The sequence below is a fragment of the Phragmites australis genome, chromosome 9, assembly GCF_958298935.1.
Source record: "Phragmites australis chromosome 9, lpPhrAust1.1, whole genome shotgun sequence".
In the NCBI taxonomy this organism is placed as follows: Eukaryota; Viridiplantae; Streptophyta; class Magnoliopsida; order Poales; family Poaceae; genus Phragmites; species Phragmites australis.
The window spans coordinates 3,257,190-3,329,278 of NC_084929.1; the positions used below are offsets into that span (position 1 = coordinate 3,257,190).

General features: G+C 43.7%; 1 long non-coding RNA gene and 1 pseudogene across 1 annotated transcript; one reads left to right on the forward strand and one right to left on the reverse strand.

Annotated features, from left to right (window-relative positions):
- Positions 1-21,283: 21,283 nt before the first annotated feature.
- Positions 21,284-27,402, reverse strand: LOC133928413 (uncharacterized). The gene is made up of 2 exons (XR_009911446.1): positions 27,178-27,402; positions 21,284-21,567 (listed from the first exon to the last, which is right to left on the reverse strand). It is a non-coding gene; the product is annotated as an uncharacterized LOC133928413 (long non-coding RNA).
- Positions 27,403-44,676: 17,274 nt separating this feature from the next.
- On the forward strand, positions 44,677-45,655 carry LOC133929621 (probable arabinosyltransferase ARAD1; annotated as a pseudogene).
- The last annotated feature ends 26,434 nt before the right edge of the window (positions 45,656-72,089 follow it).

The window sequence follows — 72,089 nt, forward strand, 5'->3', positions numbered from 1 at the left end:
ATCCTCTAAGGATGATGAACAGTTAGGAATGTGGAACAAAAAATCAATATTATCTAAACAAGAGTATTAGGAAAAGTTAGATGTTCACCACTCTATCGACAACATGCATTTAAAAAGAATATCCACGAGAATCTGATCGGTATATTGCTCCAAATGAAGGGAAAAGGAAAAGATCATGAGAACACACGAGGTGACCTTAAAGAATTGGTGTCGGAGGGTTAACTCCTGTCACAGGGATCCTGAGGGACCCCTTTTTAGAGATTCGGCCGGGGGGATGATCCTGAATATGTTCGCCGGAGAAATAAATGGGTATGAATGCGATGGCCGGTGGGGTGGAATGATCTAATGCGGAACGGAGTAAATGCGCTGGTGTTTAGACAGGTTCGGGCCGCACGGAGGCGTAACACCCTACTCCTGTATGGATACTATAAATGCCTTGAGAATGTCCCTCAAGGATGTTGCTGGTTACAAGAATGTTTGTCTATCTTAGAGCCTGCGGCTCCTTGTTCTTCGGTCTGCTCTTCTCTTCGCTACCTCGAAAACTTCTCAGGGATCATCTAACTTGTCGAGCTTGCTCAGAGATTTCAAAGCTTCAAAAACATAGCGATTGATTCACCTCTCTCCGCTTGTGTCCGTGCTGTCGGCGACTTTAAATAGCCGCCGACAGTAGCGTGCCCCGAACGGGAGGGGGGCACGAGTTCCGAGACACCATAAATGGAAAGGGCGTCATCATAGCCTCTGTGCAAAGTGACCGGGGATGAAAAATGCGTCCCACGCCCGGTAATCCGTCACCATAAATGCACTAGCAACGGGCGCCGTGGAGAGGGCCCACTGGGCAGCCGCGGAGCGACCCGGCGTGCCCGCCCTGTCTTGTTCTCCTGCCACAGCAGCGCGGCAGACGGAACACCTCGGCCCTTACGACGTTATCCCGAGACGGGCCGGATGGCACGGGATGGGACCCGTGCATTCAATGACCCCACGCCCTTCTGCCACAATGTGGCAGGAACTGACACCGAGCGTGGTGGGAGAAGTTGGAGGTGACAGGCCATGCGCGCTCTTTAAATGCGGCCTTGGGCCTTTGACTGGCTGACACCTCATCAGTGGGCCCCTCGGGGACCACTGTCGGGGGGGTTGTCTGAGTCGTCGGGGAACCGAGTGCTCAGGGGTCACTGCTCACCTCCCCGAGCACTCTCTCCCGAGAATGCCCTTTCTTGATCCTCGGGAAACCGAGTGCTCGGGGGTACTATTCACCTCCCCGAGCACTCTCTCCCAGGCACGCTTGTACGGATCCTCGAGGGACCGAGCGCCCGAGAGCCGCTGCACGCAGCCCTGAGCACTCTCTCCCGGAGCTTCCTTCTGTGGGTCCTCGGGATACTTGGGTGCCCAGGGGGCCACCGCTCGCCGCCTCGGGCATATTTCTCCCGGTACTTAGCTTTCCAAATCGTTGGGGGACTCGGGTGCTCCGGGGCCACCGTGTACCTTCCCGAGCACTTTCTTCCCGGCACTTAGACTTCGTAGATCATCGGGGAACTTGGGTACTCGGGGACCACTAACTGTGGCCCTGAGCACCCTCTGCCGGGACTTAATCTTTTTTATCTCGCGGAGGAGACTCCGCGGGATGGCGCCACGTGGCGGATTGCTGGCCTGGCCTCGGGATTCGGGGACCCCTAGTTCCTGATTCACCGACAATTGGGCTTAAGGCTGGAGCTCCATGCACAAGATATGGACAAAGGAAAACACCTACCCCCAACAGCTATCACTCTCTCCAGCAAGGAGAAAAAAGAATTCTGCGAGTTCTTACATAGTGTGAAAGTTCCCTCTAGTTACTCGTCGAACATCGAAGACTTGTTCAATGAAGGAGCTGAAAATGAATTTTGCCATGATAAAGTCTCATGATTTCCATGTGATGATGACGTCACTGGTTGCGGTAGCTATTAGGAATATTCTCCCGATAAAGGTTCACGAGGCTATCTTGAGCCTGTGCTTTTTCTTCAATGCAATTAAACAAAAGGTGCTCGATCCAGACTCGCTGGAGGAGATAGAAAGAAGACACTTTGAGAATCTATGTATTCTTGAGGTGTATTTCCCACCATCCTTTTTCGATATCATGGTACATCTCACTGCTCACCTTGTGAAGGAGATACACTACCTTGGCCCCATATTCCTGCATCACATGCTTCTATACGAGAGATATATGGGAGTTCTCAAGTCGTACGTAAGGAATCAAGTATTTCTTGAGGGATGCATCGTATAGGGTTACGCGACAGAAGAGGCATTGGAGTGGTATATTAATTACATTGACCCAAATAACCCAATTGGCGTGCCTAAGTCTCACCATGAGGGGAGGCTCGCAGGTGTGAGAGTTCTGGGGAAGATGGCAATAACTCCTTATCTGAAGGCTTATGACCAAGCTCATTTCCTCGTGTTGCAACTATTGAGCGAAGTGTGCCCATATGTTGATGAGCACAAGTTGATGCTACTTAAAGAGAATCTGGGGTAGACCGAAGCATGGGTTACGAGGCAACATATGCGAAGGTTCACGACATCATTTCGAGATCAAATCAAACAATCGAGTACTCTTACAAGTGCTCTGATAAAAAAAAATTGGTATCGGGCCCTATATACACAATTATGACATATCAAGGGTACGATATAAACATATACACATTTTACACAGTTGCCCAAGATGAGAAGAGCATATTCTAGAACAGTGGTGGCCGTATAGATGCTTATGACAATGGCATGCAGAGGGGCGTATTTCGAAGATGTGGTAGTTGAAATACTTGAGATTCAATGTAGCCCTATTTCGGTGCTGTTGGATAAATGGGGCAAAGGGCATCACTAATGACAAGTATGGATTCACTAGCGTTGATCTCAAACATGTTGGATACAAGTCTGAATCCTTCGTACTCGCTAAAGATGTTCTTCAAATCTTTTATGTGACTGACACAATAAAGAAGAAACACCATGTGGTTCGCGCTGGGAAAAGACACATCGTCGGAGTTGCAAACGTCGTTGATGAGGAGGAGTTCAATCAATTTGATGAAATCCCTCCTTTTGCTACTGCAATCTGGGCAGTAGCTGTTTTTGCACTTTGATTCCTATTGGTCGGTTCTTAGATACCAATTTTTGAGGCTTTGTAGTCAATCAGTTTACTGTTTGGCTGGTCTATTGTGTTGCTTGTCTTGTGCTGGTCTGTTGTGCTCCTAGTCTTGTGGTATGTAGGTGCTTGATTCTTTTTCTAGTGCTCATGCACCTGCTCAGTAGCCATGTCTAGGAAGTAGTAGCATTTTTAGAGAATTTGTGCTCAGGATCTTTATCTAGGTGTGATCTCATTTTCTTGTTCAATTTTTGATTTGATTAGAGATCAGCTTGGGAGTAAACTTTTGTAGTTTTGGATCCAGCTGTTAGAATTTTTTGAGAGCAAGCAAATATTAACTTCACATCCTACTATTCAGTTCTACAATTATCTATACATGATTACTGCTCTATCTATTTTTACGAGGACAACTTATGCTTCCATGATCATGTATATGATATGTGTGTGTGTGTGTATGAACTCTGATTTAGCTACCTATGATAGTTAATCTCTGAATTACTATGGCATGGCCCAACCATGATGATTCCTAGGATAGCAAGATTGCAAAGACCACAACTTCTTGATTCGGCTTATCTGTTTGTGTTTTTCCACCACCTCTTTTGAGCGATGACATCTTAAGATGTAAGTTTATAGTAACATGAGCAGTTTGTAGTAACCTTGATTCCTTTTCTTTCCTCTATTGAGAACAGAATATACTATACTTGATTTCCATGGGGAAGAAAAGAACTGTCACCCTTGAGAAACCAAAAGCACAGATGATGCTAGCATTAGAGGCCACGCTAGCACAAGATGGGGCGGATAGGAGCCTAAGTCCGCACCCGCCGTCCTCCTTCGACAGCAGCGAAAGCTAGTATCACAGCCTAAGCCCTGTTCTATGTGAGCGGGAGAGCCACTGTTGGGCAACAGACGAAGAATATAATCCTGTCGAAGAGGTATTTATATGAGTCAATGCAGTTTATACTTGTTGAATGGAGGAATATTTTTTGTTTATATCAACTCCCCTTATTTTCTCTCTAGATGGCGGAAGTGTAGTCTTCAAGATAGATAGCTGGTAGTAGTGCGCAATCCCTAAAGCAAATGACACAAACACAGTGGCCGATGGACAAGGTTACCGTCACGGGAATCGATGCTGACGGGCTGCCTACAGATGAAAAGGCCCTGAATAGATTCTGGAGGGTAACAGGGCTCATTGCTCGGGAGAGGGTGCTGATAACAACTATGTTTGATGACCTCAGTGACGAAGCAAAGAGAGACTTATTCGATAATGTCGTCAAGGAGTATCTAGAGTACCCTGGAAACATGAGCAAGTGTCAAACGATTGCCGCGGCCAACGCAGCAATGAAAGCGACCGCAAAACTTCACCGAAGCTTTAAGAGCAAGCTTGTGAATCAGTACTTGGCTAAAGGGGTGGTGCCCTTCGAGAGCTACAAGCATTTTAAAGAGGAAGATTAGGATGCTTTTGTGCAGATGAAGAACTCTGAGCAATTCAAAATGGAGAATGAGGAGAAGAAGCAGCTTCGGGCTAAGAACAAGCATAACCATAGGACTGGCGCAACCGGGTACACTAGGAAAAGGGCAAAATGGCAAGGAGAGGATGAAAAATTAGTCAAAGAAGGCCACGAGAATCCTTGGTTCCAATTCTCGGGATGATCGCGGTCATATTTGCGTGCAAGGGGTGAGTTATCCAAAAGCGGGGAAATCACATTCAGAAACAACAAAATCCAGACAGTTGCAGAAAAAGTCAAAGAAAAGGTAGCCATAAGCAGCTAAGGTTCTTTCACCTGATTCATGGAACATGATATTCTCACAACGGCGCTGGGAAACCCAGAGCACCCAGGTCGAGTGCGAGGTGTATCAAATTCCTAGGGCTGGAAATACAGCTTTCTCCATGACATCGAGATGTACAAGAAGAGGAAGAGGTCTGCAGTGGACGTGGATGCAATTACACGGAACATCACCTAGAAAGTTTATGCAAGCATCATGGAACAGCTTGCATCACAGGGAATACAAATTTCCATGCCCCAAAAAGCTAGCCCCGGAGCTGCAGGGAAGAGTAGCTGTGCCTAAAAGGAGGTCGAGCAACAAGTAGCTACTGCGGTGACTGAACTAGGTATGATTGACCTGCTAGAAGGGCCCATGCTCTACAGCCTTGTAATCCGGCCTGGCGGATATCACATCGAAGTTACAAGGGATCAGGTGCTTCCAGGTATCCGTATATTACATACAGTCCCGATACGTGCAGGCTATGCCGTGGTTATGGTGGACATAGTACATAGCAATGCCGCCGATCACGTGTTGGAGCTCCCCCCCCCCCCAATGATGAAGTCATAACTTTGGGTGAAGCTCTTTGTCAAAGGATCCAGTGGAAGAGGGGTGACATCGTGGTCTCTAGTGCATCCCAGTCTGAACGAGCTTCACTGCCTTCTCCTCCTTCAGAGAAGCCGGCTTTATTACCTTCTCCTCTGCATCTAGCAGCCTCGCTTCCAGATCCAATTCTGTCTCACCCAGAGAGCCCAAAGAAGAACAACAAGAAGGTCGAGAAGAAAGGCTCTAAGAAGCACATGCCAGATATATCGAAGGCCATTGTACTGGTGAGGAAGGCCACGAACATTGGAGCAGTTTGGACTAGTGCCAGCACAAAACTCAAATATGGTAAGCCCATGATGACGGTAGATGGCCTAGCAAGGGCGGGACAAGCTTGTATCAAACGACGACAGCAATGACACATCCATAGTCATACAATACAAACGATGACACTTCTTAAGTAAAGACAACGGCTACTCCATTGTGAGTTTCAATGACTTATATGACCTCTTCAACCTTGATGGCCTGGATGTATCCTTATTATGGTTCTTCGCATTGTAAGTCCCTTGAAACTGGATATTCATTAATTAATACCACTAAGTCTTGAATCAAACTGTGTTCTTATTTGTAGACACTTGATAAAATAAATAAAGAAGAACAAGGACTCCATCGCATTTCTTGACCCTAAGGCCATTACAATATCGGTCATCCAACTTCACCCCGACTTCGCCGTGGTCCAAATGGCTAGGGCAATGCAACAATATTCCAAAATGCACTACCTGTTGGGTGCCCACAACACCGGTGGCCATTGGATCTTAATGGTTATTTGCCTCAACTGGAACTTAGTGTGGTACCTCGACTTGTCAACACCAGTAGGACGAAAAGGCAAACTTTGAGAGCATGATTACAGTGTTGTAAAAGGACTCCTCGACACATACGTTCTGTCTAGCTTAGTATACATATTTAACTTTTCTAACATTCAAATGCTCCCTAATCAATCCCTATTTATGTAGGGCTTTTAACAAATACCTTCGAGTTCAACCTGACTACAACGAGAAAGACGGCCACGGACTGACACACAAGACCAGGTTCTCTGTTGCTATTTTTTTTCCTTTGATCTAGCACTAAATTTTCTAAAAGTAGTGCCACTAAAAACCACTAGGCAACGCTTGCGGATTCTATATTGCGTGGAACATGCTCCTCACGCTCCGCATGAAGGATCTCAAATCCCCTGATATAAGTTCAATACGAGATGATTCGTAACTAATTTCCGTAATTAGTGTAATTCTATGGTAACATGATATTTGTTACGTGTCAAATTATGCTAGGTATTTGACGCTCTTTTTTTCGACAACGATGCAATCCCGAAGATTCAACGACAGATCACTGAGTTCATGGTGTCTCAAGTCATCAGCCCACACGGTGAGTTCCATTATAGAATCCCTTTTTTATGATGTCTTGTGTAATATAAGTTGATCGGAACTTTCTAACATTTGTGATTCTGTAATGAATAGATTATAACTTTGTAACCTTTGTGATTATGTGATGAAGTGAGTTCTTATATAAGTGTGTTTGTCTCTATGAATTTGGATGCGTTGCTGTTGTTTGTAGGAAGAAAATGACTGCCAAATCCTGGCTACGCTCTAGGATGCAGCCAGGAAGCAGGCCAATCTAGCAGGACACCATAAACATAAAAGATGGGTAACATATGTACTTGTTAATTATGTTAATATATAAGTTACGGGTAACCATCACTTATATATTCCCGTCACTTATATATTCCCTCTAGCACATGTGTGACAGACAAAAGTGACAGGTAACCTAGTTACCTATCACTTATATTGGGACATAAGTGATGGATGAAGAGTTTACCTGTCACTTATGTCTGCGATCAAAGCACATGGGAGACGCTCAAAGGTGACAGGTCGAGGTTATGACCTATCACCGATGACCTCATTAGTGCCGGGTCCTTACCCGTCACCAATGACTAGTCATTAGTGACGCGTTCAGAGCGACAGGGATGGGACTCGTCACCTATGACGGGTATGACTCGTCACCCATATCTATTTTTCACGTAGTGCTTGCTGCTAGGCCAAGCGCACTGCCACCAAGGCCTAGCTGGCGATGCTGTAGGAGCCAGCACTTGAGATCAAGTTGCATGTGCTCGCCAGCCTCAACTCCCTCTTCCACACTTTCTGGATGGAGATCTCCACCAGCATCCATGCCTTATGCTGCTTATCCATGATAGGGTCGCGATTCGCTTAGATTTGGTAAGGGATTTGGGTTCTTGGAGGGTCAAAGATGGGTTCTTTGGGTGAGATTTGTTGTTCTTAGGATGGAAAGGTGGGATCTTAGTGCTGATTCAGGCGTTTCTTGGCACATGATTTAGGGTTTTGGAGGTGGTCGTGGTGGTGGTTTGTGCTGCCGAGAGGTTGACGGTTATGGCATGCACAGAGAGGGCGACGAACGACATGCTGGTAGGCCCGGATTGGGCTGTGAACATCGAACTATGCGATATGATCAACATGGATCCTGGGTGTGACCAAACTCTCTCTAACTTGTCTCTGATGTGTTTGTTCTTTAATATGTATGGATCAGTGGTGATGTTGCATCGATTCAAAATTATTGTTGATTTGCTACTATATTCATCATGGGAGATTAAGCAGGGTTCTGATGGCACTTTTAGCACATTGCCTTTGTTCCAGTGATTTAGTTGTGATTTCATTCATTATCCATGGTGATGGAGGGGGAGCTCTGGGAGACGGTGGTGGAGATGGCGAGCGATAAGATTGTATCGCCGTCGGCCTACACGACAAGAGCTTCCTCTACAGGTGAGCGATAAGATTGGATCGAAGAAACCATTCGTTCTGTGAATTCAATTTAGAGTTTAGACTTGTGTTCTGAGCTCTGAACATGCAAAGTGGTTAATTTCCTTCTGAATCATCGACTTCGACAACGTTAGGAAAGTGCAGTGCATCAGCTTCATGACCTACAAGCCACCGGGCTACGAGGAGCTTGTATCACTATCGGTTATTGTTATGAACCAGCACTGATAATCACTATTGTCGATGATTGGTGAACAACTAATCTTACTAATTTGTTGAAGAAGTGGGGGATGCTTTAATTAGACGAATCAAAGAGCACATAGATGGGTTTTTCACTAGCGGTTCCATATATCAACCGCATGTGGAAATGAACCGATTAACACAGTCGGTTTACATAAGGACCAGCTGTGAAAATGACTATTACCACAGACGGTTCCTTATGTGAACCACCTATAAAAATAGAGGGTTATTTTTAGAGACGATTCATATAAGGAACCTCCTATGAAAATAGATGATAGTTTTTCTTAAAAAATTCATAACTTTTTCATACGAACTCGGATTGAGACAAATTTTATATGACAATTGTAGCCCTGGACGACATATACAACTTTGTAGTTCAATTTTTTTTATTTAAGATAATTTATGTATCCAAATAAACAGTTAAAATTTTACACATAAGTTTCGATCACACATATGCTATTGTTACCGTAAGTCCTATTAAAGCAAGTAAATCCAGAGAAGAAAAAGAATACTACCAACTTCAACATCTCTAACAAGATCAACTAGAAGAAGATCAAAGACCCCCACTATCAATAACAAAACTCTACTTACAGAAGTACTAGTGATAACAATAGCATCAAGTGTCATCAAGCATAGATATGTTCGCCAAGCATGGGTGGCGGCTTAATTATAGATTATGCGGATAATTCTTATAATGAGACTATGTAATAATGAACAAGAGTCTATTTGCTTTGTAGGATACAAATATTTTCCTTTTGGTCCTTTAATCGTTCAGGTCGAGACTTTGTAATAAACATTATGGGGCTGTATGCATCGGAGGATGCAAAAGGCCGGAAATATTTCCTTTATCTAAAAAGTGTCATCAAGCATTAGCATGGCCATAAATTTTTTTATTTTATTTTATTTTATTTTTTCTTATTTTTTTCTCACCTCAACATCACTAGAATAGGAACCATAGTATATTTTTGCTCAAGTTTGATGTAAGAGGTGACGGCTATGTACACAGAAGTTTATTCTGAAAATAGTGCAGAAATTTTTAGGGGCGAGAACTCAATCTTTCAAGTCATTTTTTGCCTCAAAAAATTGCTGAACTTGACAAAGTTAGGGAGAAACAGATGTTACTTTTTCTACAGATGTCTGTATAGTCAAAAAAAAAAGTCCAAATTAGAGTCCGTCTGAAAAAGTTATGCCGTTAACTGAAGGCGGTTCACATTCACAGCAATTATTACAGGCGGTTCACTTAAGGAACCGCCTGTGAAAATCGGTTTCCACAGGCGGTTCCTAAAGAGAACCGCTTGTAAAAACCTTCAGCGTAAAAGGTTAAAAGGATGAAATATCCCGTTTCAATCACAGTTGCCTGATAGGTGAGGTGGTAAGGCGGTTCAGGCATGAGGGTAGAGGGGAGGGAGGTTCCCATGAAACGCAAAAACTGAAAACAGTGCGAAAATATAGCGTGGCCGTTGACTTGCAACGGCATGACCGTGGGGCTTCCTTGGGTTAAAAAAATTGTTTTTTTGGGAAAAAAAGGTCAATTCGGAGATCGATTATCACAAGCAGTTCAATTAAGTAACCGCCTGTGAAAATCCATTTCCACAGGCACTTCCTTAAGAGAACCACTTGTGAAAACCATTTTTACAAACGATTTACTTAAGGAACAGCCTGTGAAAACCGATTTCCACAGGTGGTTCCTTATGTGAACCACCTATGAAAATAGATTTTCACAGCCAGTCTATTTTACACCTGTAAAAATCATCAATTTTCACAGGTCTTCGATCACAGACGGGTGCACTAAATGCCTGTGAAAATGGATTATGAACCGCCTCTGAAAATAGTTTCTGTAGTAGTGAAACATTTGAATGGGTCAACCCTGCAATTTTTTAAAAAAATTGGGTGATTTATGGAATTTTCAGAAAATTTGGTCAGTTTTCTATTTCAATTTTGTTAGAAGATCTCGTTTCAAAAAACTGCAAAAATCCAAACCTTGGAATTTGGTTTTTCTATGGTTCCCTAGTAAATTTATAACTGAGAATGTGAACCTTGCATAGGTGCATGGTTTCATAGAGACTGTCAAGTTTATTCATATGGTTTAACATCTAGTCAATCTTCACCATCTTTCATATCTATTTCACCAACAAAAAGTTCAGAACAAAATCAAATTTAATGCAAAAGGGCCCTTCCTTTACCTGAACTTTTGTCAGGCAATCAGCGAAAGCAAACGCATTATCACCAACGTACAGAATATCTACAGTCAAACCCTTGGTGCCAATTGGAGAAAGAAAGGAATCCAATTAAGTGAAAAGACAGGAGCTTAGGGGAGATCTAACTTTAAGACTTGGTAGATTAATCAATCACAAAATCATGTTGTTTTCATCTCGAACACGACTAACTAACTAACTAATTGCATGACTCTAATCCCAAATTCTTGTTAGTGGACTTCTATGTCAGAATCAAACCAGGATGCACGCAAACACACTTAAGCACAGGAGGTTTTTTTGCTGCGACACAAAATTTGCAGCATTTTTTGATTTTTATATTGCTAAGTAAAATGCAATTACATGGGCTCTTAGAAGCTAATTACAAAATGTAATAGCTATAAAGAAATTAAGTACCTACTTAACTCAGCCTAATGCAAAAAATAACCGATTTTCTTTTGTCTGTTTTTTCTTTGTCCATCGGAGTGTTATGTATGTGCTACATATGTGATCTCCCTTTGGCAGACATTGAGCTAAGACTACTACAACTTCAATTGTTGGGTGAGGAACATGCCAGTGCAAGCGCAGGCTATACCTAGAAATATTGTATCATGTAATGTAAATGCTACGAGAAAGCTGCATATGTGCTGAAATCATTTTTATTTCTAAAATGCGAGATTTGTTTGACCCTATGATATGTATTAGTGTTGGTTGGTACCGGCACTGATACATATCACAGACCATTGAGACTAATTATCAGTGTCGGTTATACAACTAGCACTAATGATCCATAATTATCAGTACCGAGTAATTAGTATTATCTAAAAAATCATCACTGATGATGTTTTTAGGCAGGTATTGATGACCATTTCTGTACTAGTGCTGGTAAAATTTTGGGCTAGCTCCGTGATTGGATAAGAGCAGATTATCCGACGAGGCCGATGGGGTATTTGATATGAGAAACATGGTGATGATAGACGACAAACTAACTGCAGTCATTCACAACTCCACAACCAACTCATGCAGTCATTGGCAACCTCTGATCTGATGAGAAAATGAGGCAGAAGAAGAATAGCCCAATTTTTGCCATAGCTGTGCATCCTATTAACCCATTGCCGTAGCTGTGCATCCTATTAACCCATTTCTGGGGACACTCGGAAAGAAGAAAACTAAAAGGTAAAATCTAAAAATACACGTGTATACTTTAGTCTTATGGTGTGTACACATCTTAAAGACCTAATGGTTACCAACAGAAAATTCATGGAAGTCGATCTCGTTCCCTGAAAGTCCAAAAGAGTTCGGCGTGGAATCTGTGCTGCCTGTTGTCGATCTGTTCCCCACATAAATTGTTCAAAATGTCGGGCTCCTAATTTCAACTAGGGGTGTTAATTGTGCATGGAAGCATTTTGGAGACGAATTAAGTTCTTATTCGGTGCAGATCATGCATAAAAATGATCGGGTACTTGATCAGGAAAACTTGCTTCAGCAAAGCTAAATATCAGAGAGTCAAATCACCGGCAAAATGGAGCTAAATATCGTAGTCGTAACCGCAGCCGGAATCACACACGTACTTGACCGATCGAGCAGTCTGCCGTTGCTCAGACTGCTCCACCTACATTTGCAAATATCGATCAAGGCATCTTACTAGCTGCCTAGCTGGATTGATAAATCGATGCAAAGGTAAGCTTGCGGTTACACGTTTGCCGAAAGCGCATTCATCTGGTACCTTCCACACCGGCTGGGAGCCTGGGAGACTTGACTCGATGTCTCGATCCTTCGATTGGGGTGGGTACGTCCTCCAATCCTGAAGTAGCGCATGCGTGAACCCTAAAAGCAGCTATATTCTCTGACGGTAACTTCTTCGGTTCTTCCCATGTGTGAACTGCTTTTTTTCTTTCTTTCTCCCTCTTTCAGAAGACTATCTGAGATAGTCGTGATGACCTTGTACCGGTTAGGTACAAACTGGCACTGATAAAGTATCAGTATTAATTCGTAATATTTTGAGCTCAATCATTAATCGTAATATTCTGAAATCAATCAACAGTCGAGCCTGATTAGACCGGCACTGATATAGGGTCCGAATCCGAAATTTCACTTCAATGAACTTTTAGCTCGTAAGCCCACATGTCCGCTTTCTCCTATCTCCTCTGCACCGTGCTCTCCTCTCTCCTCATCCTCTCTCTCACTCTGGTCCCTTTTTCCTCCCACTCTCGAACTCTCCTCCTCTCTCGCTGTGCGCCCCTCTCTCGTCCCTCTCTCCACTACATGAAAAACGGACAAATAAGACATACCATAAGTGACAGGTTATTACACGACCCGTCAGTTATGTCTCCTCAGGTCGGGACCAGGTATTTACATGCCATAAATAACGGCTAATAGGTGATAGGTCATAATATTACCCGTCACCTATAACAAAAGTGACAAGTTACCCGTCACTTATGGCTTGGTCATAAGTGGCGGGTCTCCTTGCACCAATCATAAGTGACGGGTCATATTACAACCTATCACTTATGACTTGGCAAAGGTGATGGGTCTCCCTAGGCCAGTCATAAGTGACGGTTCGTAATATAACCCGTCACTTCTAACAAATACTAAGTGAGGAGTATTATTTTCATCCATCACTTATTACTTAGATCTGTTTTAAAACCTGGTCAGCTACTGTGCAGGTAAAAAGTTACTTAACAGTTCCGCACGCACAGTGCTGACGATTTTCACCGGATCCTCTAGAGATTTTCTAATATCTTGTTGATTTGAAGTTTGAATTGGTGCTAGGTTTTTCAAGGTTTGCATCTCCCCCTTCCTCCTCCTCTAATCCCTATCTGGTAAATTTGTTGTGCTTTGAGTTGTAATCGGCCATTTTGCATCTTTATCCAAAATCTTAGTACAAGTGAGTTGTATTTATATGAGATCTGATATTAGGTTGTCCAATGTACCGTGAGATGCCACAGATCTACTGTATTTGTAGGGAATTTTTAATCGCATGCTTAACCACGAAGATAAGGCAATTTTTAATGAAGAATAAATATTTTTACATTAATTGTAGATGACAGACAAAAGTTGGATGTACCCTGAGACCCGAACTTGTCCAGTGTATCTGAGTGGGGTGAAGTATTTCATAAGTGCTGCCTTGACGGATATGAAAGATCATAGTAAAATAGCAATGTATTGTCTATGTTGCGATTGTAAGAATGACAAAAATTTCCCGAAACCAGACAATATCCATGCACACTTGGTCATGCATGAATTTAAAGAGAATTATACATGTTGAAACAAACATAGTGAGAAGGGCCTTAACGAGGGAGAGATGGATTGGGCCCTCCATGCCGACAATGTGGATCAAGAACTTACACCCGATGAAATGGATCATGATCTTAGGAATGAGAACATATTAGGTTTGAATGATAATGATCTCGAGGATTTTGTGGAGAATGTGGATCCGATAGTGTGGGATGTCAAGCGGCACGACGAGTATAACAATGGTGAGTTTGTTAAATTCTAGTAATTGGTGCGGGATTCCAAGACGTCCCTTTATCTCAACTGTAAGGAGAAATACACGTGGATATTTGAGAACCTAAAGCTTCTACAGCTGAAGGCAACCCATGGATGGACTGACAAGAGTTTCAAATCATTGTTGAATCTACTAAGGGGCATGCTACCAAAGGGAAACTTGGTGCCCGAGGGTGTCTATGACGCGAAGAAGATAATTTGTCCTTTAAGACTGTAAATAGAAAAAATACATTCATGTAAGCACTATTGTATCTTGTTTCATGGAGAGTATACAGAGCTGGATCAATTCCCGTGTGTGGAACGTATCGATATAAGCATAGAAATGATGGTGGTGACGAGGACAGAGGGAAGAAAAGTAAAGGTGGTCCTAGGAAGGTGGTGTGGTATTTTCCTATAATTCTCCATCTGAAGCGTCTGTTTGCCAACAGAAAGGAGGTCCAATTGGTGCGTTAGCATAAGAAAGGTTGTAAGAACGATGCAATGATATGGCACCTAGCGGATTCTGCTCAGTGGCAAATTATTGATTCCACATATGGTTGGTTCGTCGAAGAATTGGGAAATATTAGGTTTGCTACGAGCACAGATGGCATGAATCCATTCGGTAATATGAGTACCTCATATAGCACCTGGACGGTTGTATTGTCGATCTACAACCTTCCACCCTGTCTTTGTAACAGGCGGAAATACATTATGTTGTTGATCTTGATATCAGAACTGAAACAACTTGGCAACGATATCAATGTGTACCTCAGGCCTTTAGTCGATGATCTTAAGAAACTCTGGTCGAAAGGCGTCAAGGTTTGGGATCAGTACAAGCAAGAGTATTTTACCTTGCATACCATGTTGTTCATTACCATCAATGATCTGTTAGCACATCGTAACTTCTCAGGTCAGAGCAAAAGAAAAGGTGAAGCTTACCTCCATTGCTTAGATGACACATGTTGTTTGAGGTTGAACAACTCAAAGAAAATAGTGTACATGCGGCATCGACGTTTCCTTCCCAAGAAGTACCCGTACCGAAACATGGACAGGCAGTTTGATGGCACAAGGGAGAAAGCAATACCTCCGAGGCATTTCAGCGGGGAAGATGTCTACAATCAGGTTAAGAATATCAATGTTGTCCATGGCAAGCGAAAACAATCCTCTAAGGATGATGAACAGTTAGGAATGTGAAACAAAAAATCAATATTATCTAAACTAGAGTATTAGGAAAAGTTAGATGTTCGCCACTCTATCGACAACATGCATTTAAAAAGAATATCCACGAGAGTCTGATCGGTATATTGCTCCAAATGAAGGGAAAAGGAAAAGATCATGAGAACACACGAGGTGACCTTGAAGAATTGGGCTTAAGGCTGGAGCTCCATGCACAAGATATGGACAAAGGAAAACACCTACCCCCAATAACTATCACTCTCTCCAGCAAGGAGAAAAAAAAATTCTGCGAGTTCTTACATAGTGTGAAAGTTCCCTCTGGTTACTCGTCGAATATCGAAGACTTGTTTCAATGAAGGAGCTGAAAATGAATTTTGCCATGATGAAGTCTCATGATTTCCATGTGATGATGACGTCACTGGTTGCGGTAGCTATTAGGAATATTCTCGCAATAAAGGTTCACGAGGCTATCTTGAGCCTGTGCTTTTTCTTCAATGCAATTAAACAAAAGGTGCTCGATCCAGACTCGCTGGAGGAGTTAGAAAGAAGACACTTTGAGAATCTATGTATTCTTGATGTATATTTCCCACCATCCTTTTTCGATATCATGGTACATCTCACTACTCACCTTGTGAAGGAGAAGAAGTAGCTTCGGGCTAAGAACAAGCATAACCATAGGACTGGTGCAATCAGGTACGCTAGGAAAAGGGCAAAATGGCAAGCAGAAGATGAAAAATTAGTCAGAGAAGGCCACAAGAATTCTTGGTTCCCATTCACAGGGAATACAAATTTCCATGCCACAAAAAGCTAGCCTCGGAGCTGCAGGCAAGAGTAGCTGTGCCTACAAGGAGGTCGAGCAATAAGTAGCTTCTGCGGTGACTAAACTAGATACGATTGACCTGCTAGAAGGGCCCATGCTCTACAGCCTTGTAATTCGGCCTGGCGGATATCACATCGAGGTTACAAGGGATCAGGTGCTTCCAAGTGTCCGTATCTTACATACAGTCCCGATACGTGCAAGCTATGCTATGGTTATGGTGGACATAGTACATAGCAATGCCGCCAACCACGTGTTGGAGCTCCCTCCCCCCCCCCCCCCCAATGATGAAGTCATAACTTTGGGTGAAGCTCTTTGTCAAAGGATCCAGTGGAAGAAGGGTGACATCGTGGTCTCTAGTGCATCCCAGTCTGGATGAGCTTCAAGTGCACGCCGCCACGCCTCTCACTTCCAGAGAAGGCAGCTTCACTGCCTTCTCCTCCTCCAGAGAAGCCGGCTTTACTACCTTCTCCTCTGCATCTGGCAACCTCGCTTCCAGATCCAATTCTGTCTCACCGAGAGAGCCCAAAGAAGAACAACAAGAAGGTCAAGAAGAAAGGCTCTAAGAAGCACATGCCAGATATATCGAAGGCCATTGTACTGGCAAGGAAGGCCACGAACATTGGAGCAGTTTGGACTAGTGCCAGCACAAAACTCAAATATGGTAAGCCCATGATGACGGTAGATGGCCTAGCAAGGGCGGGACAAGCTTGTATCAAACGACGACAGCAATGACACATCCATAGTCATAAAATACAAACGATGACACTTCTTAAGTAAAGACGACGGCTACTCCATTGTGGGTTTCAATGATTTATATGACCTCTTCAACCTTGATAGCCTGGATGTATCCTTATTATGGTTCTTCACATTGTAAGTCCATTGAAACTGGATATTCATTAATTAATACCACTAAGTCTTGAATCAAACTGTGTTCTTATTTGTAGACACTTGATGAAAGAAATAAAGAAGAACAAGGACTCCATCGCATTTCTTGACCCTAAGGCCATTACAATATCGGTCATCCAACTTCACCCCGACTTCGCTGTGGTCCAAGTGGCTAGGGCAATGCAACAATACTGCAAAATGCACTACCTGTTGGGTGCCCACAACACCGGTGGCCATTGGATCTTACTGGTTATTTGCCTCAACTGGAACTTAGTGTGGTACCTCGACTTGTCAACACCAGTAGGACGAAAAGGCAAAATTGGAGAGCATGATTACAGTGTTGTAAAAGGACTCCTCGACACATACGTTCTGTCTAGCTTAGTATACATATTTAACTTTTCTAACATTCAAATGCTCCCTAATCGATCCCTCTTTATATAGGACTTTTAACAAATACCTTCGAGTTCAACCTGACTACAACGAGAAAGACGACCACAGACTGACACACAAGACCAGGTTCTCTGTTGCTATTTTTTTCCTTTGATCTAGCACTAAATTTTCTAAAAGCAGTGCCACTAAAAACCACTAGGCAACGCTTGCGGATTCTATATTGCATGGAACATGCTCCTCACGCTCCGCATGAAGGATCTCAAATCCCCTGATATAAGTTCAATACGAGATGATTCGTAACTAATTTCCGTAATTAGTGTAATTCTATGGTAATATGATATTTGTTACGTGTCAAATTATGCTAGGTATTTGACACTCTTTTTTTCGACAACGATGCAATCCCGAAGATTCAATGACGGATCACCGAGTTCATGGTGTCTCAAGTCATCAGCCTACACGGCGAGTTCCATTATAGAATCCCTTTTTTATGATGTCTTGTGTAATATAAGTTGATCGAAACTTTGTAACATTTGTGATTCTGTAATGAATAGATTAGAACTTTGTAACCTTTGTGATTATGTGATGAAGTGAGTTCTTATATAAGTGTGTTTGTCTCTATAAATTTGGATGCGTTGCTGTTGTTTGTAGGAAGAAAATGGCTTCCAAATCCTGGCTACGCTCTAGGATGCAGCCAGGAAGCAGGCCAATCTAGCAGGACGCCATAAACATAAGAGATGGGTAACATATGTACTTGTTAATTATGTTAATATATAAGTTATGGGTAACCATCACTTATATATTCCCGTCACTTATATATTCCCTCTAGCACATATGTGACAGACAAAAGTGACGGGTAACCTAGTTACCTATCACTTATATTGGGACATAAGTGATGGATGAAGAGTTTACCTGTCACTTATGTCTACGATCAAAGCACATGGGAGACGCTCAAAGGTGACAGGTCGAGGTTATGACCCATCACCGATGACCTCATTGGTGCCGGGTCCTTACCCGTCACCAATGACTAGTCATTAGTGACGCGTTCAGAGCGACAGGGATGGGACTCGTCACCTATGACGGGTATGACTCGTCACCCATATCTATTTTTCACGTAGTGCTTGCTGCTAGGCCAAGCGCACTACCACCAAGGCCTAGCTGGCGATGCTGTAGGAGCCAGCACTTGAGATCAAGTTGCATGTGCTCGCCAGCCTCAACTCCCTCTTCCACACTTTCTGGATGGAGATCTCCACCAGCATCCATGCCTTATGCTGCTTATCCATGATAGGGTCGCGATTCGCTTAGATTTGGTAAGGGATTTGGGTTCTTGGAGGGTCAAAGATGGGTTCTTTGGGTGAGATTTGTTGTTCTTAGGATGGAAAGGTGGGATCTTAGTGCTGATTCAGGCGTTTCTTGGCACATGATTTAGGGTTTTGGAGGTGGTCGTGGTGGTGGTTTGTGCTGCCGAGAGGTTGACGGTTATGGCATGCACAGAGAGGGCGACGAACGACATGCTGGTAGGCCCGGATTGGGCTGTGAACATCGAACTATGCGATATGATCAACATGGATCCTGGGTGTGACCAAACTCTCTCTAACTTGTCTCTGATGTGTTTGTTCTTTAATATGTATGGATCAGTGGTGATGTTGCATCGATTCAAAATTATTGTTGATTTGCTACTATATTCATCATGGGAGATTAAGCAGGGTTCCGATGGCACTTTTAGCACATTGCCTTTGTTCCAGTGATTTAGTTGTGATTTCATTCATTATCCATGGTGACGAAGGGGGAGCTCTGGGAGACGGTGGTGGAGATGGTGAACCAACTCGGCACCACCATGCTCGCCGTCGGCCTACACGACAAGAGCTTCCTCTACAAGTGAGCGATAAGATTGGATCGAAGAAACCATTCGTTCTGTGAATTCAATTTAGAGTTTAGACTTGTGTTCTGAGCTCTGAACATGCAAAGTGGTTAATTTCCTTCTGAATCATCGACTTCGACAACGTTAGGAAAGTGCAGTGCATCAGCTTCATGACCTACAAGCCACCGGGCTACGAGGAGCTTGTATCACTATCGGTTATTGTTATGAACCAGCACTGATAATCACTATTGTCGATGATTGGTGAACAACTGATCTTACTAATTTGTTGAAGAAGTGGGGGATGCTTTAATTAGATGAATCAAAGAGCACATAGATGGGTTTTTATATTAGTTCAGACCTCTCTTCGGACAATAGTCCTACATCCTATTTATCTTGTATTGATCTCTGGTACTGTTACAAGAGGGTGTGTGGCTAGCATAGATAGATCTAATCTAGTTGGATAACTTTCTTGCGTGTAATCGAATAAGATCTAGCTGCAAAAGGCTTGGTTGATATAGAGCTTTTGCAGGCTTGTGATGGCTTAGCTTTTGGCTTCTAATGACTTGTTCTTCGTAGGGTCCGCAGGCTCCGTATATATAGGTGCAACAACGTACATCCTCTGAAGTCTTCTTTCCCGTTCTTAGAGATAAACTTCCCTGTTTATAAGATATCTTTGGTAACTATATGCAGTTTCTATTCATCTAGGGATTCCCTTCCCGGAGATTAAAATATGCCCCGAGAATCATGAAAAACCCTGGAGTATTATGACATGGTAGTTCTATACTACTCATCGTTAACTATCACTGCCTGTTCTTGCTAGCTCGGCTTTTCATGTGCTCCATGAGCTTATGAACCAGTAGTGATAAATTATTATTACCGGTTATAATAGTACCTGCAGTAATAATAGGGCATGGATGACACTTGTCATAACAAGACTAGGAAGGGTCAGATTCTTTGGGTAATGAAACTCGCCTTCTTTATTGACGACCTCAGTTGCAATAGGTGCCCCGGTTGTTGAGACCTTGGAGATGATAAATCGAACCTTAGGCTTCTTGCTAGGTCCTCAGCCACTACATCTCTTTGGTTTATTGGTCGTCAAAGCAACCGAAGTGTTGGATCAACCATCTTCACATAAGGAAAAAAACTATTAAAAAGAGACAAAGCACCTATCGCTTAGCACAAAAGCACAAAAGAGACATGGCAAACATGGCTGGAGCTTAACTTAAATTTCACAATGGATTGGTATCTGAATTTGTATAGCAACACATTATAAGTGAAAGAAGTTCGCGCTCCATATATGCATGCAGAAGTATCAACCGAATAAAAGTGTGCTCAGTAGCTACATGCAATATCTTGAAGAGGGAACTACATCTAGAAATACAACATCATCATTTGCCAATGTGTGACCTCATATCATCAGCCAATGTCAAATCTAATTTCCATTGTAAAAAGAGACAAGTATCTATCGCTTAGCACAAAAGCACCAGAGAAACATGCATAGTAAACATGGTCTAGTGAAGTGTTGTAGGTGCGTTGAATGAGTGCGACAAAATTTGAACTGTCCTATATACACTCATAAAAGTCTTAGGACATCGTAAGATTAGCAAGTGCCCGGTTCATATATTTTAGATTGTCCAGATCACCTGCTTGTGAGATGAGGGCCTACATCATTTTCAATCAGCGAAGGACAACAAGAAGCGCAGAAGTGTAGAAAACGTGCAGAATTTTTTCCAAGTGTCTTACTCCTGCATTGGGAAACAGTTGAACACCACTCACAGAAAAAAAGAAATCAAAAGTCTTTGCGCGAATTGAAACTGATGCGATTTAAGTGTGAATAAAGTTTCTGCCTGCCGAATTGAAGCATGCTGAACTTCTGTTTCCACAGCTAATTTCAGGTCATTCAGAGTTTCAGAATTCAGATCAAATAGAAGACTTCAAGAAATAAGTGGTTGAAGTTCAACTAATACCAGCTGGACCTTGATAAATGATAGATAAAGATATTTAGGATTAATAATGTCATGTTATATATCAGTCTTCATAGTGCTAACAGCTCACATGGTACATATGCTTGTCCATAACTAAAGCAGTCTTATAGATATACTAATTCCATAACATAATGCTGTATTCCGAGTATTAGATAGAACATTAGATCATGAGCACCGGTGTTGAGCTTTTAGACTTTCCATCTCTTCTCAAACTAACTTAAACTAAGCTCATGGCTGATCAAACTGCTGCTTCTTCCTCGCGATGTAGTCGTCGATGTATTTCGCTGACAACACGATCGGCACCTTCTTCATGTTCACCACCATCGTTATCTGCTCTGGCGGTGGTCTGGTGACCACCTCGCCGACAGGTTTAATCTTCTCCACCTTTTCTATCGTCACCTCACCCTCGGTCGCTACAGGGTTCTTGGCCCGAAGCATGGTGTGCTCACTTGTTTGTCTCAAGAGAGGAGGATAGCTAGCTGCTGAGCTGGTTGTTGAGCTTGCTTGCCTTCCATCGTGCTGGTGATGGTCTCCATTTATAGGCCCCAGGGGGTGCTGTTCTATTCGCTATTTATCACAGTGAGAATTAGATACAGCAGCAGTGTTATTTCACATTTGTTGTCTCGGCTGTTCAGTAGATGCCATAGGTGTAAAGCTATTAGTGTGAACATATCAACATCCTTAACTTGTTCGGGAGCCTCCAATTAGTGTGAACATATCAACATCCTTAACTTGAACCACATACTCGATGCAGGGAGGGTGCTTCTTGGAAGGGAAGAGTTTCAACAGTGAATAACCTTAGGCAGCAGGTAAGGAACCATACATGCCAAAAGAAAAACTGTAAGCACTACTACAGAAACTATTTTTCGAGACACCAGAATGTCTTTCTACAGGCGAGTCATATGGCAAACCATCTGACCGATTTCTAAAGACGGGCGACAGAAGAAACTGCTTGTGTAAAGGTTATTTTCACAAACGGTTCCTTACGTGAACCGCCTGTAAAAATCGTATTATTTTCACAAGCAGTTCACATAAGGAACCGTCTGTAGAAATAATTATTTTCGCATGCAGTTACTTATATAAACCGTCTGTGAAAATACTACAATTTCCACAGGCAGTTCATATAAGGAACCGCCTGTGGAAATGGATCATTTTCACAGGCGGTTCCATACATCAACCGCATGTGGAAATGAACTGATTAACACAGGCGATTCACATAAGGAACCAGCTGTGAAAATAACCATTACTACAGACAGTTCCTTGTGTGAACCACCTATGAAAATGGATGGCTATTTTCAGAGACGATTCACATAAGGAACCTCCTATGAAAATAGATGGCTGCTTCTCTTAAAAAATTCATAACTTTTTCATACGAACTCGGATTGAGACAAATTTTATATGAAAATTGTAACCCTCGACGAGATCTACAACTTTGTAGTTCAATTTTTTTTTATTTAAGATAATTTATATATCCAAATAATCAGTTAAAGTTTTACACATAAGTTTCGATCACACATATGCTATTGTTACCATAAGTCCTATTAATGCAAGTAAATCCAGAGAAGAAAAAGAATACTACCAACTTCAACATCTCCAACAAGATCAACTAGAAGAAGATCAAAGACCCCCACTATCAATAACAAAACTCTACTTACAGAAGTACTAGTGATAACAATAGCATCAAGTGTCATCAAGCATGGATATGTTCGCCAAGCATGGGTGACGGCTTAATTATAGATTATGCGGATAATTCTTATAATGAGACTATGCAATAATGAACAAGAGTCTATTTGCTTTGTAGGATGCAAATATTTTCCCTTTGATCCTTTAATCGTTCAGGTCGAGACTTTGTAATAAACATTATGGGGTTGTATGCATCGGAGGATGCAAAAGGCCGGACATATTTCCTTTATCTAAAAAGTGTCATCAAGCATTAGCATGGCCATAAATATTTTTTATTTTTTTTTCTCTTATTTTTTCTCACCTCAGCAGCACTAGAATAGGAACCATAGTACATTTTTGCTCAAGTTTGATGTAAGAGGTGACGGCTATGTACACAAAAGCGCATTCTGAAAATAGTGCAGAAACTTTTAGGGGCGAGAACTCAATCTTCCAAGTCATTTTTTGCCTCGAAAAAATTGCCGAACTTGACAAAGTTGGGGAGAAACGGATGTTACTTTTTCTAAGGATGTCTGTATAGTCAAAAAAATGTCCAAATTGGAGTCCGTCTGAAAAAGTTATTCCGTTTTACTGAAGGCGGTTCACATTCAGCAATTATCACAGGAGGTTCACTTAAGGAACCGCCTGTGAAAATCGGTTTTCACAGGCGGTTCCTAAAGAGAACCGCCTGTAAAAACCTTCAGTGTAAAAGGTTAAAAGGATGAAATATCCCGTTTCAATCACAACTGCTTGATAGGTGAGGTGGTAAGGCGGTTCGGGCACGAGGGTAGAGGGGAGGGAGGTTCCCATGAAACGCTAATACTGAAAACAGTGCAAAAATATAGCGTGGCCGTTGACTTGCAACGGCATGACCGCGGGGGTTCCTTGGGTAAAAAAAATTACCTTTTTCGGAAAAAAAAGGTCAATTCGGAGATCGATTATCACAAGCAGTTCAATTAATTAACCGCCTGTGAAAATCCATTTCCACAGGCACTTCCTTAAGAGAACCACTTGTGAAAACCATTTCTACAGGCGGTTCACTTAAGGAACCGCCTGTGGAAACCGATTTCCACAGGTGATTCCTTATGTGAACCACGTATGAAAATAGATTTCTACAGACGGTCTATTTTACACCTGTGAAAATTATCAATTTTCACAGGTCTTTGATCACAGACGGGTGCACTAAATGCCTGTGAAAACGGGTTATGAACCGCCTTTGAAAATAGTTTCTGTAGTAGTGAAACATTTGAATGGGTCAACCCTGCAATTTTTTAAAAAAATTGGTTGATTTATGGAATTTTCAGAAAATTTGGTCAGTTTTCTATTTCAATTTTGTTAGAAGATCTCGTTTCAAAAAACTGCAAAAATCCAAACCTTGGAATTTGGTTTTTCTATGGTTCCCTAGTAAATTTATAACTGAGAATGTGAACCTTGCATAGGTGCATGGTTTCATAGAGACTGTCAAGTTTATTCATATGGTTTAACATCTAGTTAATCTTCACCATCTTTCATATCTATTTCACCAACAAAAAGTTCAGAATAAAATCAAATTTAATGCAAAAGGGCCCTTCCTTTACCTGAACATTTGTCAGGCAATCAGCGAAAGCAAACGCATTATCACCAACGTACAGAATATCTACAGTCAAACCCTTGGTGCCAATTGGAGAAAGAAAGGAATCCAATTAAGTGAAAAGACAGGAGCTTAGGGGAGATCTAACTTTAAGACTTGGTAGATTAATCAATCACAAAATCATTTTGTTTTCATCTCGAACACGACTAACTAACTAACTAATTGCATGACTCTAATCCCAAATTCTTGTTAGTGGACTTCTATGTCAGAATCAAACCAGGATGCACGCAAACACACTTAAGCACAGGAGGTTTTTTTTGCTGCGACACAAAATTTGCAGCATTTTTTTTATTTTTATATTGCTAAGTAAAATGCAATTACATGGGCTCTTAGAAGCTAATTACAAAATGTAATAGCCATAAAGAAATTAAGCACCTACTTAACTCAGCCTAATGCAAAAAATAACCAATTTTCTTTTATCTGTTTGTTTCTTTGTCCATCGGAGTGTTATGTATGTGCTACATATGTGATCTCCCTTTGGCAGACATTGCGCTAAGACTACTACAACTACAATTGTTGGGTGAGGAACATGCCAGTGCAAGCGCAGGCTATACCTAGAAATATTGTATCATGTAATGTAAATGCTATGAGCAAGCTGCATATGTGCTGAAATCATTTTTATTTCTAAAATGCGAGATTTGTTTGACCCTATGATATGTATTAGTGTCGGTTGGTACCGGCACTGATACATATCACAGATCATTGAGACTAATTATCAGTGTCGGTTATACAACTAGCACTAATGATTCATAATTATCAGTACCGAGTAATTAGTATTGTCTAAAAAACCGTCACTGATGACGTTTTTAAGCAGGCACTGATAACCATTTATGTACTAGTGCAGGTAAAACTTTAGGCTAGCTCCGTGATTGGATAAGAGCGGATTATCCGACGAGGCCGATGGGGTATTTGATATGAGAAACAGGGTGATGATAGACGACAAACTAACTGCAGTCATTCACAACTCCACAACCAACTCATGCAGTCATTGGCAACCTCTGATCTGATGAGAAAATGAGGAAGAAGAAGAATAGCCCAACTTTTGCCATAGCTGTGCATCCTATTAACCCATTTCTGGGGACACTCGGAAAGAAGAAAACTAAAAGGTAAAATCTAAAAATACACGTGTATACTTTAGTCTTATGGTGTGTACACATCTTAAAGACCTAATGGTTACCAACAGAAAATTCATGGAAGTCGATCTCGTTCCCTGAAAGTCCAAAAGAGTTCGGCGTGGAATCTGTGCTGCCTGTTGTCGATCTGTTCCCCACATAAATTGTTCAAAATGTCGGGCTCCTAATTTCAACTAGGGGTGTTAATTGTGCATGGAAGCATTTTGAAGACGAATTAAGTTCTTATTCGGTGCAGATCATGCATAAAAATGATCGGGTACTTAGATCAGGAAAACTTGCTTCAGCAAAGCTAAACATCAGAGAGTCAAATCACCGGCAAAATGGAGCTAAATATCGTAGTCGTAACCGCAGCAGGAATCACACACGTACTTGACCGATCGAGAAAGCTGCCGATGCAAAACTATTGTGTTGCTCAGACTGCTCCACCTACATTTGCAAATATCGATCAAGGCATCTTACTAGCTGCCTAGCTGGATTGATAAATCGATGCAAAGGTAAGCTTGCGGTTACACGTTTGCCGAAAGCGCATTCATCTGGTGCCTTCCACACCGGCTGGGAGCCTGGGAGACTTGACTCCATGTCTCGATCCTTCGATTTCGGTTCTTTCCATGTGTGAACTGCATTTTTCTTTCTTTTTTCCTTTTTCAGAAGACTGTCTGAGATAGTCGTGATGCCCTTGTACCGGTTAGGTACAAACTGGCACTGATAAAGTATCGGTGTTAGTTCGTAATATTTTGAGCTCAATCGTTAATCGTAACATTCTGAAATCGATCAACAATCAAGTCTGGTTAGACCGGCACTGATATAGGGTCCGAACCCGAAATTTTACTTCAATAAACTTTTAGCTCGTAAGCCCTCATGTCCGCTTTCTCCTATCTCCTCTGCACCGCGCTCTCCTCTCTCCTCATCCTCTCTCTCTCTCACTCTGGTCCCCTTTTTTCCTCCCTCTCTCGAACTCTCCTCTCTCGCCGTGCGCCCCTCTCTCCTCCCTCTCTCCACTACGTGAAAAACGAACAAAGAAGACATACCATAAGTGATGGGTCATTACATGACCCGTCAGTTATATCGCCTCAGGTCGGGACCAGGTATTTACATGTCACAGATAACGGCTAATAGATGATAGGTCATAATATTACCTGTCACCTATAACATTAGTGATAAGTTACCCGTCACTTATAACTTGATCATAAATGATAGATAAAGATATTTAGGATTAATAATGTATTGTTATATATCAGTCTTCATAGTGCTAACAGCTCACATGGTACATATGCTTGTCCATAACTAAAGCAGTCTTATAGATATACTAATTCCATAACATAATGCTGTATTCTGAGTATTAGATAGAACATTAGATCATGAGCACCGGTGCTGAGCTTTTAGACTTTCCATCTCTTCTCAAACTAGCTTAAACTAAGCTCATGGCTGATCAAACTGCTCCTTCTTCCTCGCGATGTACTCGTCGATGTATTTCGCTGACAACACGATCGGCACCTTCATGTCAGAGACGGCAACACCAGAATCCATCTGCCCCACCATCGTTATCTGCTCTGGCGGTGGTCTGGTGACCACCTCGCCGACAGGTTTAATCTTCTCCACCTTTTCTATCGTCACCTCACCCTCGGTCGCTACAGGGTTCTTGGCCCGAAGCATGGTGTGCTCACTTGTTTGTCTCAAGAGAGGAGGATAGCTAGCTGCTGAGCTGGTTGTTGAGCTTGCTTGCCTTCCATCGTGCTGGTGATGGTCTCCATTTATAGGCCCCAGGGGGTGCTGTTCTATTCGCTATTTATCACAGTGAGAATTAGATACAGCAGCAGTGTTATTTCACATTTGTTGTCTCGGCTGTTCAGTAGATGCCATAGGTGTAAAGCTATTAGTGTGAACATATCAACATCCTTAACTTGTTCGGGAGCCTCCAATTAGTGTGAACATATCAACATCATTAACTTGAACCACATACTCGATGCAGGGAGGGCGCTTCTTGGAAGGGAAGAGTTTCAACAGTGAATAACCCTAGGCAGCAGGTAAGGAACCATACATGCCAAAAGAAAAACTGCAAACACTACTACAGAAACTAATTTTCGAGACACCTAGAATGTCTTTTTACAGGTGGATCATATGGCAAACCGTCTGACCAATTTCTAAAGACCGGCGACGGAAGAAACTGCCTGTATAAAGGTTATTTCTACAAGCGGTCCTTATGTGAACCACCTGTAGAAATCGTACTATTTTCACAAGCAGTTCACATAAGGAACCGTCTATAGAAATGGTTATTTTCGCATGCAATTACTTATATAAACCGTCTATGAAAATACTACGATTTTCATAGGCAGTTCATATAAGGAACCGCTGTGGAAATAGATCATTTTCACAAACGGTTCCATATATCAACCGCATGTGAAAATGAACCGATTAACACAGGCGGTTCACATAAGGAACCAGCTGTGAAAATGATCATTACCACAGGTGATTCCTTATGTGAACCACCTATGAAAATGAAGGGCTATTTTTAGAGGCGATTCACATAAAAAACCTTCTATGAAAATAGATAACTGCTTCTCTTAAAAAATTCATAATTTTTTCATACGAACTCGGAGTGAGACAAATTTTATATGAAAATTGTAGCCCTCGACGACATATACAACTTTGTAATTGAATTTTTTTGTTTTAAGATAATTTATGTATCCAAATAATCAGTTAAAGTTTTACACATAAGTTTCGATCACACATATGCTGTTGTTACCATAAGTCCTATTAATGCAAGTAAATCCAGAGAAGAAAAAGAATACTATCAACTTCAACATCTCCAACAAGATCAACTAAAAGAAGATCAAAGACCCCCACTATCAATAACAAGACTCTACTTACAGAAGTACTAGTGATAACAATAGCATCAAGTATCATCAAGCATTAGCATGGCCATAAATATTTTTTATTTTATTTTTCTCTTATTTTTTTCTCACCTCAGCAGCACTAGAATAGGAACCATAGTATATTTTTGCTCAAGTTTGATGTAAGAGGTGACGGCTATGTACACAGACGTGCGTTCTGAAAATAGTGCAGAAACTTTTAGAGGCGAGAATTCAATCTTTCAAGCTATTTTTACCTCGAAAAAATTGCCAAACTTGACAAAGTTGGGGACAAACGGATGTTACTTTTTCTATAGATGTCCGTATAGTTAAAAAAACGTTCAAATTGGAGTCCGTATGAAAAAGTTATGATCATTTTACTGAAGGCGGTTCACATTCACAGCAATTATCACAGGAGGTACACTTAAGGAACCGCCTATGAAAACCTTTGGCGTAAAAGGTTAAAAGGATGAAATATCCCGTTTCAATCATTGCTGCTTGATAGGTGAGGTGGTAAGGCGGTTCGGGCACGAGGGTAGAGGGGAGGGAGGTTGCGGGTTCGATTCTCATGAAACGCAAAAACTGAAAACAGTGCAAAAAATATAGCGTGGCCATTGACTTGCAACGGCATGACGACGGGGGTTCCTTGGGTAAAAAAATTCGCTTTTTCGGGAAAAAAAAAAGGTCAATTCGGAGATCGATTATCACAGGCGATTCACTTAAGGAACCGCCTGTGAAAATCCATTTCCACAAGCACTTCCTTAAGAGAACTGCTTGTGAAAACCATTTCTACAGTCGATTCACTTAAGGAACCGCCTGTGAAAACCGATTTCCACAGGTGGTTCCTTATGTGAACCGCCTATGAAAATAGATTTTCACAGGCGATCTATTTTACACGTGAAAATTATCAATTTTCACAGATCTTCGATCACAGGTGGGTGTACTAAACGCTTATGAAAACGTGTTATGAACCGCCTCTAAAAATAGTTTATGTAGTAGTGAAATATTTGAATGAGTCAACCCTACAATTTTTTAAAAAATTGGGTGATTTATGGAATTTTCAGAAAAATTGGTCAGTTTTCTATTTCAATTTTGTTAGAAGATCTCGTTTCAAAAAACTGCAAAAATCCAAACCTTGGGATTTGGTTTTTCTATGGTTCCCTAGTAAATTTATAACTGAGAATGTGAACCTTGCATAGGTGCATGGTTTCATAGATACTGTCAAGTTTATTCGTATGGTTTAACATCTAGTTAATCTTCACCATCTTTCATATCTATTTCACCAACAAAAAGTTCAGAACAAAATCAAATTTAATGCAAAAGGGCCCTTCCTTTACCTGAACATTTGTCAGGCAATCAACGAAAGCAAACGCATTATCACCAACGTACATAATATCTACAGTCAAACCCTTGGCGCCAATTGGAGAAAGAAAGGAATCCAATTAAGTGAAAAGACGGGAGCTTAGGGGAGATCTAACTTTAAGACTTGGTAGATTAATTAATCACAAAATCATTTTGTTTTCGTCTCAAACACGACTAACTAACTAATTGCATGACTCTAATCCCAAATTCTTGTTAGTGGACTTCTATGTCAGAATCAAACTAGAAATTTGCAGCATTTTCTGATTTTTATATTGCTATGTAAAATGCAATTACATGGGCTCTTAGAAGCTAATTAGAAATTGTAACAGCCATAAAGAAATTAAGCACCTACTTAACTCAGCCTAATGCAAAAAATAACCGATATGCAGATGCAAATGAAACGGCCATGTAGTACTAAAATCTATGCACATGCAGAAAAGAAACAGAAATGACACTAACTCTGCTGCAGGATTATTCGTGCAACAAACTCCCTCTAATCCTGATGCAGTTCTTCGATGTTGATGATGTCAATCTATGCGCGGAGTTCCTGAAGCTCGATGCGACCAAGAGACTTGGTGAGAATATCGCCAAGCTGCTCAGCTATTCCGATAAACTCAATGTCAATCTGGCCTTTTTTTGCACACTCCTAAATGAAATGAAACTTTGTGTATATGTGCTTGCTCCGGTCATGATGCATTGGGTTCTTGATCAACGAGATTGTGGACTTGTTGTCAATCTTCACAACTGGTGCGCTAGGCTCTGAGATGAGCATGTCACTCAGAATATGCACCAACCACATGCCCTTGCAAGCTGCTGTGGGAGAACCGTCCAGATAATATTCTAATTAATCACCAGAAGGATCATTATTTATAATCACCATCTTGATGATTAACCATAATATCATCCAGTAGTTCCGAGACTTGTTTTGTACCTAAAATCGGAACACATGCCTTTACAACATCTAACATCACAACATAACTTAAGAAAGAGCAAGTAATTAACATTATATTACAAGTTCTTAAACACTACCAAGTTATTACAATTTACAACAAAAGAGAGATAGAAGGAGACTAAAATCTGCTCAACTTCTAACCAATAAAAAAAACTACATAGCGGAAGCTAAAGCTACAAACAACAAAAGGAGGATAGAGTCGTATGCCCTTAGGCTCTATCACAAAAGCACGCCAACTGAGTAGGATGCACTAGTCATGCCTGCCACCACACTCGGCAGGCGCAAAGTAGCCAAATACCGCTTCCTCTTCACCTACAAAACCTATAGAGCAGCTGAGTACGAAGGTACTCGCAAGACTTAATTCATATAGATCACATATACATAGACCGACTCCAAGAATCATGCATTGGGCCATTAGCAAGGAAAAATATTACAAGGTTAAGTACATTAATATGCTTAAGCAACCTAGACATATGTGTGAGCACCTAAACTTAACTAACAACAATACCATTATACACTGCAATGACCCTCTACATAAATGTAACTAGAACCATCATGAACATGTATGTAACACTAACCATCTTCCCCATGACCAACATATCCAACCACAAACCACAACTCATGACTCTATGATGGTGCGCATGGACAAAAGACATGCTTATGATCGAGAGCGCGGCAGTTCTAACTATTTTTACTCTTGCAGAGGGATACTCCTTTACCCACACAACACGAGGACCATTAGGCTTGCATGACCACACAAGTCCATACAAGGGGTACTTGTGATAACCTTTCCCAATAAACCCTAACCATTTGATACATGCATCGCTCTGCGCAGAGGTATCCAGAATTACTCCCGGAGAAAACTAGACATCTCTATAAGCCCACCTGCTCACATCATCGATGTTCAGGCCCAAATGATCACATCTACAGAGATATTCGGCTTACCTTACAATTAGATCAGCATGTGGTGAGTACGGTAAGTGCTAAAGCCAAGGACGACCAACGGTCAGTGCTTAACCGATGCAAGGCGGTCTGCAGTATCCAGGCCCCTCCCCGAACTACCCCGGGAACCTCCTCCAGGGTAGATGATACCCCTAACACCACCCACATCTCGTCTCATTCTCACATCTCAACCATCTCAACAACATAGTCAATAGTGTGAAACATTAAGTAAGCTCTAAGCTCACGAAGAACGGCATCACCATCGCTCGACTTCTACTAAGGACCTATGCATTGCTAAGAATGTCGAACAAATCTTAGGCTAGACATCAACAATATTATTGAGGTGACAAGGATGAGGATAATCAACAATTCAAAATAGAGGATATGCAATACAACATAGGTGCTACCCATTTTGCCCGACATCAACTCGCTACTCATGCAAACATACATAAGCAAAATTTATCAAATTTTGACTTCATTCAATTCAACACAAGGGTTCAGTAGCCTTGCTGCTCTACCAGCTGCCTGATGCTACCCGCACAAAATTCACAAAAGTGGGATGCCTCGGTGTTGCCCTCGCTTTTCTAAACTGTGCATGGGTGCAATGCATAAATAAATGAACAATGCAAAAAGGATGAATAAAAATGCATGATCAAGTAATAGTGGAGCGTCAAGACTCGAAAACCTTTGCAAAAAACTGTTAAGGGACTAGGGCTTCAAAGCATGAAACCCCGGATAAGCCAACTTTTAGTGCACCAAGCCTTCAGTGGCTGGCAGTCAGACTGGCTCTGGGGTGGCGCTCAGACTAGTGGCCAGCAAAGAGTTTTGGAGACTGGCGGTCGAACCAACATTGATCCGACGGTTAGACCGCCCACCAACGATCAGACCGACCCTAGCGGTGGTCTGACCCCTGTATAGAGCCCTCACTTCGGACCTTCGAGTTCCAACTGCCGGTCAGACCAGCCCTAGCTGCAGTCAAACCACCAGGCCTTGCTGGCAACACCCTTGTGGGGTTGCTGATAAGAGCTTCGGTGAGACTCTCGGTCATGGAGGGTACCTAAATGCTCTATGAGACTAGTAGAGTGTTTCTAAAGTGACTTGGACTACCATCACTGAGCTAAACTCAAAATGTCCCATGGATTGGACCTAGGCTAGGTTGAGTTTTGGGCCTAAACGACACGGGGGATCGAATCAAGCTCGGAAACAACGGAAAACGGTAGGGGAAGCCTCACCTTAGTGCATTGAAGCTTTCTAGCAGATGAGTTTGCTTCGAGAAGACTTCGATTTGCGGATCGGCTCCCGGGGTGGTGGTGGAGCTTGAGGTGAATGGCGGGTCTTCAGCAAGGGAGAAGAGGGGGAGACGCTTGGGGAAGTCCTTCGAGAGCTCGTGAGAGTCCCCTACTCCGATCTCCGGCCCTCGAACGCGATCACAACAGAACCCCTCTCCTTCTAGTGTTGGGTGGAGAGAGTGAGAGAGAGAGAGCAAATGAGAGAGTGAGAGAGTCAATCGACCACCTTAAGTCGAGCCTCTGTGTGCTGGCGATCGGACCGCGTAGGGCGTTAGTCAGACCGCAGCAAGCACATGCGACAAGCCCACGTGGCTACCACCTGGCGGTCAAACCGTGGGTGATCCCAGTCAGACCGCGAGAGGGGTTTTGTGTTGAATCTTTCTAAGTATTCCTGCTTTCCCTTGCCTTTCTTCTCCAAAGGATCTAGGGCTTTTCTAATGAGCTCTAAACCATCTCTAGGGTGTTTGAAGCACCTTCAAACTAACTTGTCGGACCATTACGTAACAACATAGGTGATAACACATGCGATAATGGTTAAGCGATGCTTAATTATGGCTTATCATTTTTGGGATGTGATAGCTGTGAAGGCCACGGCAATATATTCAGCCTTGCAGGATGACAGGGCCACCACCTTCTGCTTGGATGACTGCAATGTGATGGGGTTGCTGTAGAGAAAGAAGATCATCCCGGAGGTGCTCTTCCTACCATCGATGTCTCCAGTCATATCACTATTGTCGTAACAACAGATGCGGCCACATGCTCTTCTTCTTCTCGACCATGTAGAGAATACCCCATGTTCTTATCCCTGCAACATAGTGTAATATGTGCTTGACGGCGACGAGGTGCTCTTTACTTGTCAGTAGGCTAGGTCTGGCCGGGTGTGGACGAGATACCGGAGGCTCCCGACTAAACTCTGGTAGAGAGTAGCATCGACCGGCGTGATGAGCTTGATTTGCTGAGATTGAGGCATACCTCCAATGGATTTTGATAGGGGTTGCAGTCCACCAGCCCAGGCTTCTCCAGAATCTTCAATGTGTAGGCGGATTACCCGAGCTTGATGTCATCCGAGCTGTGCTACATCTCGATGCTAAGGTAGTACTTGAGCGCTCCCAAATTGCTCATCCAGAATAAGTTCTTCATCTCCCCCTTGAACTTGTGGATGCTGCTGGTGTTGTCATCAGCATCAATTAAGTCATCGATGTAGACACCCATAATTAGCTGACTCCCACTTTCACCTCACCTGTACACTCCTTGTTAAGAGCTTCTACGATGAAAGCCGAGTGTGAGTAGAGTGGTGTCCAACTTCTCGTTCTAGGTGTGTGGTGCGTAGCGGAGATTGTAGAGCGCCTTATGGAGACGTAGCACCTTGTTCTTGTGCTTGTTGTTGATGAACCTTGCTCTTCTTTAATAAAGCTGCTTGGTTCATCGGCGCTCGCCATGTGAAGCTCTTTGAGGTCGAGTTGGTGCGGTGCGTACCCTCAAGGCATTGTCTAACCGAGGACGTTGTTGATAGTGTGGTAGCGTTGAGGAGCATCATCATTACCATCCACATCAAGCATGGAGATGTGTATGGGTGGCATGGCATGGCGTGCTCGAATATCACCGTAGTTTGATCCTCTACAATAGCAGGTGTCACTGGAGAAGGTGTTTGGCCATGGTCCAGGGAGCTCATACGCATGTTGCGCACTGGCTCCCTAGTGACCATGTACTCCACAGTGAAGGGGTCATCATCATTCACCTCATGTTCGTCCTTTGAGCTCCATTTCCACTGCGTCAATTCATCGAACACAACATCACACATCATGTGCATGCTCTTGCTAATGGGGTCGTACACCCAGTATTCCTTGGACCCACTTTCATAGCAGACAAAGATCATCTAAGTGTTGCGGTCATCGAGCTTCTTCTGGCGAGGCTTCACATTCTTGACATGTGCGATGCAACCAAAGGTGCGGAGGAAGTGTACCACCGGCCGCATGCCATTCCAAGACTCGTACAAAGTCTTGCCATCAATGCTCTGAGTCGATGCACGGTTGAGGATGAAGATGACGGTGGAGGCGGCCTCATCCCAGAATGTTCCGAGAAGGCCCTTTGTCTTCAGCATGCTTTGGGCCATGGCGATAACTGTCTGATTTCGGCACTCAATGACCCCACTATGTTGTGGAGAATAGGAGGTTGTGAGCTGCCGCTGAACACCGCACTCAGCACAATAGTCCCTAAACTCCATCAATGTGAACTCACCGCCACAATCGATGTGGAGTACCTTGAGCTTCCTTGCTGACTTCGCCTCAGCCATGGCTTGGAAATGTCTGATTGCCATTGGAGCTTGGTCCTTGCTCGCAAGGAGACTGAGCCACATGTAGCAGCTCAAGTCAGCCACCAATAGTAGGAAGTGGTGACTACCGCTTGGTGTCATTGGTGTGATCAGCTCACAGAGGTTTTCACGCACAAGGTCAATGACGTGCTCCGAGTGATACTTCCCCAACTCGGGGAACAATACTCACCTTTGCTTTCTAGAGAGGCAACTGTCACAGACTTGACCAATATTATCAATTTGTGACAGCCCTCACACCACAGCCTGCTTGCAGAGCTTGCACAGGGATTGGAAGCTGAGGTGCCCATACCTCACGTGCCAAAGCCATGTCTCCTCTGAGCCTCTTGCTGACAGGCACACTAGTTGCGATGTCAAGGCTGAGCATGTACAGCCAGCTAGGGGAGCACCTCACCCTCACCAGCAACCATCGATCCGAGTCCCAAATTTACGAACACCACCATCAACCAGCACCTGGTAGCCATTCTCGTCAAGCTGGCTGATACTGATGGTGTTGGTGGTTAGCAGGGGAATGAAGTACACCATCGTGAGTGCATAGTGCTCACCGGTCTTGTAGGTGAACAAGATCGTTCCATGCCCCTCGATGTCGATGATGGATGTGTCATCAAACTTGACGATGCCTTAGATTCTAGAGTCAATTTAAGAGAAGGTAGCGCGCGACCCAATCATGTGGTTCACTATACTGGTGTTGAGGTACCACATCTGATCGTTGTGGTCCTTCTCTTGATCCAGATGTGCAAATACCTTCACCTTGACTAGCTGCGACACAACCCTTGGCATCAAAAGCGTGGGCTCATCGTTGTCACCATGCGTCAAGTGGGCCTCTGCCTGCTTCGGCTTGCTGTGCCAATCCTTGGCCCAATGGCCAAATTTGCCACAATTCTGACATTAGTCTCAACCACCTCTTGGGCCGGATGTGTTGTTGTTGCCATCATGCAACCTGTTGTCGCGTCCGCACCCACGGTTCTTACCATGACGATGATGGGAGCCGCCATTGCCACCGCTACTGGATCCTCCCTCATCATCATGCTTCTTCATGCGAGCTGGCCATTCCTCCTTAGTGAGGAGTAGTTTTTGCCTGCCATTGCCATCAAAAGAGCCGAGCTTATACCTCTACTCCACAACATGCAAGTGACTAGTCACCTCCTCGATTGAGAGCGTTCTTAGACCAAGGAGGGTCTCAAAGCAAATGGCGACCTACTGTAAACATTATGGGATGATGACCTATAGAAACTTTCGCACAACCTCTACATCAATGACTTGATCCCCCAGGACTCAGAGATTGTTGGTAAGACTTGTAATCCTCATGGTGAAGTCGTCAATAGACTCACCATCATTGAACTAGATCTCGCCGAGCTCGCATCGCAACTTCTATGTGTTTGCTTCTCTAACACGCTCGATGCCGACATGCATCATATTGATCACGTCCCAGGAGTCCTTGGTGGTGTCCTTGATGGAGATAGTGGATAGCATCTTTGACGGCACAGCGCGGAAAATGGCAAATAACACTAGCCTATTATCATGGTAGTCATTGCTGCTAGGTTCGATTGCCTCGCAAAGTCCTTGTGCCTACAGGTTCACATGCATCACGAGTGCCCACTCGGTGTAGTTCACTTGTGTGAGCATGGGGTAGACCACCGAGCCTGAAGCCTCCTTGATGACGCGATGCACGACCATCTCGTGGTCACTGTCATCGTGGTGCCGTGGCCGGCACGGAGGAGGTTTCGATGAGCTACGGTGGCCTCGGCGTGGAGGAGTCCTTGACTGCACACCTGCAGGAGCCAACGATGACATAGCACTTGCCTAAATTGACAACAATGTCTCTAATACCAAATGTCATAATCAAACAAGGACGCACACAAAACACACTCGAACACAGGAGGATTTTTTGTGCTGCAACACAAAACTTATGGCGTTTTTTATTTTTATATTGCTAGAAGTAAATTGCAATTACATGGGATCTTAGGAGCTAATTACAAATGGTAACAACTATGTAGAAATTAAGCACCTGCTTAACTCAACCTAACGCACAGAATAACTGACATGAACATGCAAATAAAACGGCTATGCAATACTAAACTCTATGCACATGCAAAAAAAAAAAAGAAATGGAAATGACACTAACTCTGCTCAGGATTGATCGTTCAACATTCTAGCCCCTCAAATAATATTTGCCGATTACTACTTTGAGAGATTTTGGGTTAGATTTAAGAGTGTGCCACTTTTTTGTGACAATAGTAGTGTCATAAGCTTAGTTAATAACCTAGTCCATCACTCCAAAACTAAACACATAGATGTGAGATTCCACTTCTTGCAAGATCACAACAAGAAGTGAGACATTAACTTGCGATACATAGATACCCAACACCAGCTTGTCGACATCTTTACCAAACCTCTAGATGCAACCAGATTTGATTTCTGAGGGAAGAGCTTAGAGTGTGTCATCCTTATGTCATTATGTGAGGGAAGTTGCCTTTGTATATACTCTATCTTATTTTTGTTGCATTTATATCGTATAGCATTATGTAAGATAATCATCGTAGAAAAGTTTTAACTTATATGTCTTTAGCATTTTCAGCTGCTAGTCTTAAATTTGGACTGAGTTGAGTAGTTGTGCAAAGTAATGTTTTAAACTTAGGCTCCTCTTGATGCTTTGAAATGAAACATTTCAAGCAAGCTTGCTTTTCTAAAGATGATATTTGGCAATTTTATAAATCATGTAGACTATGAAATGTTACATTTTTTATCACCATATTTTTAATTGCTTTGGCTTAGTCAATACTTGTGTTAAGACTAGTTTGATGAATATCTTACTCTACGTTTCTTGGTTCAATATAGTGGATTGGAAAATATTGCACTATATTTTTTATCTTTACCAAATGTTTAGCTTGTGATAGAACATTAGGGGAACTTGTGTTCCTTATGTTGCAAAGACATTACTTGACTTGATCTTATGAGAACTTGGTAATTTATGAAATTTTAATAATCTTGAGCAATCAAGTTTCTTGTGCTAAGATGTGATCCAATACAGTTGTTTTGATGCCTCGAGGTATTTACCATACCCAGTCATTCGACATTTCGCTTTGATAAGAGGCAATTTAAGGATAAAATGAATTACAAAGAACTATGCCTAAATATTCAATTTCTAATCACTTGATCTAACTAAGTCTTGGTTTTCTATGTGAGCATTTGTAAAACCTACTATCATGAATGTTTGTTTGCCTAATTCAAGATCAAAGTTTGCTAGTTCTTAATACTTGTATTGCCTCAGCATGAGTGGATGCCTATGTGGTGGTCGCTTTTACATGGTTCAGCTATGTGAAATTTAATATGCTAATAATTCTTCAGTTTTAAATTGTGCAGCTTCATGCTCTTGTGTCAATATCTCTTTTTGAGCATTTGTGCGATTATGAGCTCCACCTTCTACTTTTTATAGCCCTTTGACGTTTCTAATGGTTACAAATGCTTTATGGTATATTTGTGGAAGCTCATTAGAATTGCATGTTTATGCATTGCATGATATTTTGTTCTTGATATTTGCATTGCTAAAGGGGAAAAATATGCACTAATCTACCAAGAACAATCCAGCATAATGAAAAGAGGAGGAAACAACTTATGTCGGTGCATTCATCAAGGGGGAGTTTTTGAGCTTTTATTGTTGTTTTTAGGCTTTTGGCTTATCTTTGCCTTTCTTTGGTTTTCTACAACCTTTCTTATGCCAAATGACATCTTTTTGTTCTTTACTTAGCTTTTTGTCACTTGAATGAGCTTCTCTTTTTGCAATCTTTTCAAAACCAAATTTTTTATTTTTTGAGAATTGTCAATGCACTCATCAAGGGAAAAATTGAGAAACCAAGTTAAAATGATACTTGATTTATATGTGATGAGTGATTGATAATATTGTTGATTTGGTTTGATGATTTTTTAATATTACATAAGCTTGGTTGTGCTTGTCTATGTTTAAGACTAACCAAAGCTCGAGAGAGAAATAGAATTGGAGTTTTCTGTAAACTATGTCTTTCTGGCTCAAGTTTAAATTTTGAATTTGCAATCTTAACAATAAAAGAAAGAATTCTTTTTTGACTTTTTTCTAATAAAAAACGTGAAAACCATTTATCAGTTGTGATCCGTCAATTATTACTGATAATAAGTGATGAGTCATAGTTATGATCCGTCATTTATGAAATGTTATAAATGATGGGTCATGGTTATGATCTTATTGGTTACTGGATTTTACCCGTGACACGTTTGAGGTGACTGATACGAAACCTGTCACCTATAGCAATTACGATCTGTCACTTCTGAGGTTTTTTTAACGTAGTGGAAGCACTTCACATAACTGAATTATCAAATCCATCATTGAAAACATGCCCGTCACTGAAGCCGAAACATCAGGAGTCACAACCTCATGCGAGTATTTCCAGCCCTGATCTCAGTAAAAATGGCGTGCAAAAGCAGCTCGTTATCTTATCAACGATTTCAATAATTCTATCAAATGCAAGACTCATAGAATGATCGTGCGATGGGTATATCAACCAATCAAGACGATCGCCAATTTGCTATTGTGGATGATTTTTTTAATCTGGTTTTCACTTTCAGAAAAAAGTAGGAATAATAAGACCTCGTTTGGTAGAGCTCTGGGAGCTGATTCCGCTCCGAAATCACTCCTAGCGCTGCCAAACGGGTTGGTCGGGGAGTGATTCCGCTCGAGAATCACTTCCCGTTTTGTATAACGAGGTAGGAGCTGAAAAAACTAGCTTCCACCTGATTCCTGACTAATTCTCCTCGATTTTAACACAGTATCCTCTCAGGAATCACTTCCACCACTAACATATCAAACGATTTTACAAACAGAATCACTTTCACTACAGAATCACTCTCACCCTACTTTTTCTACAGAATTACTCTCACCACAGAATCGGAACTCTACCAAACGACCCCTAAATATATATGACGGCCCCATGCCGATCCAATGCCGAATGGGCGAGGTATCATCATTAATTTGTTGCGAAGCATCAGATGCGTTCCAGACTCCAGAGTGCAAGACTTGGACTCGCATCAGGTCTAGCTCTAGCCTGCCTCTCCCGAACCTAGGAGAACACTAGGCAACACATATATACATAGTGATAGCCTGGGCAGTAGGCGTTTCGTAGCAAGATATGTTTTTTTATAGGAATATATGTTAGTGTCACTTTACAGAAAGCTCTGATCTTCGACAGATTGGCTTTAGGAAATATACTAGGTGTCCATGGGAGCAGAATATTACTAGCTGTCCATGGATGATGCTTCCTAGGAAATTACTTGCAATTGTTGGATTCCTAACTGACTCGATTAACATTCTACCGGACTATGACAGATGTACATACTGTCCATGATTCTTTGGAGAAAAATAAAAAAACTGTACTTGCATATTTTAGTCTTACGACGTACACACATATTTTATTTCTAAAAGTATACAAAATTGTTTACGAATTTGAATCAATTTGCTTTTCTAAATTTGCTCGGAGCAAAATTGTTCACTAGTTGTTTTCATTATTTTATTGAAAATATGTAGCAAACCTATCACCTCAATTCAGAATCCAGCAAAAGAGGAAGATCGAGATGAATTCATGGATCGCAGTGATGAACACTAGTAGAAAAATTTGGGTAAAGTGTTGAAACCCTAACAAACCTAAAGAATGAGCTAAGATACTATTATCAGGGAAATCTTATCTTCATTTCCCCTCCACAGGCTTATATACTTGCCCGAGTTCAGTTACAAGACAGATTAACCCAAAGCGGCATTAAGCGCGCCAAATCACAGTATTAAATAAGCATTAATACTTAAACACATGTTTTAACGTGGTAAATAGAGTAATTTTGATGACGGCCGTCCGATGCTCGATCTGCGCCTCATAAAGAGAGTTGGCGAAACGGCACAAGTAACGACGACTTTGCCTGTGGCCGTACAGAAGAGCTTCAGCGCGCCTTCTCTGAACTTTCTGAAACTCCGAAGATTCGTGATCTGACACGCTGCCAGCACGGTCCCCACTTGATCCTTGCAGTGGAGTTACCACTAGTAGAAACTACAGTGATCTACATTAGATCACTTTTTAACCGAAAAGCGAACAATTCAAATCAGATAGTGTAAAAATGATGATACAGTGAAACGGAACACTGTTGCTGCAGTATCGTACTGCAGTACATGAAGAACACTGTTTACCGCTAAAACACTATAGTACCGCTACAGTGATTAACATTGTCTCCTTCGACACAGTGCCACTCTCCGTGTCCCGTCCCCGTCGGCTCGGCCCCGGCGGCGGGCACCACGGCGGTTCCGACAGCTCCGCCCCCGCAGCGGGCAGATAAAACCTTTCACCTTGCTAAAACCCTCGCACTACTATTACTTGACCTCGCCTGCGCCGCCCTTCCCTTCGCGGGTACAGGATACCTCACCGGCTCGCCGTGCCACTGCACAGCCAGCTTCCTAGCTCGCGCGGCCGCATCGCGAAGTCGCAGCTGGCCCGCCGAAACGAGAAGAGTCCTCGGCCGCCGTCCTATCCTGCGGCCGAGCTGCACGCGCCCACTTGGCCCCTCGGATCCTCGCCGGCGGCTGGAGACCACTCCTCGGCCCTGGACGTACCCAATTTCTGATTTCGCGGCTGCCTCATGTCTCTGACCACCTTCGCCGCCACTGCCGCCTTCTACTCCTCCGCGCAGCTGGCACCGAAATGGCCGTGTAGGCTACCTAAACCGGCCAGGGTCCACCGCCGTCTGGTGGTGCGGGCAGACGACAAGGTCATATCTACTGGTGAGGCCTGCCGCCGGCATCGACAAGCTTGCCGACGCCGTTGCGGTCACTCTCGGTCCCAAAGGTAAGAGCTTTGCTTGCTTCTTCTCTGTGTCTGATATGCTTGCTGCGCCTTCTCTTCTGCTGTACCATCTCAATTATGTTCCAGTTAGTGTGCATCTTGCTGGGGAAATGGCGAATGGAGTTCCAATTTGCCTTTACGTTGTTTTAAATTGTTTAGCTGGGTACTTCGGTGCAATTTGGACCTAGAATGTTGGGTTAACTGCACACGATGCTGTTTATCTTAAGAACATTTGGTGCCACCAATCCGACAAAGGCATGGTATTTGGGTGTTTTTTTTTGGCAATTGGTTTTAGGACATTTCGTTATAGAGTAACTACTTCAAAATTCAGATCACTTACCTTCTTTTGCTATGTTCCTCCTCAAGAATCTCCTTTTTTTAAAAGAAAAAGAGAGACAGTAGGGGAGGCCCCTACTGCAAAATAAATTAGAGAAAATCTACAATTTACTATCGAATAACTACTGATTCTACAATCCGCCATCGAATAAATTCTGTTTACTTCTATACCATCGAATAAATGTTTCAGTTCCTTATATGCCATCGGCTTCCGATACCACCCTCCGCTGCACTGTTTATGAACAGTATGAACAGTACCCGTGAATAAAAAAAGTCACAAAAAAATATGTCGATTGTTGTGCACGCTCTATAATTCATAATCAACCCGTTTTAACTGTATTCACTAAAAATATTGTATAGAATTCAAACTAAAATTCTTCAAAATGTACTACTTTTGTAACTTCTTGCAATTTTTAAGCCTCATAAAAATTTACAAAAAATCTGAGAAAATTTACTAATATTCCTCTAATGTGATGTAATAATTTCTAAAATTATCTCCCGCGGTGAAAAAATTAGTTCTTTGTAATGCACAGTATTACAAAAGTAGCTCATTTTGAGAAATTTTAGTTTGAATTTTACACAGTATTTTTAAGTGAATACAGTTAAAATGGGTTGATTATGAATTATAGAGCATGCACAAAAATCGACATATTTTTTTGACTTTTTTTATTCTCGGATACTGTTCATGAACAGTATAGCGGAGGGCAGTATCGGAATCCGATGGCATATAAGGAACTGAAACATTTATTCGATGGTATAGAAGTAAACAGAATTTATTCGATGACGGATTGTAGAATCAGTAGTTATTCAATAGCGAATCGTAGATTTTCCCAATAAATTATAAGAAGCCCAGAAAGCTGTACAGGAAACAAACACACAACAAAGCAAAAACAAGAAACTGTACAAGGGCCACAAGCCCAAAAGGTCAGACAAACAGAGACTGAGAGAGAAGCCTAGCTAAGGGAAGAAACCCAATTGATGATTTCAGCTCTCTTTTCTTCTTTGATCCTGTGAGCTTGAAGCAGTGTCTCAACCACAAAGCTTTTCTGCCAAAGCTTAAAGCTTAGCACTCTATGTTCAAAAATGTAACCATTTCTCTGCTTCCATATCTGCCAGGCTCCGATAGTGAAAACTTCCATAAAAAAAGACCGAGCAAAATCATTCCTGGCAGAGATCATAAGATTGAAGAAGGGTATGTTGTAGTCCCAGTTAATTTCGAGTTCCAGCATGTCTTGCTGAAAGGGCAACTAAAGAAGAGATGACAAGCGGTTTCTTCACATATTTGTCAAGTTACTCCAAACTCAGATTTTTTTTAAGTAAATTCACAGTGGCTTAATGTACTTTTTCCTTGGTCATATGAAGGCCAAAGCATGCCCTTCTCATCGCTCTTAATTGTCAAAGGTGTAACCTTTGGAGCATCTGAGCAGTGCAGGTGCTGTTCATGCTGTTGGGTTCATGCCCAAAGTATGATTTGTGGGAATTTTATGCCGTCATTAAAATCAGAAGCCTTTCTTTTCTCCCATTCACTAATTATCGCCTCTCCTTTTTTTTCAGAAAAGGTGTCAAATTTGACGAAGACAAATGTTGTATTGGGATATGAACCAGTTTGGACTTTGGGCTATCACATGGTAGCAACCCCTGCAAGACTCTGGAGGTATACCATTTGAAATAAGAACAATAACTGAGTGGTCAATATATTTTTCAGATGTTGCTTTATTTTGTTAGACAACATTGTCTTCCCTATATTATCTGAGTGTTCATCTTCCTTGATAAAAAGATATCAATGACAACCAATGACAATTCTTGCTTGACAAATATATAACAATGATAATTGATTCTGCTATTTTCTAAAGTTGCGTGCTATTTTAGGTACATGATGGTATGAGAAAGTGGCTACTACACACTAAAATAATGCAGTTGTTGAATCTACTAGGGGAATATATGCAGATACGACCATGTTAATTGTCTTCAATCCCTATATTCTGAAAGTGCTCTTCAGGCTTAGTTGTGGAACTTCGAAAAGAGAGAGAACCTAAATCTTTGTCATTAGAGTAACAACGCAAAATATTGAGTAGCAGTCTGGATGTATGGTATATTAGCTGGTCTAAGACATGAGGTTGTGAGGATAGATGAACTATGGAAAATGGTGATGATTCACAGAAATATTTGATAGTCTATTGACATATTCACTGCACAATGTTGTAGGGTGACAGTCTGTTGACATATTCGCTGCAAAATGTTGTAGGGTTGTTTCATCCGGCAGGAACTGTATTACCTTCTGAAAGACAAGAAAGATGTGCATTTGTCATTTGGAAGTGTGGCTGGTAATTGGATTGAGCAAGCAACACAGGGGATGCGGGCTTCCAAGTTCTACCTCAACATTCGGGCGACGCGCCATCCTCCAACCGCCTCTTCTATTCCATAGTCAGCCACTGTGTTCCCGTCATCATCAGCGATGAGATTGAGCTCCCGTTTGAGGATGTCCTCGATTACTCTTACGTTCTGCATCATAGTGTGTGGTGAAGATGCAGTCAAGAAGGGTTTTCTGATCAATCAGATCAAAGGGATAAGCCGAGAAGAGTGGACACGCATGTGGAACAGGCTTAAGGAAGTAGAAAGACACTTTGAATACCAGCACCCATCTCAGACTGGTGATGCTGTCCAGATGATCTGGAAGGCCATAGCTCGAAGGGTACCCTCAATCCGGTTGAAGATCAACAGATTACGAAGATTTTCTTGGCTTGAAACTAACAAAACAAAATGAGGCTATGTGCACCTGATGTGTAACAAGTTGTATTTGCTTTACTGTAACAATCCGGCTTTGTTGTGTAACATGTTGTACTGTGCATGTTATTTGTGTGTATTGATAGTCATTACTCATTACCAAGCAAGAGTTTGTCTTAACAAAACTTGTTTTTGAGGTGGACCACGCTGGAACTCTGTTAGGAAAGAAATGCGTTGTCGATCCATGTGGTGTGATTGGTGTGAAACAAATTTGGGATCTGTTACTTTGAGTGCCATCTTTAGCTTCGTCATATCATCTGATGCTTTGTTTTTGCAGTATGTTCTTCAAGATGTTGGGCAGTCATGAAGGCCCATACAAAACTGAAATTTTAGTGCTTCTGGAGACCTGGACCTCATCCAAGCTCAACGAATGGCTCGATTAAACAAGGAGTCAAGGAGAGGTGCACCTGATATTTCTCCCAAAAACTTTGTAATCAAAAGCACAAAATCTAATATCTTGCTCTATATTGTGTCGTGATGAAATTATTGTAGGCATTGCATATCATTTTAGTTTACGAGCTGAATTTGATACCTGCAACATTTTGTAGACATTTTGATTTGTCAACTTTAATTGCATACTACCTTGTTTGATCTTTTGATAACGAAGTGTATACTACTATTTCCACGTCTCGATCTGGGTGGATGCACAAATAATAATGCATATTAATCTATGTTAGCTTAGGGATACATTCATTGTCATATTTTGATTAATTGGTTTTGATTATGTAAGAAATGAAATAGTTAGGCTAAGATTTGGAAACCGTTGCAACGTCCGGGCACTTTGCTAGTCCAATATTTATTCTGTACGTTTATGAGACAGCAATTGACTCAGCCAGTACCCAGAAACTGACAGCGACTAACTGGAAGGAGCAGAAGAGCTGCTCAATTTATAACACAATACACTTCTTATAGAAACTTCACACTCACACCACCATACACACGCGCTCGCACGTACAGATACATATATGTAGCGGTAGATATCCGGGCTTTGCCTGACAGAACTGATGTTACTTGACGGGGCTCGGTGATGCTTAGCTGTGCGCTATAGGTACCGAGACGAAGGCGTCGGCTTTTTCATCCATGTCCCCCACCCGGACAACGTTCACGGTCACGCTCCTGGTCATCTTGGGCGTCGCTGTTGCCAGTGGCGGTGGCTTGGTGGCAACGTTGTAGGCCTCGATCCTCTCCACTTTCCTCACCCTCACCGCGCCCTCTACCGGGAGCTCGCTGCTCGTGTTCGTGTTCGTGCTCGCCCTGGCTCCGCCGCTGAACATTGCGAATCTGTTCCTTTTCCTCTGTGGGTGGTGGTGGTCGTTGAGCCTGTCTAGCCAATCGCTACCGATTTCTAGCTAGATTGGTATGTTTCCTCTGAGCTCGGTGTGGTCTCCATTTATAGGCTGCTAGCTAGGAGGAGTGTTCTTGAGGGACTCTGCAGATGCTAATGTACAGTGATCGAGTGCAATCAGCCACAGGGCTGCAGACTGCGGCGCTTGCAGCTCTCCTTGCTTTTTGGATGCACAAGCTTTGCATGGATCATAACGCTGTCCAAAACATGTTAGGTCGTTGCTGTGCAGAGTGATCTTTCTCAGCATCTTGCTAGAACATCACATGTGGAAATATCATTACCCGAATTTGCATCGGGTACTCAAAGGTGAAAAAGGCTTTTTGATATTCAAGCGTCCTAAAAGCGCAGGTAGCTTTGGAATAGAATCTAAGATATTATTGAGGCCTGATTGTAGCAAGGGATAAACTTCGCATTTATATATCGACCATCAGATTAAACAATATTGGCAGTCCGAATCTCGGGTTCGACAAAATAGAACAAAAAATCTCCCCCATATTTTTCCACCATGATCGATAGGACTGTAAATTCTTAACCAAATGGCCTGACGAGCGAACCAGGTACTACAGAACTCTAGTAGATCTGAATCCATGAGGTTGTGTCAAGATGATTATATGCTCGACAGGAACCTTCGAGATGTAGCAAGATATTTTGGTGACGGAGATGTTTATCCTGAACGAATCCGTTAGGCCAGTCAGCCAAAGCAGCACAGCACCAACCGTTCTGTGGTGAAACAAAAGTGAGGAATAAAAAATTTCATATTTCCACGATTAGTGAAACGTTGATCTTACGAACGTGTAGAAAGAAAAAAAATGTTTTCAGTAGACGAATCAAAGAAATATATAGAAACATTTTTATATAGATTTGGACCATCCTTAGGATAATAATCATACATCATATTTATTTTGTATTGATCTCTGAAACTGTTATAAGGGGTGCGTAGCTAGCCTAGATAGATCTAACCTAGTCGGCTGTTTTCATGCGAGTAGTCGAATAAGACCTAGCTTCGAAAGGCACAATGGAGGCAGAGCTTCTGAAGGCATGTAATGGCTTGATGAGCTTGTGTCTTTCTGATGGCTTATCGCTTTCTCTATCCGTAAGGACTCCAGGCTTTGTATATATACGGGGCATCGTATGTCCTCTAAAGTCTTTTTTTGTCATTTTTAAGATAAACTTTACTATTTACGAGATATCCTAAGGTATCAATGGCCGGTTTCCACATATCTAGGGATTCCCTTCCTGAATATAGAGATATGCTCTGAGAATAGCGAGAAACTCTAGGGTATCTGGATATGGTAATTATGTACTAGTAATCGTCAAGTCCCCCACTAGTATGTGAAATGAGGCTTCGACATATCAAGTACTTGGTCAACAAAAATAAGCATTTTGTCCGACCACGTCATCAAGTAAGACTCGGTTTTCTGATTAGGAAGATCCACCCAATCAGGTTCTTGGAGTTCTCAGACCGTCTATTCGGGATTTCGAATGCCTCCGAATTCTCAAGCGAGTCCTCGAGAAGGTATTCCATTCGAGCATCATTCCTGAGTCGCCTGAAAAAATATCATCCCATCCTTGCGAAAGGATATAGAGGAGAAGACTTGCCACTGGCCGGGTTTCAAAGTTGGACCATCGCAACGGAAACTTTTATGTAGTAGTGAGAATCTTTTACCTGACAGGAGATCATGGTTACGCCGGGATAACGCATGCGCATGATGGCGTGGTGCGCTGGGTTCCCTGAGTTACTGCTCCAACTGCTCTCACATGCATTGGGCATTAAATGCAACATGATGGTATCAGTGGAAGAGCCATTTTCGAGATCCACCACCATGTATAAAAGCAGAGGGGGAGCCCACTCAATGTTCACCCTTCCGTCATCGTCTACCTCTCGTCATCTCTTCGCACCTCTCATGCCTTCGTTTACCTCCAAACACTACCAAAATAAAACCCTCCTCCTGCAACTCCTCTGGTGTCATGGGCTGAAGGAAGATCAAGAAGGTGGAGAGCTCCCTACCAGTGAGATGGCGAGCGCGATCTCGGAATAGCAGGAGTCCGACATTACAGAGGAGGCGTTGCTCAAGGTAAAGCATGACAAGGTGATTCCTTCTCGGACCCAAGAAGACGTTCAAGAGGACAACATCCATTCTATTCCCACTGAAGCCCTTCGTGGCTAGAAAATGGCCCAGGTACACATTATTGCTATAAACATCTTTCCTATGTTGGTAGGAGCACAAGTTTTAGATCCTTTTTCTCTCCGGTTGCTCAGAGTGCTTCCTCTAGCCCCTAAGCCCCGACCTCCCTAGGTTCCAGTCGTCACCTTTTCGAGGGAGATGGGAGCAGGACCGGCAAGCCCTCGGCATCCGTCGCCGACAGCCATGAAGAGGAGCTTCTATACTCCCCTAAGCCCTTCCTTCGAACTTGGTGCACGGGCTGCCTAGAGATTTGACCTGGAGTTAGATCATTAAAGGTCCCTGCAACCGAGACCTAGACCACGTCTTCACCTCCTTCTTCATGGTAAGTGCTTTCCTAAAAAAAAACCGCTTAGTCGATGAAATGACAGGTACTAACCTGAGATCCTGTAGATGTACGTGGTACGGCTACAAAGACTTCACAAGGAAGCTCAGTAGGTAACCGTCCAAGTAGCCGAACTTGAGAGGGAGGCCACCGAGGTGCACCACTAACTCTCTTGGGTGATTGCCAAGAAGGAAAAGGCGCGCGCTGAGCTGGAGGGCTGGACAAAGGTTAAGCTTCCGATAACACCGATACACCATCTTTTCACCTTGTCGCTCTAAACATGATGTTTTGCAGAACTTTCTGAGACCCATGATGCCATGCCACAAGGGGAGGCCCGAATGTCCACCATTCGTCAACAGCTCACCGCAGCCCTCGACATCTTCCAGGAGGTGCTCACCAAAGTAGGGATCTAGGTGGAGCCCACAGGAGACATTGACGCAATTGGACTGGTCACCCAAGTGACCAAGCTCGCCAAGGCTTATGAGGGACTCCGAGGGAAAGTTGTCGAGCACCTCCCGAGCCAAGCCAAGTGGGGCGCAAAGGAGGTTGTCGCTTTTGTGTTGGCCATATTGAAGGCCCACTACTTCAAAATTGGCACCGATGTTCTCTAGGAGGGCTTTGGGGAGGAATCGGTGCAAAAGGTGGAGGAGGTGATGGGGTCAGTAAAGGTTTTTGTGGACGCGATGGACTTCGGAGTTAGATCCACGCCATAGTAATTTTATCATGCAGTCTGTAATCAAGAACTTGGTAGCTTTCTATACTTGTAAGAATTTTTTATCTTAAACGCTTTTGCATTTGTTGGCAGAACTCGATATTGGACACATTCGACATCACATCATTACTTCCCTACTTACTTATTCCTTTGATTAGTTCAGGACACATTAGTCACTAGTCGGTGCACTTATTATGGCCGGCCTTAGGTCCGCTTGAGTGGGATGCGCCGTAGCCCCCAGTCACTCATGGAATGCGATAAGGAGCTTTTTGAAACCCCGAGTTCGCAATGTGAGGATCCTTTCCTTCCCGTTGGAATTAGTTTTCGGAGTGTACACAATATGTTGTTCTCGGTTTCCAGTACTAAGTACTTGTTAAGCCCTCGAGTGTCCACCTGAAAAGATTTTTTGGGTAGGTAGTCTAACTAGAAAGCATAATAAAGCAAAGAGAACTCATATTGACTTTGGGTCAAGAAAAACCTTTTGCTGCCCTAGGTGAGTGTATGGGATGAAGAACCCAAGAAGCAGCTTATCCTGTTGTCGAGCATGAGGATGCACAGGAAGACAAGTTAGGTAGAAAAAGAATTCAAGCGACTTCTTAGGAAATATTATCTTTATTATCATGGATGTACTCTTAGTAATTACACTTGGGATTTACAGAGCTAATTGACAACCCACGAGCTATTTTAGACCTAACATCTTAAACCTAAACGACACAGACTAGATTAATCTTATAAGTAGGGATCCTATTACTCTAGGGCTACTGTAGTCACTGTTACATGGGTTTTAGACTAACCATGAAACCAAGCCCCAGGTTTCTGGGTTTGCATCTCGAGGCGCTATGGTCATGGTCATGACTTTACGGTATGTTTGATTGGGCTAAGGTTTTTGGCTTTTCTGGCTTCTGGCTGATGGCCTTTCACTCTTGGCTTTTGCAATAAATTTTTAGCTTCTCAACACAACAAAAGCCAGAAAATCTCATCTCAACCAGCTTCTCAGCATTTAGTCCATTTCCTTAGAAGCCAGCTTTTCAGCTTTTCAAAAGCCTGCTCATTGTTGGTCTGTTTGGTTAGGCTTCTGGCTTCTGAGAAGTAGAAGCCCAGAAAAACCGAATCAAACAGGGCCTAAGGCTTCTCGTTCACCTTGATCATTGAGCTCTTGGGTTCCTTGCATGGTCGATGTTGAGAGGCCATATCGAGACTCCACTTGTCACAGCAGAGACCGGCTTTTGTGCAACCCTGGATGGTGATAACCCCTTTGGGTTTAGGGACCTTCACACACTGGTAAGCGTAGTGTGTGGAGGCCATGAACTTAGTCAAAGTTGGTCATCCTAAGATGGCATTGTATGTCATATCAAAGTTCACCACATCGAACAGAATATTCTCTGTCCTGAAGTTGTCATGCTTTCTGAAGGTAATGAGGAGCGATATCTAACCAATGGGAGTGGCCGAGAATCCAAGCACTATGTCATGGAAGACTTGCGTAACCAGCTTGATGGTAGATCTAGAGATTTGCATCACTTCGAGTGCGCTTTAGAAGAGGATGTTCAAGGAACTCCCACCGTCAATGAGCACTCGGGAGACTCTACAGCTGTTAATCGTAGGTTCGACCACTATTGGGAAGCGGCTTGGTCATATGAAGTTCTCTTGGTAGTTGTCCTAGCCGAAGGAGATCTTGACTTTTGACCACTTAATGGCTTGGCAACCCTTAGTGATGCTAGCTAAAACTTCTTGGACCACCATCTTGTATTACCACTTGGACTCATAGAATGCAGGACTACCAAACATGTGGTCCATAGTCCTCTCATTAGGCTGGAAAGACATCGGGTCCATGTTGCTCTCGCTGCTACTAGAGCTTTAGTCCTTGCTCTAGAACGTGACCTGAGTCTTCTTTCTTTTGGCAGCTTTTCTCAATCTTCACTTTGACTATCTTCTTCAATAGGCGGCACTCATGGAGGCTATGGTTGTCAGTCTGGTGGAGGTCACACCAAGGTTTACCATCATGTTCGTCGAAGCCTAGTGTAAAGCTCTTGTCCCAGGATAAACTGGAGCGCTTGACAGGATGGGTGCCACGTAGATTCGCAAAAACTTAATCAGATTCAGCTTTTTTGCCCTTACCTCCATTGGTGTTCTTCTTGCACTTGCTCTTAGTCATGTCACCGTTGAGCCTGGGTTGAGGGCACTTGATGCCCTGGGCCTTTTCATTGATGAAGAGGAGCCCATCATTGGCCTTAGTGGACATATCAATGTTCTTCATGAATTCTTTGATCGTCTCATGCTCCTTTCGGGTGACTTCTTCAACCCCCTAAGTGAACGCTTGGATGAAAACATAGTCGCTGATCTTAGTGATGGTATTTCGAATTGTTGAGGGATGATCTCCCGTACCCCTTCGGATGGCAAGTCGAAGATCGTCGGTGGTTGAGCACTGATAAATATTGCAGTTGTGTTTCAGGAAGTGCAAGCGAAAGCTCTGGCGGGCCTTCGGTCAGAGGCCGAAGGTCGATCCACGACGCCATCTACCAGCATAGGCGAAGGCTCTGGCGTGCCTTCAGTCGGAGGCCGAAGGTCGACCCGTGGCGCCGGGGGTCAGGATAGGCAAAGATCCTGGCGAACCTTCGAGTGGAGACCGAAGGGTGACCTGCGGTGCAGCGCCAGGACTGGCCGAAGGTGCTTAGTGGGCGTCAAAGCCCGCGTAGTCCCTCAGGGTATAGTTTTAATTATGCAGATGTACTTGATGGTACCATAATACCCCCGAATATACCGGGAATGTGGCAGTTGGGGGGTGAAACTATAAATCCTAGCGTGAAGTGGTTGAGTACGGGCTATAAATAGGATAGTACTGTAACTGAGGTGACAGAGGAATTAAGGTTACTTCACCCTCTAAGCATGTGTCACACTGTGAAGCCTTCGGCTTCTCCTCTAGGTGAAGGCCTTCCTTGTCTGGGGACTTAGGTTTCAACAGTTGGCACCGTCCGTGGGAATCGAACAAACCGAAGCAAGCCATGCCACCTAAAAAGAAGATGAAGCCACTTGGTACATCGGAGACATTGCCGGAGCGCCTGGCTGCAGCCAGGGCTTCGGCCAAAATGCTCCTTTCGGCAGTGCCGGGTCCGAGCAACGCTTTGACCGGTGGAGCCTTCGGCGACCACCAAGAACACGATGGTGTCGATGTGGTACCCCTGGGCGATAACGGAGACAGCCATGAAGCGGCCATCCAAGAAGACACGGTAGGAGCAGTGCGAGGCATAGAAGCTAATGTTCGTGCCTGCTTCGAGGCTTCGGCAGAAGAACGAAGAAAGGCGCATGTTGAAGAAGAGTGGGATGACCTGGGTAACTTCTAAGAATATGAAAATGAAGATGAGACAGAAGAGGAAAGAACAGCCAGGTTAGAAGCCGAAGAATTGGAGAGGCAGATTGCGCAGAAAAAGCGCATGCTGGATAGCTTGGCGGCAAGTCGGAAGGCCGCGGAATATCGCCGGTGAGCAGAAGAAGCCAGAAGAATGCTGGAGAAAATGCAAGAAGAGATTGACATGCTGCATCGCGCAGATGAAACGGGTTGCCACATGACTCTGTCAGAAGTCATAACACGACCGGTGCAAGACCTTCGGCGATGGTCGTGCGTGGGTGATCCAGAGTCACTGCTCTCTGTTGGCTTGCAGAACCAGCCGTGGCCTTTGGGCTTCAAGATGCATAGAGTGGTAATGTTTGACGGAGAGTCAGATCTAAGAGAGTTTGTAATGAGTTTTGAGGCGGCAGTCGAATCCGCTGGAGGAGACAACGCGACACTGGCGAAGGCCTTTGTATTGGCCATTAAAGGGATAGCAAGGTTGTGGTACTCCGCGTTGCCTCCAAGATCCATTTATTCATGGGAGCAACTCTGCAATGCCCTATAGAGCAATTTCCAAGGAAATCGAGCGGACAAGGTTACCGCCAGCGACCTCTTCACACTGAAGCAACAGCCCACGGAGACACTGCAAAGTTATATGCGTCGCTTCGTACACATTCGCTGCCAAGCGAAAGGCTTGAGCGAAGACACCATCATTGATGTCGCTATACAGGGCATCAGAGGAGAGCTTCTGCCAGGAAAGCTTACACAAAAGAGGCCAAAGAGTGTACAAGAGCTCTTCAACAAAATGGAAGAGTATGCAAGGTCCGAGTTTGATCACCTTCGGAGGAAGAATGAGATGGCAGCATCAAAAACACTAAAGACAAATGCATCAGCCAGAGAAGCAAGCACTGGACACTCCAAAGATAGATCGAAGCATGTCAGAAAAGCTGAAGCATTTGAGTACACATAGAAGCAAAAAGAAGTCAACCAGATAGACTCCGGACCGGTCGAAGTTGCCCAGGCGATAAGAGAAGTGCAAGGTGGGGCTACTCGAGGAGGCCAGAGTGTCAGAGGCCGAGGCCGAGGAGGCTGAGGTGGACAGGCTCCGCAGGACCCAGCCACATTCTACTGTGAGTTACAGGGCGAAGGTGCTGGTCATAGGACTAAACAGTGCTCACAGGTCGTGGCCATGAAAGAAAGCTTAGCAAAGCAATCCTTCGATCATGCAAGAATCGTGCATCATGCCACAAATTTCAGGCATGGCGAAGCGTGGGAAAACAATCAGACCCGCAACCCAAGCACAATGTTCGCTAACCAATGGCGACCAATGGTTGCACCGACACACCAATATATTCCTGTAACTTCAGCCCAGCCAGACCAAACGGCTGGCCAGTTGGCTTTCCAAGGAGAGCTACCTCCGCCTCCACCAAGACCAGTGATCGAGGTCCCCCCCCCCCCCGGAGACCAGCAGATCAGTGAGCACAGTAAACCGTGGATACAACATTGTGTTGGCAATCTCTGGAGGATCCAATAAGGAAACAAGCACACGCCTGGGGGGCAGGTTGGCAGCGCTAAACTAGTTCATCGCAAAATCAGCTGAGCGAAGCCTACTTTTCTTCAAAACGCTAAAAGGCTCTAACCCCTTCAAATGGGGTGCGGAGTAGCAGGAAGCCTTCGACGAGTTGAAGAAATATCTAACGAAGCTCACACCTCTATCCAGCCCCGATCCTGAGGCTGAGTTGTTGCTATACATAGCAGCAACCCTTCGGCAATAAGTGTCGTACTCGTGCAAGAAAGGCAAGAAAATAACAAGTTACAACAATTTCCGGTATACTACATGTCGGAGGATTTGGTGGGCCCGAAGAGGTTCTACAACAAAATGGAAAAGGTGGCCTACGCACTAGTAATGGCATCGTAGAAGCTTCGCCATTACTTTACAGCTCATAAGATTACAGTGCCCACCTCCCTACCCCTTCGCGACATGTTTGAAAATCATGAAGCTACAGGGAGGATTGCAAAATGGGCTGCAGAGGTCGCACCATCCATGATAGCTTTCGTTGCAAGAACGGCGATGAAGTCTCAGGCATTAGCAAAGTTCATGGCAGATTGGACGCCACAGGCTGAAGAAGAAGTACCGTTACACCCGGTCCGGATCACATATTGTGACGGAGCCTGGGGGGCTTCGAGTGCTGGTGTGGCGGTAGTACTGTCTTCGCCTTTAGGAGTGAAGTTGAGATACGCTACCGGGCTCGAGTTTCGATCGATAAACAACATTGCGGAGTACAAAGCGGTCCTCCTTTGCCTTCATAAGGCGCGAGCTTTGGGCGCCTGAAGGGTATTGGTAAAGACGGACTCTAAAGTAATAGCAAGCCAAATTGACAAGACATTTCAGACAAAAGAGCCAGAGCTTGTTAGATACACGACAGCGGTTCGAAGCATGGAAAAGCACTTCCTGGGATTCACAGTCAAGAGCATATCAATAAATGACAACTTCGAGGCCGATGACCTCGTAAAGGCCGTAGCACAAAATCTGCCAATACCGCCAGATGTGTTCTATCAGAAGTTGAAGGTGGTAGCTATAGAGGTCTCTTCGCAAAAGGCACGCTCAGTCGCTATAATTGAGAGCGAAGATTGGCGCTCTCTCATAATGGCTTATCTTCGCGGCTACTATGAGCTCGAAGATAATGTCGAGGCGAAGCGCATGGCTCAGAGAGCCAGAAACTACAAAATTATGGGGGACAACTTGTACAAGATGGGAGTCTATGCACCAATGCTGCGGTGTATATCCCAAGCAGAAGGGCAAAACTTCCTGAGAGAAATACATGGAGGACAAGAAAGTGTACCCAAAGGACTTCGCCCCTGGGGATTTGGTACTGCGAAGACTCAACAATGCTTCAGCCATGGGAAAACTGCAAAGCAAGTGGGATGGCCCCTTTTTGGTGAAGAGGTCGTTAAGGCCCAATTCTTATCACTTGGCTACTGTAGAGGGTGATGAGCTCCCGCATACTTGGAATGCGGACAACCTTCACAAGTTCTATGTGTAGTAACCGAGGAAGTCTTTGCGTCAATGGGCAAAGCACACGAACCAATGCAACATTTATGTAATTTTGTTTTCCTTTCATGTAATCAAAATAGTGTACGGGCGCTATACTCTTTTCCTCACGGAGGGAACCCTTCGTTAGGGCGTGAGGTTTTTAACGAGGTAGCGACCTTTGTAAACACTAATATATATATATGGAAATACCCCCAAGAAAGTGTGTACTTTTGTTGAGTATGCATAATTCATCGTCGAAGTGTTGCAGGCCTTCGAAAAAAGGAAGCACACCAATCGACGAGAAGCGCACCAAGAACCCGCCATAAAACTCGAGGTGTGAAATGTCAAAGAAAGACACCTTACCCTTCGACCTCGGACGGGCATAAACCCACGGAGAAACTTCGATCATGGGTTGCTTCGAAGTTTTTCACATTTTAAAGAATTTCTTTCTGTAGCATCCTCGCCTCTATGGCAAAGTAATTACGATCGAGTTATGAATGTCTGTAATCCTAAAAAAGGAGAAACAAACCTTCGGAAGAAAAAAAGCCGAAGTGCTGCTCAACCTAAAAGAAGGTGGCGCACCTCTCGGCTAAGTCGGGGGCTAAGAGTGCCTACCCCTGCACCGAAGGAGAAACAAACATTCGGAAGAAAAAAAGTCGAAGTGCTGCTCGACCTAAAAGAAGGTGGCACACCTCTCGGCTAAGTCGGGGGCTAAGAGTGCCTGCCCCCGCACCGAAGGAGAAACAAACCTTCGGAAGAAAAAAAGCCGAAGTGCTACTCAACCTAAAAGAAGGTAGCGCACCTCTCGGCTAAGTCAGGGGATAAGAGTGCCTGCCCCCGCACCGAAGGAGAAACATACCTTCGAGAAAAAAAACCGAAGTGCTGCTCGACCTCGGAGAAGGCGTCGCACCTCTTGGTTAAGTCAGGGGCTAAGAGTGCCTACCCCCGCATCGAAGGAGAAACAAACCTTCAGAAGAAAAATAGCAATTACAGCGCGAAACCAAGTTATGCACTATCGAGAAAAAAAAAACCAAAGTGCTGCTCAACCTCGGAGAAGGCGTCACACCTCTCGGTTAAGTCAGGGGCTAAGAGTGCCTACCCCCGCATCGAAGGAGAAACAAACCTTCAGAAGAAAAATAGCAATTACAGCGCGAAACCAAGTTATGCACTACCGGGCCATTAAGAGCAAAGTCCCCACTGCCGAAGGAACCTACGGTTTCAAAGCCGAGTGGGGGGACGGCATTTTTTGAATGATGCTTCGCATACGTTGCTGCCGAAGCTCCCTACGGCTTCAAAGTCAGGGGGGACGGCGCTGTCAAGATCACACTTCGCGCGCGATGCTACCGAAGATCCAACTCGATAAGCACAAGTATAATAACAAAACATAGTAATCATCTCAACATCCTTTATTTCGTAAAATCATCAACATCAGGGTTAACAAAATCCTTATACCATCGGCTAACGCCAAATTGAAAGGCTATGCCTTGACTGACATGAAAAGGCAATGTTGGATCCAATGGGGATCCAATGTAAGAAGATGAAGTGGCGGACGAAGATACATGCGGAGTGCTCCCACCTTCTATATGTCACACTATTTGCTTAGAAAGCCCCCGAGGGTAACAAAATTGAAACTGGCGGGGCAGGAATCCACCGTTATCGTCTTCTGGCTCGGGCTTCAGGTCGACAAGAATATGCGAAGGCTCAATGTCTCCGTGCGCAATCCGACGGGACTCATGCTCAGCCCTATGGGTATCTAAAACCGAAGGGCTAAAAGACTTCCAAAACGCTTGGATCTGGCATTCATCATGTCATAAGCCCTACACTTCTCCCTCCAGTACCTCTCAAAATTGATAGCTGGATGGCGGCGGTGGAAGGAGTCCCAGCAAGACCAAGACATGAAAAATTGTCCCGCATCATAGTGATGGGAACAGCGTCTTCGGCTACCTGCACAGTGTCCGAGGGGAGGACCTGCGCAGGGAGCGAAGATAGTCAAAACATTTAACAACAAACAAAAATTGTATATATTACAGAATGTCTCAATCCATAACAAAATGTTCAAAACCCAACACGACACTTCGCGGTTTTTTGTCACACCTTCCTGGGTTCTTCGGCCACCGCGGTCATTGCCTTAGCCGAAGGGTCCTCCTTCGCCTTCGCCTGGAACAAAAAGGTTCAATGAATGCGCAGGCGGCAAAAATCTTATCCCTCTAAAAAAAAGGAAAGACAAAACATGTACTCGCTGGCGGTTGATTTCAGCTTCCCGGAGGGCGAGCTCGCGGCCGTGTTTACACCAATAATTAGTGGTGAATGGCCGTCCAGTGGTCTTCAACGCCCTCGACACGGCCGAAGTCAACATACTTGTTGGGTAGCAGAAGGTTTGTTTTTGAAGTGCAATATGATGGTCACATCCAATCATTTCAATTGACTGCACTAAACTCCGGGCTGAGACCATGGCGCAGAAGTCGCCGTACAACTAGGCCGCAGGCAAAAGGCTTCCGCTGGTTTCGCTAATCCATCCAATAAGTCCACCCAGCCTGACAACATCAAGCGTTGGAGGCAGGGCCGAAGCACCGATCCCATCAAAGGTATTGCTAATGGCCTCGTAAGCTGCAACGGCCTTCGGCTCCAGCTCTCCAAGCACAGTGAGTGCCTCTTCGGATAGTGCCTTCACCTCGCCCAGCCCTTCGCGTAGTCACTGCATTTTAGCTATTTCAGTGGTGCAGATGGCTTGCAACTCCGAAACTTGAGCTTCGGATGCCATTAGATTTTGCCGAAGGCATGTGACCTCTTCCTCAACGCTCTGTTTGCCTGAGCGAAGGGAGCTCACTTCCTTTTCAAGCTGCTGTAGGCACAGCTTAGCCTCCCTTGCTCGGCATGCGAATTCACATTTTTAGGCTTCGGCCTTTTTCGCCTGGGCCTAAAACATGTCCCTCTGCGGCTCTGCATTCCTTGCGCAGGCCTCAAAATACTCTACCTGCTTGCGCTAAGCGCGCGAGATAAGCATAGCTTGTGACAGCACGTGGGTATGAGAACGGGTAACAAAGGAAGCAATGCATGGCGGTAATGAATAAATGACATAATAAAATATATACAAATACCTTCGCAATGGCCACGTCGGAAGCATTGATGAGTTTGGTAGCAGGCTTTCGTGCGAGGGAAATCTCAAGCTCGGGTAGAACGAAGGTGCTAAAGATCTTCTTCGCATCACTGACCTCCCCCGAGCTTGGCTCAAATGATGAAATCTTGAAGGCTTCGGCTTCAATAGCCTTTGCATCAATTAATCCGCCGTGACTCATAAGTCCCTTCTCGCCACGGCAGGCCTTGGGTGGCGAACTCTCCTCTTCCGTCTATGTGGCTCTCTGGCCACCCGACGACTTGTCGTTTGAGGAGGAACTGGAGGATGAATAGGAGGACGACAAGTCAGCTACCGCCACAATATTCTCGGGCCTTCAACCTCAGTTTCCCCTACCGCTGGCTCAACGGTTCTATGCGGATCCGAAGGCTCCTCCTCATCGTCACAAAGGATTAGTGTGGGAAGGTCCATGCGCGTGCAAAAGGCCAACTTTGGTGAAGAGGAGCGAGGGTCTTGTGTGCCCTTTGGGGGCTCCTATCGAATGGGTACAGCTCGGAGGGCCAGTGAGCCCTCGGGAGTCAATTCCTTAGGGCGAGTACTTTCTTCTTTTTGCCCCCTTGCGGCGAGGGGTTCGCGTTTCTTCACTTCCTCTGGCTGCCAGTAGAAGGTTCTCCGCCGATATCAGCGACCGGGGAGCCCTCTCCGCTTTGACCCAATAAGGGTGCGTTCACTTTCGGTCTGTCCTTGTAGGCAAGACCTCAAAATTCAAAAATCCTGTTGAGCCGTCGACAGAGACCTTGCTTAGCGCATAGTTGGGCTTCGCCCTGGGTGAACTTCCCGAGCAGCATCATGGCCTTGGCCTCAACTTTGGCTACCTTTAGGTCTGCCACAGAGCAAGAAGTATAAGCAAATGACAGCCAAGATGCACTTAGGAACGTGATAAAAGAAATTACCTATGAAACCTTGCAGAGTAGGGTGGGGACGGTAGAGCCCCTCCGGCCCTTTGTCTCCAAATTCCGGGATGCTCTAGTCCTGGCCGAGGGGCCATACTTCGGCTGCCACAAACTCTTCTACAAGATCATGAGTTGATAGATACTTCGCACACCTGGAAAAGGCCTCAAGTGCCGACCTTTGAGAGCCTTCAACTGCACATCGGGGGAGTTGTTCCCCTTCACTTCGCATTTGGATATAAGAAAATCTTCCCGGACAACTTTGTGGTAGAACCACCACTACGTCAAGTCCTTCGACCACTTATTTTTGTATACCACAGCTGGCGTGGTCAGGCCAGCATGGTAAGTAAAGTTTAAGCATCCATAATGGGCTTCGCTCTGCACGCTCCAGGCGAAGACCGGCTTCAGCTGATGGTGAAGCCGGTGGGTGGCGGCAAAGGCCCTGGCTGATGCCTTCGCTCCTTCAGAATAGGCCGCCCAGGTGAATAGGACAAGCTGTAAAATAGCGTTTGGTGTAAACTGATGCAAGTAGACTTCAAACAATTTCAAAACTTTCGAGGCCATCTCATCGCATGAAAAGCGGAAACCCACACGGAAGTAGTCAACGAAGATGATAGCTTCGTCATCTTCGGGCTCCGACGTCTCATGGCTCCCCGGGAGCCTAACCTTCGAGACATCACTAATCAAGCCCTCCGTTACAAGCCCAACCAGTACTTCATCGTCCACCTTAGATTGTCCGATCCAGTAGGTCTTCGGGCAATTTTCCTTGACCTTTGGAGCCATTGCGCTGAGCTTCGGAAGCTAAGACACTGAGAGAGGCGCGTAGCTTCAGTGAGTTCAAGCGATAAAAATTAAACCACCACGTGGAGCATATTTATAGCGGTGAAAACAGGGGGTAACGGGGGTTAAAACGAGACGCATCAGAAGTTGAACCATAGCCATAAAAGATGTTTCTGCATGCAGCGAAGACATGTAACATCCTCGATCCGATGGTTGTGCAGGGGCAGGATGGTCATACCAACACAAAAATACAAACAAAAAACAAAAATAACAATAGTCAAAATGAACAACATGAGGAGGCAATCTGCTAAAAAGTTAACCTACCCCACGGGGGTCTTCGACAAGCCGAAGGGGACGGCGTTGAGATATATCATCCAATTTACAGGCTCGGCCCCTCGAAGATGAACCTTACTGTAGGGGGCTACTGTTGGGGGATGATCTCCCGTACCCTTTCGGATGGCAAGTCGAAGACCGCCGGTGGTTGAGCATTGATAAATATTGTAGTTGTGTTTCAAGAAGTGCAGGCGAAGGCTCTGGTGGGCCTTCGGTCGGAGGCCGAAGGTTGATCCGCGACGCCATCTGCCAGCATAGGCGAAGGCTCTGGCGTGCCCTCGGTTGGAGGCCGAAGGTCAACCCGCGGCGCCGGGGGTCAGGATAAGCGAAGATCCTGGCGAACCTTCGTGTCGAGACCGAAGGGTGACCTGTGGTGCAGCGCCGGGACTGGCCGAAGGTGCCTGGTGGGTGTCGAAGCCCGCGTAGTCCCTCAGGGTATAGTTGTAATTATGCAAATGTACTTGATGGTACCATAATGCCTTCAAATATGCCGGGAATCCTAGCGATAGATTGGTCAACCATATTATGACTGCCCCTCAGCGTGAAGTGGTTGAGTACAAGCTATAAATAGGGTAGTAATGTAACTGAGGTGACAGAGGAATTAAGATTACTTCACCCTCTAAGCACGTGTCACACTCTGAAGCCTTCGGCTTCTCCTACAGGCGAAGGCCTTCCTTGTCTGTGGACATAGGTTTCAACACGGATGTTCCTGAAGCATTGCACAAACTCATGCAAGGTTTCTTTCTTCATCTACTCACAACGGTAGAGATCATTTTTCATGCTGAGGTGAACGTACGTACCCTGGAAGTTAGCTTAGAATACTTCACAAAGTTGTTCCCAAGAGTAGATTGTCCCCACCGATAGATTGGTCAACCATATTATGACTGCCCCTTCAAGGGTTGTGGGGAGGTAATTAAGCCATTACCTTCTCATCCCCACCAACCGCTTGGATGGACATGGTGTAGATCTAAAGGAACTCAACGGGATTTGTGTTCTCATTGTACTTTTTGATCAACCCGAGGTGGAACCTTGCCAGCCAATTTACATTTCGTAGTTCCAAAGAGAAGGCTAGACACCTGTTGATGGCACCCTTCTTGGTCCCTACAGCCTTAGGTATTTTGCTCACGGGGTCGGGGATCAGCCCTGGCTTGAACGGTACCATGATGTCTCCCGATCAGATTGTCGAGGGCGAATGATGCCACCTTGGGGGTCCTCAAGAGTCTGTGTCGATCGCTAACCTCACATAGGTCATTGATCGGATGACCTTTGACCGGCAAGGCTCTGTGGCGATTAGTTGCTCGATTGCCTTCTCGGTTCATCTTATTTTGGGGATTTCATCTCTGAGTCCAATCCTTCTCGAGAAGAGGCATTACGTGACTTCCCTCGATTAGAGCTATTCCTAGTGAGGGCCAGATGGGAATTCTCGGCCTGAATGAGAACTTTATTCATCATGTTAGTCATCGAGTTCATCTAGCCCTTACCCATGGGGGTTGTCAAATCTGTAGTTGGAGGACGCATGAGGTCCTCCTGTAGATACTGGAACCTCTGAGACATTGCAGATCTATAACCCCGAGCCCCCTGCTGATGGTCAGGGGATGGTAAACCCCGCGCTCCATTAGGATTGTGGTCCGGAGAGGGTGTGGCCAGCGGAAGTTGGTCGTTACCCGGACTAGGAGTGAGAAGGATCTGATAGTTTGCAAAATTGTCACCATGATTCTCTAGATCATCACCCCCATCTCCGATGGCGAAGACTTCTCGGGGGTAACAACTGCTAGAAGACGAGTCCAAATCCATCATAGATTTTTTATTGGATTGCTTCAGATAGGTATCTCAACAATCCATATTCTCGGAAGCTATGGGGGAAGATCCCGACTTGCGGTGAATAGTGCATTCCCGGTTGTCTTGGTAGCCGAGTGGTTCGAAATCGATGTCGTGGTCCTTGGTGCATTGACCCATGAAGTGACTTACCTCGTCACCGAAAAGTTCTTCATCAAAGTTTACCCAATCGATCTCCTGTTCGTCAGTGGCAGAGGTGAAGTTGTCGTAGAACCCCTCATCTGAGAAACTGGTCCTCAGTGCAGGCTTGGACGAAGTCAACAGCATGTTGTGTTTAGAATATTAAACACCTATTGTCATGATCCCCATGGACAGCGCCAGTTGTCGATGATTGGTGAACCACCGATCTTACAAACTTCTAAAAATGATGGGGGATGCTTTGAGTAAATGAATCAAGAAAACACAAAGAGAGGTTTTTATATAGGTTCAGGTCTCCCTTAGGATAATAACCCTACATCATGTTTGTCTTGTACTGATCTCTGGGACTGTTACAAAGGGGGGGTGTGGCTAGCATATATAGATCTAACCTAGTCGGCAGTTTCCTTGCAAGTAGTCGAAGAAGATCTAGCTTCAAAAGGCTCGATGGAGGCAGAGCTTCTGAAGGTGTGTAATGGTTTGATGAGCTTGCGTCTTTCGAATGGTTTGTCGCTCTCTCCCTCAACATGGGCCCCAGGCTCCGTATATATAGGGGGCATCATACGTCATCTAAAGTCTTCCCATTTTGGATACAAACTTCCCAGTTTATGACATATCTTGGGTGCCTACGGGCGGTTTTCACATATCCGGGGATCCTATTCCCGGAGATAGAGATATGCTCTGAGAATAGCGGGAAACCTTGGGGTATCCAGATATGGTAGTTATGTACTAGTCATCGTCACATATGCAAAAATCCAATTAAGTAGAGCGCGAGACAGAAGTAATCGTGATTTTCTAAATTATGTTTCTTTATTGCAAGTTGATCAGCCACATAGGGCATGCAAAAAATAACCAAAACCTTTAGTAAAACTTCCAGTGCTTTAAGTATCATAACTACACATGTGAAATGCAGTCGGTTCAGAACAGCTTGTACATAATGATTATCACAGTCGGTTCTACCTACCAACCAACTGTGAAATTTTTTATTATCATCTATCAACCGATTTGATAATTTTATTATCACAATCAGTTTTCTGCTTAAATCAATTATTCTGTTGTTTATTTTCATTGTCAGTTCAGGCAGAGTACCGATTGTGAAAATAAACAGCAGACATCATAAAATTTTACAATTCGGACTAGCCTCAAGAATCTCTAGACATGCCATTTGAAATAAGCAGCAAACACACATGCATTCATCAAAAGGCACCATACTCACATGATAAAAAACCATGGGTCATATATAAGGTATACAACCACAAGTTAATTGATTGACACAAAACCATAAGTCCATCACATTTATCCACAAGTTAATTTGTGCAACATGCATCACATTTATCTACAAGATAGAAGAAAGTCATATATTTACTACAAGTTCATGTACCAATCCTTTTCATAGAACTCTCCTTGAGAGTCGATGACCTCCCTCAATAAGAAGTAGCATATCTCTCCTCGCATTTTTGTGAGCTCAGACTAGTGAAGCACGAACTGTTAACATTTGATCTTGCTCTGTGAAAGGAAAAAAACACGCATCAATCAATTGAACATGAAAAGGTGAACGTAGTATCATATTTGGTAAAATAACAAACCTCCATGAATTCATTGTCATTCATCTTCAGTGCACGTATATAGTGGTAAACATTGTATCCACATAGCATGGTGCAGGTTGTTGCTTGTTGCACTACAAAAATCAAATTACATAATCATCTTTCAGTATTTTTCATCATTACAAATTGTGATATATATATATATATATATATATATATATATATATATATATATATATAACTCCTATTTAATACCCATCATACTAAAGAAAAATTTTCAGTCGTCGGCTTTCTGGTCTTAGAATGGGTATTTTCCGATCAAATACCCACTCAAAGACCAAAAAATATGATAAGAAATCGTAGAAATTACGACCAAAAAATCCCCATCCAATGACCGGAAAAATCCATTAAGAAATCATAAAAACTTTTCGTAACCATAAAAATAGTGTAGTCCGTAAAAACGATTTTACGGTTGCAAGAGTATTTTTACAGACATGGATGTGGGTTTGCTTGGTTTGGTGGCCAGCATACTAAATAGCTTATTTAGCATGCCCACATATGTAAGAAGTTCGGTGATTACCAAAAAATGTGTATGAACCGTCATCATGGCTTTGGATCGTTATCGAAAGCCCTATAAGTAAATGAGTTAGAAAACTTATTAGTCTATCAACCATTGTATTATAACGTAAGATGATTATTTCTATAGGATTTGTTTTAACTTTGGACTATGTCAATTAGTTCTCGGTATTGGGCTTGGGGATAGTCCAAGGAGTCCAATAACACCATATGTCTATCGCATGGTATGAGGACAAGTAATATCTAGTGGTCATTACACAAGTACGTAGCCAACAAGCCTTAGGTTTGGTTCTTGATTAAGTGCCAAAATCAACGAGTATATAATTGACGCACTTACTTGAAATTATGCACTCTGAGTATATATTTTTTTCAACTGTTGTTTTAGCATAGTACTTGCTATGTACTCCTCAACCTCATATGGTTGCTTCCAGAAGTAAGTATGGCAGATTGTTTGTGGGTCAAACAATATGGGGGCTTGTTTAGGGATTTGGTTTCCTTATACATGTATCTGGAAACAAGAAATATCCTTATACATGTATCTGGAAACAAGAAACAAGAAAGTACATAACCAACGAGCTTTTGGTTTTCTTGACGATTGGTGAACCGCCAATCTTACGAATTTGTAGAATAGGTTGGGGATGCTTCAGATAGACGAATCACAGAGAAACACGGAGGGGTTTTTATACAGGTTCGGGCCTTTCTTGGGATAATAACCTTACGTTATATTTATCTTGTATTGAACAGAGCTTGTTACAAGGGGATGTGTAGCTAGCTTATATAGATCTAAACCTAGTCGGCCACTTTCTTGCTTGGTTTGCTCTGGTTGTGACGGCTTCTAATGGATCTCAATTGGCCTCTCCCTCTGCAGGGGCCCTAGGCTCCGTATATATATGGGGTGTCGTATGTCCTCTAGAGTTTTCCTTCCATTCTTGGAGATAAACTTCCCTATTTATGAGATACCTGAGCTCCTACGGGTGGTTTCCTTTCATCCAAGGATTCCCTTCACAGAGATAGAGATATGTCTCAAGAATTGCAAAAAACCATAGGGTATCCGGATATGGTAGTTACTCAATAGTCATTGTCAAGCCCCCATCAATATGTGAAATGAGCCTTTGACAGATCAAGTACATGGGCAACAAAGATGAGTTTTTGTCCAACCGCATCATTGAGTAATACTTGGGTTTCTAATTAGGGTGAAGCATCTAACTAGATTTTTTAGGTTCTTAGATTACCTACTCGGGATTTTGAACACCTCCGAATTCTAAAGCGAGTCCTCGAGAAGGTGTTCCATTTGGGTAGGTTTTCTAATCTGCCCAAAAATATCATCATGTCCTTGCAAATGTTCAAGGGAGATAAGACTCATCACTGGCTAGGCTCGGAAGTTGAACTATCACAGCAGAAATTTTGCATAGTTGTGAAAAGATTCTATGCCACGAGCACAAAAGAGTTGTTGTTCCATCTTCAATTGTACCCTGTGCACTAGAAAATCCAGCTGATAAATGGCTATACCGTTTACTTCCTCTTTGTCTGTACGAGCCAGCGAAAAAGACATAGCCTAGATGATCGTGCGTCACTTGGGTATCCACGGCTCATAATGTGGCCACGCCCGGAATTAATGTTCGGGAGATGAAGCGACACGTCTCTTGACCCATTGGCATATATAAACCTTTGGGTGCTAGAGCTTGGCTACAAGAAACCTGAATCCAGTCATCGAACCTCCTCCTTTGCTTGAATACACACCTTCTTCTCCTAACTATTCCCTATCTTCCCCGAGTACTCACCCCTTGCCCCGCCATCGTCTCCCATCAAATCTAGTTCGATGGTGGAGGTTATTGACATCTCCTCTGACCAGGAGGCTAAAGAGAAGGTAGGGACTTGTGGTGTCCCTGTTAAAGACGGCAAGCCCCTAGCATCCCCAGTCCAAGATGAGGTGGGCTGGGACCTCTTGGAAGAGTCCTATGCTCATCGAGAATCGTCCTAGCCATCTCCACCAAAGTGTGATTTTTCCTCTTAACCATGCCATTCTGCTGAGAAACACGTGGGGCAGAAAATTAATGCTCAATGCCATGCTCAAGACAAAAGCATCAAAGAGATAGTTCTTGAACTCGGTGCCATTATCACTGCGAATTGCTTTCAATGCACCAGGGAGTTCTTTGAACAATCTCAAAGCCAAGCTCTGAAAGTGTGAAAACACTTCATCCTTACTCACAAGAAAGAAAACCCAAGTGTAGCAAGAGAAATCATCAACAATAACAAGTACATACCACTTCCCACCCGCTGAATGAACCCAGGAAGGACCAACAGTATCCATATGGAGAAGTTCTCCAGGTCGTTCAGTCATCACTAGATTGACTGGTGGGTGAGAGATAGCAACCATCTTTCCATGCCGATAAGGAGAAAAACAAGGTTCTTCTCAAACTTGAGCTTAGGCAATCCTCGGATCAAGCCTAGAACACTCAAACGAGTAAGCAAGTCAAAGCTCATAGGCCATCTCCTATGCCACATCCAAAGCTCCGAAAAAAAACCAAGGGACTCAGAAAAATCAGCTCCAAAAACTCTCCCAACTCTGAAAATCCGGCAAATCAAAGGGCCTGAAGAATTGAGAACTTGAGAAGTATCAAATTTGAAACGTACTTCCAAGTCCTCATCCAACAACTAAGATACAGAAAGAAAATTGTATCCCAGATGCTCCAACAAAGCCACATCCTTGAGAGTAAAACTCTCATTCACCCTTACCATACATTTGGCTTTCACCCTTGCTTTCCTATCATCCCCGAAAGTGATGTACTCATGCCACTTCATCGGGGTGAGCTGGAGAACCATGATGTATCTCTGGTCATATGGCGCGAACAACCGGAGTCAATGAGCCACTTGTTCTCCAGGTCTCCGCCTGCCACCTACATACGGGAAGAGTAGTAGGTGGATGGCTCAATACTGGGGTTAGTCATAAACTTCTTGGGAATCCAATACTAGGTCATCCACCCTAAAGCAGTAAAAGTAGGTGCAGAAAAATCAACACTAGTACGCTAGGGGCGAGAACCACGATGAGAAAAATGTGGTCCGACAAAACACTGGAACTCAAAGCCTCTTACACGTGGAGCAAAACCATATGAGTCATGGTAAAATCCACGTCGAGCACCACCTCTAGGAAGAGACTAAAAAGCGCTATAGACTCATGAGTAGGAGCGAGGAAAAGGCTCATTTACACTAACAGAGGGGCGGTACATGTCCCGGGTACTCCACTCCCACTCACGTCGCTTATCCCTCCTACGTTGAAAGCAAAACCCAACCAAGTGACCCTCTATCTGGCAGTATGTGTAGTGGTAGAGTCTCTCGGGAACTCGACTACCGGTTACTCTATGCTCTCTCACAGGGGCTCTCATCTAGACTATGAAGCTCTCTTGGGTTGTGGTGCGGGCTTCTTCTTGGTATGCTGTGGTGTGAGTTTCTTCTTGTTGAGTTATGGTGTGGCATTGATTTTGAATTTCTCAACTTCTAAGGTAGTAGATGTGGTGAGAACAATCTTACTCTCCCTATTATAAGCCACCCTCTCAAAACCCAACCCAAGAGCTAAACCCGCCTTATCAGCACACATCTTGGTCTTGGCCAAGATCAAATTGATTTTGCTCTTGACTTCTGAGCACTTCTCCACTAGAGAAAGGTGATACTCATTGTTCTCAACTTGCCCTCTAACCCAGTTGAGTTTGTCCTGAAAGAAGATGCAGGTGGGATAGTTCGGCTGCATATCCTTCGAACTCCCAGCACTCACCAATCTAGATTCCATCATCCCTGATGCACATTGCTTTCAGTTCAACATCCTTTACAAGCAAAGGGCAATTCATGCAGGCGCCTAAGAGAGTTAATCTAGACTCCTCCTCAGAGAGCTTCTTCTCAGTAGTCTCAAGTCGACTGGCAACTTGAGCATGCAAAGTCTAAAGCTCGGCAAGTTCTACCATAACCACCAAACAACTCTCACACTCCTCATCATCATGTCTAGACCTAAGCAATGCAATCTCAAAATAAATAGACTCATACTTAGGCCTAAGTTCCTTCACCTCACGCACAACTTTCTTAAGTAACCTGTCCTAGCTAACGAGAGCATCATTCAAGGTATCGACTTGAATGGAAAGCTGGTCGTAGGAAGTTCATACCTCGGAGGAATCAAGCTTGGGGTCGCTGTCATTGTTGTCATCCATGATGAATCAAAGGCTGGTGAGGTCCTTGGCCTTCTTCTTGCTCTTCAATTGCGGTTCATCCTCCCCTGAGCTCTCCTCCTTGTTTGAAGAGGTGTCGATATCACTGAGAGCTACCACTAACGCACTAGAAGCTGTTTTGGCTACCTTCTTGGCCATCTTGTCATGGTTCTTCTTGAAGAAGGGTTTCTTGTTCTTCTTCTTGTGCTTGTCGTAGTCGTGGTCGCAGTCTTCCTTCTTCTTGAGCTTGGGGCAGTTCGCTTTGAAGTGGGTGGTGTCACCACACTCAAAACAGGCATGGGAACTACCCCTCCTTCAGTCTCAGTGGTTGTTGTAGAAGCAGGTGAATTTCTTCACAATAAGTGCAAGATTCTCATCATCCTTTGTGATAGAGACAAAGGAAGACAAAGTAAATCCACCAGATAAGTTATTAGCACAAGAAACACCAACTCCAGACTAGTTGCCACCGCTAGGTCTAGAAATCAAAGCCATATTCTGAGATAGTGGGTTTCCGAGACCAATCCGAGCCGCCTTGGCTATCTCGGTGGGCTTGAGCTTGCTAAAGAGTTCATCACAAGTTAACGTGTCGTAACTTGATGACTCTTTAATGCTCGAGATCTTCACTTCCTATATGCTACGATCCAGAGCATATAGAAGCTTGATCACTCTCTCGTGGTCAGAATAGGGCTGGTCAAAATAGGGAAAAACACCAATTGATCGAAGATTGCTAACAATTCCATCAAAGCGAGCAAACATGGCATCCAAAGTCTCTCCAGAGCCTTGCACAAATATTTGATATTCTTGGTTGTATGTGCTTTGGTGTCTGGCCTTAATCTAATTAGTGCCTTCATGAAAGACACTCAGAGTAGTCCAGATCTCCCCGGCAATACGGATGTGTTGAACCCTGTCAAACCCATTCTGACTCAGGCTTATGAACAAAATAGTTCTGGCCTTGTTGTTGGCCTCATACTGTTCGATTTGAACCTGAGTTGTGCGAGCAGCAGGGATCTCGTAGTTGGAATCAACAACCTCCCAAATTGCACTTCCTTGGCTTAAGATATAAGCCTCCATGCGCACCTTCCAGTACGAAAAATCACGGCCATCAAACGGCGGAATCTTTCCACTTCTTTCCATATCGCCTACGGATCACAAAGCCGATTAAGGTCAACAAGTGATCAAACTAGCTCTGATATCAATTGTAGGGATCAGATTGGCGACTAGAGGGGGGTGAATAGGTGCCTCAATAAATTTCTTACAAAATCGATGGCCTTCTCGTATTTGGATCACCCAACGCACCTCAAAACTCAAGCGAAAGCAAAAATAGAGAGAAGATTTAACAAGAGAAAATCGAGGCAACACGACTCCACGGATGGTATTTGAACCATAGGTTCCATTTAAGTTCAATCCATATGTCTTATCACTCAAAAGATCACAACTTGCAAAGAAACAAGAAAAGATGAACACCGAGCAACGAAACTCTCCAAGTTGATTGTCTAGAAGCAAGGGAATTCAAGACCCCATCACGCAAGTGTGTGTATGTGAATTTTATGCCTCTAGCAACAAGAAGAATGACCTCACAGGCTGCTGAAATTTCATTCCAAAAACCAAAACGAAAATCAAAACCGGAAACCGAAAAACTTGCAAATTTGCAAGGCAACCAATAGAGGAAAACTACAAGAAAGGGAATTCAAGCATATGCAAAAATATAAACTTCATTACTCAAATGGGTCAGCCATATTTTAGGCTGATTACAAAGGTTTAACTCTCAAAACTCTCACCTATTACATAGGCTAAGCACTCATCCTTCTCTTCTCTAAAATCTTAGCTCTAAGCTCACAAATGGATGGCATAAGGGGGCTAAAATGGCTAGTTCTAACTCTCTCATAACACTACCCCTCTATTTATAGGCCTAGGAAATTTGATCCCTAAGTTTTCTAGCTTTTTCCCAAAATACCTCTCTCTTGTAGTACACTTATACCTACCATCGAGGGTATTTTAGTCTATTTTCTTTTCCATTCGTCGCTTTCACGACTTAGCTTCGCATCGACACAAGCTTCATGATGGTGCCATGTATTCCTCCAGTCCTCCCACGATTTTGAGGCCAAACAGTGAAACCACCTACATGCTTCTCAAAGCGTGACTCGTCGCCTTACTTACACCTTAAGCAAGCACTTCGATGTGATGCATGTACTCCATCAAGTGATCCTAACCACCAGCAAGTCTCTCCCACTCCTGATCCCTCAGGTCGCCTTGTCACTTGCACCGGCATCCCCTTCGCTTGACTTTGTTAACACGTCGTCTCCATCCGCCTTCTATTTTTTGCTTGACCTTCACGTGTTCAGCTAGAATCACCCTTGATCCCGCATAG